We start from the raw sequence: 72,089 nt of genomic DNA, 5'->3' as shown, positions 1-72,089 counted from the left end.
TTTTCAATTTCAGTTGAACATAAGAAGAAACTTTTTGCACCGTGAGGGTGGTCAAACACTGGCACAGGTGCCCACAGAACTTGTAGGATCACTGTTTTGGAGATACTCAAAACACAAGACCCCAGGCAACTTGCTCCTGCTTCGAGAAGGGGTTGGATCGAAGATCTACAGGGGTATTTTCCCATCTAAATTATTATATGACAAAAGCTCAAAGCACCTCAGCTGAGCACAATTCAGGTGGTAAGGTGTTTTGGAAAGAGTGAGTAACTTTGCAGTCAGGTATAAAAAGGCCCTGGAACTCTTCAGTACCCATAGACAACATTTGAGCTCTAGAGGTTGTTTTTTTATATCATTACAAAAAATAATGCTCAAGTCATGAAAATCTGAATTTCCACTATAGTGGTCAAATGACCACACAGGTAAGCCTGGAGACAGTGATACATCCATACACACTGTTCAGCATCGATGAAGGCACAAATGAAGATCAGTAAAGTTTCGTGCCTACCTTTGATTTACCTATTTGATTTTCTAATGTTTATTCCTATGTTTTTAGTTAATCTGTCATTGTTCTGCGTAGGAGAAGGCTTAGGCTGCCTAAGTGCTTGTAAAATAACTAAAGTCTGTACAAATTCTGCTTTCCTAGCGGCTTTCAATTTCAGGTTTTATTTATATATTATATATATTATAATGTAATATATATTATATATATTAAGGAACACTCAAAGGGCTATGGTGGAGATTAGAACCCCAGTACAAAACTGTAAGAAAAGATACTGTCATATTGTTTTTTTCCTGAATTTAAGCCCTTCACTCATCTTTAAATTGGAGTAGAAATACACTTTGAATGGAGTATAGTAGTCTCTATTAAAAAAAGTAAGATCTTACCTAAAGAAGAGTGTGTTTGCAAGAGGTAAATTAAGTGGCCAAAAAATGCACACATTCAGGTGTGCTCCGTTGTTCTCAGTCTATCTATCACTTTAGTTCATGATCGATCCCATCAGAGATCCATATTTCATTGTAGGATTATTCACAAAAACTGCATAAAACCAAAAGTACTGGAAGCTAAACAATACAGGGCTAGAAAGGCTGATAAAATGATGCTATTATTTTAAAAAAAAAACACACCCTATTAGTACATTTTCCTGTAAAACAATGTTTATAGCTTATTGTCTTCCTTTTACCCCTAAATAAATAAATAAACAATCCAGTTCTGAGATTCAAGTAAATTAGTAATGAGTCTCAAAGAAATGGGAAAGATTAAGCTGAAAACCACATAGTGCTAGGACAGGAAAATGATTTCTTAATCGGTTAAAAGAATGTGAACATACAAACACAAGAAGTAAAGAAAAAAATATTCCCAGTTCCCTAGTTAGGTGCTATGTATGAAGTCTGATTTGCAGGTATATAGAAAGCCTGATTTGCTAGTCTGTGGAACACTATGAAAAATTAATTTTTAACAGCTTTATTGAAATATTTCCATTCAAGTCCAGTCTTGTAGTTCTAATAATATTCATTGGTATTAGCAGGCCTTATCAGGCCTTTTGCCTAGGGCTGCAGGACCAGGAAACACTTTATTTTCATGGTACAATAAAGTGTAACTAGATAAACTGAGTATGTAGGTGGATTGTCAGGAAACACATTTCTTCATAATGACGTCTTTCAGACTGGGGAGTGAGTGATCACACAGAGGAAGAGTTGGAAATCCTTTTATTTGAGAAATTACCAACTGCAAAAATCTTTTGGAAATATTTTATGTAGGAAGCTCTCTTTCACAGACAGGAGGCAGAACCACGCTAATGTAAAGCAACTTTCCTGGAAACAGAAAATGAGCCTTGCTAGAAAAAACAGGAAATATAATTATTTTTACTCCTTCTCCATAAACATGACCATGAGGTTGCGTGGTTGAACAGAAGTATGGGAAATTGATTAAAAACGGGACCGTCAGGTCAGGCTATGGAAGTGAAAGGGCTCAGTGCAAGCAACAGATAGCTAATATATTCTCACTTATTTTGCCCATGTAGCGTTTATCTGAGTGAGAGGAAAATCTGCCACAGGTGATTGAACATCTCTATCAGGTAAACATCCCACGTAATCCAAAAGTGCAACATAAACAAGTTTTTTTTCTCAGCTGAAGCAAGTGGCAATACAAACCCACTTGAAGTCTGGTGAGTGTTACGTACTTGATGTATAGAAAATGAAAATAATTTGCAATGACTCCTGATTAGTACTGTGACGAGCGTTTTAGAGAGGAGTACTTCTTTAACCTCTTTGGGATAGCAAAGCTAGTGTGACCACTACTGTCATTTGTCCAGTGAATCAATGCCATATTGCTTTAAAAATTTAGGAACTGCAGCTCATGTGGGATCTGGACTGCCAAAACCATGCAGTTATGAACATCTGAGAGAGCTGCTTTGAGCTTCCCAGGTGGGTCTGCACTTCATCACAATCATTATTGCCACTGTGTTACTGTCATATCACTGAGGTCAAGCTTAAGGCCTCTTTGTAAACTCGCTTCTCTTAATTATTTTTAAATGACAAGATAAGCAGCTACTCTCAAATGACTTTAGGAAAATTAATTAATTTAACCTTAAAATAACCTTGTGAGGAAAATCAATTGCCATTATTTCTGTATTAGAAAAATGGAAAAGAACTCTCCTCAGAGACAATATTTTACGTAATTTGCTCAAGGCTGCACAGGAAATGTAATTTGTGAAATTGAGAAGAAATACTCATATTTCTGTAATTTTTGATCTGAATCACAGAAGTGTCTTCTTCCTCTATGTTCTGCCGACAGCCTGCAAGCATGGGGAGATTATTCATTTTTCTACTGTGGATCAAATATAAGTTTTCTTCTGGGCTCCTTGTTTTAAAGTATATACATAGTATGTCCTTTTGTGATCCATGCTATCAAGGCTAAGGTGAGTTCAGACAGCAAAAGGGGAAAGTGTTACTGTGAAAGTACCTACCACTTACTCTCTTTCTAGAGAGAGATAAAAAGTCATTGATTATTTCCCACGAGCTGGAAATGTGTTTAGTCTGTTTTGTTTGTCTGTTTAAGAAAAGTGGTTAGAGTTGGACCCTAGATGACTAAAAAAGTGATAGTTGTTGTCATGTGAGTTGGTCTGCAGCTAGTCTGGAGAGCTGCATCACTTCCGATGGTGAGCCTGCTAGCAACCTGTGAAAGAAGTCCAAACTGAGGTCTTGCTAGATGGCAGTTGTCAGTAAGGAGCAGCTTTTCATACATTGTGTTCATTAGAAGCTAATTTCAGAGTAATTACTCTGCACCTAACTAATTAAATTTGCACTGGTCTCAAGAGGAAAAGCAAGCAGTTTCCTTGGGACTCTCTATTAATAGCTTTTAGGAACTTGTGTATAGACTCATATGCCCTACAAATGATGGAAAATATGTTTTGCTTTAAGACTTATTGCAATGGGATTCTTGTACACAATAACTGTGAAAGCCTATGTTGATCCCTGTCTGTTTCTTTACCTTTATTTTAGTATCTGGAGATGCTGAATAGTGTAGCTTTATTTTCTCTTTTTGTCTTAGATAATGAGAATTTTTAAGTAAATGTCATCTGTTTTCTCTGGCTTCATTGCTGCTTCCATTGCTTCCTCCCAGTGCTTCTCTCTCTTGCCTCAGAAAAGAAGCTCCCTTATTTTTCTTGTAGAAAAGTTGAGGATGAAAGTGAACCAGCCTAAACCAACTGCTGAAAAAATCAGAAACTGCCTCATAGACCTCTGTCTTGTAAACCTTTACCAGAGATATATGGGTGAAAAATGATGTTACTGAGAGAACAAACTTATTTTTAACATTTAACCACTTTAGTGTACTGATTTATAGCTTGGCCCCAAGAAGCTGTGCTACCAATACAAATGCAGGACCAGTGAACTGCAGTGAGGGTTTGGGGAATGAGAGATCCAGGGAACTTTTAAAGACAACCGCTCCGCTAAGTTAAAGGTCTGTGAAGCGGTATCTTCAGGCAGTTTGGATCTCTAGGAAGTGGAAAATAGCTACAAGCAGCATTTGAGATCTCAGCATTCTCAGAGACGTTGTTTTTCCTTCCTACAGCCTCTGATTCTTGTTTCAAGTGTTTACAGAATAATCACAATTTCTATTTAGACACTTCCAGCTCTCAAGATTTCAGCCTAAGAAGTGTCCTAAATGAGCCTGGCTTTGAAACCTAGAAGCAGAAAAAGAAGAGGGAACATTTTTTCCATTGTGTGACTTACAAGCCTGTCTTGTGGTTTTAGGCAAATCCCACTGCTGACACTTCAAGGCTTACCGCAGAGGCGCTGAGCGGCCGTGCAGGATGCTCCTCGTACCAAGGAGTGCTGACGGGTCAGACCGTGATGCTGCAGTCACAGGTCAGGGCAATCAGTTCCAAACATCTCTGTGCTATGAATGCAGCATTAAGCATCATGGTGCATCTCAAACACACGTGCTTAGTTTCTCTCTCTCTCTCTCTCTCTCTCTCTTCCCAAATAATCATTTCTTGTATTCTTCTTTAATCTTGACAAAGTTCAGGAAAAGAGGAATAATTAAAATGCCCAGTTGTTTACAAAAACCTCTTCTGTATGTGGACATTCTTATGACTGATAATTTCTGATGTTCCAGGAACCATTTTTATTCTCTACATGCAAAAGTTCTTGGCAAACACACTAGTTTTGTACAAACATGCCACAGTCCACCAAGTGTAAACTGAATTTATTAAAACAAACTGAGAGGCAAGGCACAATTAATCTCCTTCTCTCATAGTCTCGCATGCTTCTCCAGAGTATTCTCAGCCAAATGGTTTGTAATCACCCTGCCCCACAAAATACATACATTTATTTTCTGTTTCTATAACCTTTTACCTCCACAGATATTCAAGAAATTAGAGCAATTTTTCATTCACAAACCCTCATGGTGCACTGGATATCTAGTGGTAATATCCTCAGGGTATATCATTGTGGCCAAGTGCAAGCAGGACATGTAATGGGAACTTAATGAGAGAGCTGAGAGGTGAACCCAGATTTTAAAACACCACCTCCACCTGCAGTCTTCTGCCACAGGTGTGTTAGACAGCCTGATGTTGAACATTATAGACGGGACATAAAATTTTATACCACTGTTACACTTTGTATTCAACAAAGTCAATAAATGAATTAGCAAAACTGTCTTCAGCAGAAAAATAGTATTTTGTCTCCCATTGTAGCAGATCATTGTACCTGTCATGTCATTGTACAATGACAACACAAAAGAGCAGAGCACTGGACAGATGAGGAATACAGGTTTCTGGATTTCTACATGTGTTAGCCAAGTTTTTTCTGCCTATCTGCTTTGCTTCACTTTTAGGAACATGAATTCCTTGTCTTGTAGGAAGTAAATACTCATATTTTTTTTCTCTATCCAAACTTGGAGTCCACCAATTCCTTTTCCAGGAACATCCCAGAAGGGCTGGAGAAGAAACATAATTTTTATGGAGAATACGCCATAATGATACTATGTTAGCCATGTTTTGAAAATGTCCAGCACCAGAAACTTCAGAGAAAAGTGCAAGAACTTGTTAATTAGTAGTTAGGGTAGGTCCTCACAGTAATTACACAGGATCCAGTTCTTAGGAAAACTTTCTAAGGAGAGACCTTTTCTTGCTGTCTGTGGCAAATATGCTAAGAATTATGCTGTGGCAAATATCTAAGAAATAAGATACTATTATAGACTTTGTTTTGTTGTTTCTTTACTTGTTTCCAAGATCCCTCTTAGATACAGATTTTTTATTGTAACTTTGCTGCAAGGGCCTCCAAGCTTTGGAATATTCTACAGCAGTCAGAAAGGCAGATCTTGTGTCCGTTTCCTGCACAGTAGGTACTTCAAATTAACAGTGGGATAAACACACATCGGTGGTTTAGAGGAAAAAATCACCCTTGGAAAATTATCTGACTGATCTTGAAATGAACTGGAAAATTTCATCGGATCTGTGACTTACTTTTTCTTGGTTCTGTTCTGATCAAAAGTGGCAAGTGCTTTTTCCCCATGTACTTTTGGTTTCAGCCTCCAGTGTATCTTGGAAAACTAAAAAGGATCAAGTGAAAAAAGGCTGAATATGAAAACAGTTTGATTGGGACTCCTGTGTGCTATTGCCATGCAAAAGATTGGGTAACAACAAGTAATAACTACTACAAATTCTGAAGCAAGGTTGATTTATAGATAAAAGGTTCAGATTCGGTGGAATATAGCAAATTATTCTTACTTGTTATTACATGCTGTTTTCAGAGTGGCTTCCCTTAAAGCTAGCTCAAGACACAAAATAGAAAATCTTCAGTTTAAGCTTTGCTGTTTTGAGTTGAGTAAAAATTTCTGCAAACTGACTTTTCACACTGCTTTGTGAACCAGATTTGCCTCCCCACTTCAAAATAATACTCTTGCATTGAGTGAAAGACTACCTTCACAGGCTAATACAAAGTAAAATTTTAGTTTTAAAGTCACGATTGCTCCAAGAGTTAACTCTGCCTTAGAACAGCCTGATGCAGAGGATTCCCAGCTGGTGTCCCTGAGCAACAACACTTAACAGAGCATTTTGTTGAGCAAAATGGTCTGATTTGTTGCTGTTGTTGACAAATAGTTCACCTAAAATACCCTGGTACCACTGCTTCTTTGTTGGTGCCCATTACTTTCAGCCCACGTGAGAAACACACGGCACAGTTCCTTCTACGCAGACTGTGCAGTTTTACTTGTTTATCCTGTTTCCTTCAAGTGGTGTGTTTATAGCACCTTTGGGAGGAAACTTTTCTGTTCCTTCAAGCTTTGGACTAGCTGTTGTAAGTTGAATTGTGTTCTGTTCCTTTATATCTCAGAAAAATTTAGTTCCTTCTGGGTACTTCTAAATTAAAGCTGTGCCAAGTACTACTCCATATAGTATTCTGTTCAGGTAGGCAAGAACAAATAACACCAAAGCTCAGGTGTGGAAAGAATTTTAAAAGGTATTTGGATAATAGGCTATAAAAATACTCACATGCACCACTGTCAAACCTTCACTGATTTCAGCATATGATACATATTTGATCTAGTGTGATACTTCCGAAAAATCCCCCTGTAAGGTCACCAGCTCTGCCTGTCAATTGTTTTATATTTTAGCTGATTATTCTTTTTTTCCTTTGCACAGAGTGACTGAGAAGATGTGTCATAAATGAATACACCCTCTAGCATAAAGGGGAAAAGGTGGGTTTCTGCACTTCTCTCTTTGTTTAATTGGCCATTTTCTTGTGGAAAGGGGAAGAACAAGAAAAACAGTGACTTGATTTAAACAGCATTGGCAGGTGTAAGCATAAAGGCAGTTTCACTGTTGTCCACAGAACAAGATTTACACTAAAGGGCTCCTTTGAACTGAAGCCGAAGCCCATATAATTAGATTTCATCAGCAGAAGTACTTTCTGGTGCAATTGGCTTGTAGCACTATCATGCAAATAACACGGAGTGCTAAAACTGGATCCTAACTGTAAAATCACCAAACCGATTTGATGTAGCAAACACATTGCAATGAATGATAATCACCAGTGATTGGAGTGAACTTCCAGGATTTCTTCCCATGCTTTGTACTGCTTTTATGCAATATCCTTCCTGAGGACAACTTCAGCTTGGAAATTGTCCAGAGAATGAGCTTTCTGCTGCCTGAGTTTTGTGGTGTCTTCTACAAACAAACATCAGTGACTTCAACAGGAGCACAACTCGTGTAATCATAAAGGTAGACTGGTCTCTGAGAGCAACGCAGATCTGTTCAAACCGATCAGTCTCATTCTAGATGATTTCTGAAGATGACAAATGAGAAACATGAAATGTCCAATCCGTTGACATTTTTAATAATTTGTATAATATCTTAGGTGAAAGCAAGCACAATAGCTTCACAGTCCTGTCATGCAGCTTGCATTTCTAGGTAGAGAAGAGTCACCACATTCCTTCAGTCCAGAATGCGCACACAGGGTCCAAACTTTTCTTATTTTTCCTCTCTGTTTTCTTCTGTTCTTTGTGTTGTTTTGTTTTGTTTTGTTTTGTTTTTTTCTTTTTTTTCCCCGAGTCAGCAACTTGCTGGTCAAAATTGTGCATGCTTTTTGCCCTAGCAGGCTACAATTGCATTTCAGCAAACTTTTTGCACTATTCTTACAATTAAGAGTGCCCTTTACAATAAGTATTCACTGGCTGATGTGTCCCATGCCTCCACTCCCTGACAGAGTCCCTCCCCAGCTTCCCTGTAGCCCTCTTTAGGCACTGGAAGGCCATTATAAGTTCTCCCCAGAGCCTTCCCTTCTCCAGGCTGAGCCTAACTCCCTCAGACTGTCTTCGTAGGATCTTATGTCTGGTCAGTTTACCAGCACAGATGTTGGAGACACCTGGATAAATTCTTGTTTTGGAAACAGCTATGGGTCTGATCAGAAACGTTTGGTCGGGAATTAGCAACACCCAAAGGAAAAAGAAGGCCAGTGCTTCAGCAGCTTGCATATGGTCTCTCTTTAAGCCATAATTATGGGACTGTTATAACTGCAGAAGGTGGGGTGCAGGGGGACGACAGATCCCGCAGAGGTGCGTACCTGTGACTTGGACATCCCGGACAAACTCTGCAGAAAGCTGAAGGATTTCTTAATCCGCTTTAAAGCCAGAAATTCTCCAAGGAAGCAGAAAATACGTGCTTGTAAGTGTAAAACTCTTGCTATAGCAAGAGTACTGAAAACAAATCGAAGATATTTACAAACATGGTGTCTTTTAGCCCAGACAACAGTGACATAAAACCTGCCTACAATTTGGAAGGAAAAACAGGGTGGGAATTCATGAACAATAAAAGATGCAAGGCATCCTGTCACTGTTCCTCAGCCTAGGATTGTAGCTGCTCTTTATTACCTGCAGAATAACAGAGCAAGATTCATCACAGCATGCTTTTTTGTAGGTATGGAAGAGCCCAGATGGAGATCACACACCCAGTGATTCTCAGACACTCCATCCAGGATTTACTTAAAGCACTGCAGAACAACACACTGAACAACTCCTCTGCTGGGGCATGCTGATAAAGAGTAACACTTCTGCTAATAAGAGTACCGTTTACTGGTTTTGTGCTTTGCTGCTCCGGTAGCGCAGTGCACTTGGTGTCTCTTCACCGTCTCTCCTATATTCTTTCCCATCTTGTGGTGGGGAGATTGTATGACAACATAGTTTGAAATGCTCCCACTGACTGTGTAACTTCCAATGCAGCTCCTGTATTTCCTCAGCATGAAGCATTTACAGCAACATGCCCTGGCATGGGAAACATCATGGGATACTCCGTGGCCACCCCAGGAACTTGGGCAAGCCTTACAATCTGCTGTCAGATGTCGAAGTGTTTTAAGTAGCTGTGACTGCAGAACCACAGGGCTCTGTGCAGTGCACCTACATGCTCAGTAGTGGTTGGAAATGATTATCTGCAGTCCTCGCAGATACCAGGATAATGTAGCTTTCATTACTGTCTCTCATCTTAGAGAAGTCCATGATATGGGTTAGGTCATGATATTCACACTTAGTGACCATAAAAGCATCTGTAGTGTGGAAAATCTCCATCTAGATCAGAATCCATTAGTTTGTCCCGTGTGTGAGGGGCTGAGAGGCCCTCTGTGCTCTGCTTACTGCCTCAAGAAGTGTGGGTTTGTGACAGGCTGCTGATGACCACCAGCTGAAAGACTCGAAGGCCATCAGTGACCTTAGGACCATCTCATTAGCAACCCCTGTGTAATGCAGTCAGAGGACCTCAGGCAGCGAACAACAAGCCCTTATCTTTTCTGTTTGCACTTTCGGATCATTACTAGAAGCTAACGTGCATGACTTGAGTGTCATTCCCCAAGCCCCTGACACCAGCAACAGCTGCATTCCTCAGAATAGAAAGGGAATGGCACAAGGCTGGCTGGCTGCTAAATCAAATGCCAGCCTGTCATTTACCTAGCCTATCTCCAACAACTGCAGATGATCTTTTACTGTCAGAGGATGGAGAAGGATTGCCCAGAAATATTAGACTGAATATTAGGCAGAAGTATTTTAGTAAGCATAAAATAAGGAAAGCGGTAGAGAGGAAGAATAAATTATGTTGATCTCTAAATTAAACAGATTTATTGTCTGTCACTTCTAGCTGCATGGAGTACAGCACTACAAACATTAAGGACTGTCGTTCTGTCCCTTGTCAGCGCAACATCAATCACTGTGGAAATCCCATCCACGGCTGGAGTTCCTATGCATTACCCACAATGTAATTAACAGCTAAGAAAAACAGTGAGAGCTGGTCTTCTCTCAGCTTCCTTCCCATGTGCCTGCGGGTGAATTTTCTGGGGTGTTTATGTCTGCAGTTCTTAAACAACTGTGGAATCCTCCCTTCTTAAGCAGCCAGTTGCATACTTTTCAGAATTTTGTCCACTGGTTAAAGTTTCATTGTTTATGTTATGAACAAAGGCAACCATTCTTGTCCTGGATTAACCTGTAGATAGTTCTCTGAATAATACAGAGCTTGCTCAAGGGATCAGGATTAAGGACACCATGCACTGCATTGTCAGCTGATGCCACTGTCACAGCGATGACACCTGAACTCTGAGGCAGTCCGTGGCATAATCCTGACATAAACCATAACACACGACCAAGATACCACCAGTCCTGTAGCTGTAGTCCCCAGGTACTCCTCTGTCACAGGTTTTATGACCCACGTTTACCTGCTCTTAGTACGAAATGGAAACCCAGCATCCATGAACTCACACTGAGAAAAGGGACATCGAACCAGCCCCCATATAGCTGTGACCATGAATATAGATAAATTGTTTTACTCAGGGAAGGGGACAGAACTGAAGGACCCTAATCTTGAATTTATTCAGTGGACATAGACATGCCTGACTTATAGCTGAATTATATGGAGCCCATGTCCTTGTAATAGCAAAAAATGAGGTTACCATTGCCAGGATTATTTATATGAAAAATCAGGACTGGACACATTCAATTTTTCTTGATGTTCTGACGGAGTAATGTAATCGCTGGAAGGAAGAGTTCTCATTGTCTCCAAACTGCTTATCACATGAGAGGCACAGAAATATGGACTGGGGACTGGATACTTCCTCTTAGCTGTTAATTTCAAAAGAAGCTTTGTGGCTGAAATCAGCAGCAATAAAGACTGAGCGGAGCAGCTCCATCCCACTAATGGATGTTGCTATGGAAATGAGGAAAATTTGCTTGTTCTTAGAACTACAAGAACACACGGGATAATGAGGGAAAAAACATACATTTTAACAGCCAGCCTCAAATGATTCCATCATGCTAGACAGAAATGTGTAGGCCTGTCTATAGTTTTTATTCCAAAAGTTAGTCTGCCATAATTTGCTTGTTCGCTAACAGTTTAGCCTGAGCACTTCAAGCATCAGCCCTTGCAGATTCACAATGCAGCCACAAAGCTCCACATAAAGCTGGGACTCCAGCGGCTCTCCAGCAGGCTTTGCATTGTTTTGCCCAGTGTTTCCATGGGAACCTGACTCTGCTGAGAAAAGAAAGATTCAGAAACTTCAGCTAAGCCAGTTTAAAAGAGCAGCTGCAAGCTGCTCTTGTAGCCTAGAGGAGACAGAACAAAGGGGCTTTGCTAGGAGACAGGATGGAAGAAATTGACTTTTTTTTTTTTTTAAAAAAAAAGAAAATATGTGTGCCACAAGAAACAAGTTATAAGTTTTTAGTGTACTGGCCCCATCAGTCTGCATAGGGCAAAATTCAGCTGAAAGGTCAATTATGGCTCCTTTTGTCATTAAAAGTGCCATATATGAAGGGTAAAATTTACTTTTCTGGGTAAAGTGCATGCAATACAGACACTGATGTGAGACCAAGAAGCAGAAATCCATCCTTAGCTTTGTCCAGGGCTTACAGAAAATATACCTGGCTACAGCTCATGATCTCCTTTGTAATATGCTGTATTTCTTGGACTACTGAGTGTCAGCGATGACACCTGTGCATATTGCACTGGCTCCTGCTCCTTTGTTAGCAGTGCTAATGCTGGGCTTTCACACTAGGAGTACATGTTTGCACAGAGGAAACACAAGCTGGGGCAGTGCTTCCTAAGGTTTTGTTTGCTGGTGGGACTTCTGAACCTACCAAAACTGTTACCCAATGAAGGAACATTGCCTCTGAAATGCAGAAGACTATATATCATGACTTAGCAGTAGACAAGGGCAAATGTGACTTGAAGTGTATCCCATTCATGAAAACAAATCTGTAAATGAATGAAAAGCTCCATGGAATGAATGCTTCCGTTAAAATTACAAAAGGGATATTACTTGTTCTCAAAGATAGCTTATTAGTTTAGCACAGTGCATTTATTAAGGTCACAGTTGCATCCCAGAATTTTTATGATGAAACATTAATTATAACATGAAAATTGAAAACCACTGTATGTACTGGCAAGTTTGTTCTCTTAAGGTTTTTTCTCTTAATGTTCATAGATAAATTCTACAAGTATTAAAGGAAATCATGCTGAAAGTATATCTAAGGTACTAGTTTTCTAGCAGATTTGCTAAGTTTTGGGGAATTATTTAAGTTGTGCGTTCCTGCTAGATAACGACTTTGATAGACTTAAAAAGTATTCCATTTAATGTCTCTTACATAGCAGTACCTCAGGGAACTTCAGAAAGGAATGTAATTGGCAAAAATACTTTGATACTTTTGCTTGCACATGGAGTGACAATTGCGCCTGTCTTCCTTGTGACAAGTGACAATCGCAAAGTCTTTCTCGGACATAGCTTGGCATGGTAGCTTAGTTTTGCCAAGAAACAAACTGCAAGACAAGGCTTTGCTATTCTGCCCTACTCCTGCTAATAAGAGGCACAGGTGAGAATGGGAGTGCAAAAGCTGGGATTTCTTCCTGCACTGGGTGGTTGGGTCATGTAGATGGAGAAGGACAACATCTGTGAGAAAAGTGAAGCTGCTGTCATTACTCCATGCTGATTCCCTGTGCAGGTCCTCCTGCTCTTCAGTGTCAGCGGGCTTGAGAAGTCCTTTGCTGTGGTACACTGAACGATACACGGGCTTACACTCAGTGAAGGTTACTCACCTGGAGGCTTTGCCATGATACCATGGGCTTGTTTTCAAAACGGAGTCAACTAAAGCTTGTCCTGAATGTTGGCTCTGAGTGACCCTCTTACAGAGAGAGATGGTGGTGTTGGGCCTGGAGGGACCCAGCTGGACCGTTCTGTGAAATTCAACCAAATGCTGATCTAACAGGCTAACGTGAGAAAAGTAACAGCCTAGGGTCAGTCACCTCTATAAATCAGCTCCATAAATCAGATCAGCGCTTTTGAGATTCCTTTCTCCTAGTGTGACTTTCCAGATAGTTCAAAAGAATAAATAAAAATAAGACTTTAATTGTCATATTGCCATATGCGGTCCATTAAACTTTATATCTCAATTATCCCTTTGGTAAAATAGTGCTAATTGCTACTTGTCTCACTGAAGTGTTGTGAGAATAAATTGTTCTTAATAATCTTACAGGTTGAAAAAGGATGCCTTTTAAATATTCAAAATGGGAAGGGAACAGTTAATTTCTGTGCTAACATTCACAAAAAAAAAAAACAAAAGGAGCAGAGTGTGGAAAAGATCACAGTTGAAGCGTGCTTCCCCATGTGTACGTTCTGCAGTCATGACTTCAGGGCGAAGTAAGCCAGGCACGTGAGAATGATGCTAAGACACTCCTGGCAGAATTTCCAGCGCTGCAGAAGTGCCTGCTGATGGCTCATCAGGAACAGGCGGGACCACAACGGGAAAGGCACAGGCGAGCAGGGTTGTTGAACAGTGTTAAAAGAAGGCAACTTGTTTACTATTGCTTAATGTGGGTTTGGACAGTATTTTCCCTAGGCCCTCTTGAACACACCCGAGCATTTGGGAACACTTTCATACAGAGCGGTTATGAGATACTGTGGTCGATGAAGTCCTGTTAACAAGCTGTAGCACTATTTATAAACTCTTATAAGTAGAGCTCTATAGATAGTAATACACTTGCTAACAGGAAACGGGACATGGCGACATGGTTGCTTCACCTCTGCAATTAATGAAGCAAGTTCATACACCCTTGTATAAGCAAGAAGTGGACAAAAAGATCCCGTTGTCACAGGTAAAACTCACCAGGACTCATCAAAACGCCACAGAGACAGTAAAGCGTCACAGAACGCTGGGGAAGATGTAAAGAGTATGGAGTGCACAGAGTTGTACAAGAAGCTGCCTTCTTGAGTCAAATTCTCTTATGCCTGTGCTCCTATATAAATTATTACAGCATGGGCTATGCCCAGGCACAGGTAGGGATGATATCAGTTTAAGGTGCTGCTCTTTGTATATACATCTACTATCTGTACACATGTACTTCTTGAGTTGAGATTGCTGTTTCGCACCCATAGAGAAAAGTTTTCACTTTCTAAACTGTATGTCCGGTACTCAAGCTGAGCACCTCTGGGAATGCTGGGCCCCTGCCTAAAATAAAAGTCTGATAATGCCAAATAGTTTTTGAGCAGTAGGGAGAAGTTAAAATCTAGGTCAGGGCATCTCCTGTCAAAGTTTTGCTCATGTCCACCAGCCAAAGAGCTGTCATTCAATTTCCCCATGCAATGAGTTAAACCACATGTGAATAGCATTTCTCCTGTTCATTCTCCCCTCATCTAGATTCAAGGAATATAATCTGCTTGGAATCAAAATTCGTGGCCTCACTACCCATGAGATCAATGCAGTTGACTTTTGCTTAAGCACTACCAAATTTCACACTGGTTGAATTTGTGTTCTCTGACAGTGTTGCAAACCAGCTTTTTTTTCTAAGACCTATGATTGTAAAATACGTTGCATAAAAATGATATTCTTACTTGTAAGAAGGTTCATCAGAAGTCTACCGTGTAGATAGAAGAGGAAGGCAACAGAGTGTTAGGATTAAAATATCACTTGCCATCTGGGAGAGCTTAATGAAAAAATCAAGATATGGACACAAAGTTGGAAAGCTTTCTTGAAAATGTTTAAAGGCATGCCTCTAAAGACACACAGATGATGTAATTCCAGGACTCAGGTCAAAGTCTGTCATAGGGAAAAGATCCTGTGGGGTGAGAGAGTCTATGGTCTTGGTGGCAGAAGAACAACACTCTGCCCTGATTAGAAACAAGATCCTGCTCCATTCTGAGCCAGCTGCAAATCAGCATGGCATGGCAGCCCTGTCCGTACTGCAAAAAATGAGGTTTTGCTAGATTTGGTACACTTGAAAAGGTAGAATGAAAATAATATATATATATATAAATGGGTGTAAGTTGGAGGAAAAAGTAGGAAAAACAAGCTGAACCTTTGGGAAGGAGGGAGAGATTTGCTTTCCATCTCGTGTACTGCTGATGGCATAGTTGGCACCGAATGCGTTGTAATCACAGCCATTGTAGATATCCAAGTGTATGCTGTGGATATTCTCAATAAGACTCTTAGGGCAATAATGGCCCCTAGTGCTGCACTTCATTACATATCAGCAGAAATATGTAAATCTGTGGGCCAAGCATTCCTGCAGATTGCTGTGCCAGCAGGGCCACCCTTTCATTCCAGTGAGAATCATTTCAGTGACCAGGAGCTCTCTGTTTGGTAAGCTACACACACAGGCTTATTGCAGGCACAACACATACAGACACATGCACGTGGACTTTGGAAGAATGACAACGTGCCCTGAACCTATACAGAAAATTTCCAAACTATCATGCCACATGTTTTTTTTTCCTGAATGACATTCTTACTACATATTCTGGTGACTGTCAAGGTTCATGAGGGCCCACACCTCCCTGGCTTGCTCCACTTTTCCTGTTGCTTGCTTAAGCTGGTTCTGCTATAACAACAAAAATATTTGTATTGTTTTGTTTTTAAATTCTGACCTTTTCTTTTTGTTTTCATGCTTTACCAACCTTTCATTTTTTTATTTTTATTTTTTATTTATTTTTTTAATCCTGGCCAGCAGCAGACTGGAGATAGTGAGGAAGTGGGGACAGTGGGGAAGTGTTAATTTGCTAATTTTGTAAATACCTCAAGTTCAAAACTACTTTTGTAGCTTTATATGGTGTGTATTTCTCAGTATGATGCTATTGCTTTCAGTCTTATTTGTCTTAGTCTAGAATTATCATAACAAAACTGATTGAGCTACTGTGCTCAGACATGTTTTGAGATACGATCCTTTATATTTGATACTTGTTACTTTGCTGTAGAGAGACTATTAAATGGATTTCTGATGTGGTCTGCTTTAAAACTAACTGTAAGGTAGTTGTAACCTTGATTTCGCTTCTTTATCTTCCCCTCTTTGTTTATTGTCTGTGTAGTGTCATGGCTGAAATCTGACCAGAGCTCCTTGAGGAACCGTCTGGTCTCTTTGCACTCTCTGCAGAGTGTGCAACACACTTTGAGTAGAAGTGAAAGGAAATTGTAATAAAGAACCCAGAAAATTTTGCATGCAACACTATTAGACCACATTGCACATTTATAAATCACATTAACTTGAAATGATGGGCTTGGAAATGGTTTTCCTAGCCCTCAGAAATGTAGTTGAAAACAATGAATAGTATATATATGGAAGGTCATTGATGTTCTTTGTCTTTAATGAAACAACCACCTGCTCAGCAAAGGTTCAATTACATACGTATAGGTAAAGTTGCAAAAGGTTACAGACATAAATGAATTTAAAATGATCAGATGTGCAACATCCTGTAGTTCAGGTACTTTAGAGAGATTCATGCAAGCAGAATGCAGTTTCATTCTGTTTCCATTTTATGCACAATAAGGTACGCTGAGCTTTCTTTAAAACTTCTTTAATTTCTAGGACAAATAATGAAAATCTCACTGATTTCATGCAGCATAGGCTTTTTTAAATACTGGTTCTCTGTCATATTGGGCCAGGTTTAGGCCGGTGTAGCTGAGTATAGCTCTGCTGCAGCCAGGGTTCAACGTTCCCCAACAACTGACAGTGCATTGCTTTAATCTGGAATCACCATTTTGGATCCTGGTTGTAAAATTGCTGCTCACAGGCTGCTTGTCCTTTTGCTTTCACTGTTACTCAGTATTTAAGAGTGATTTGGGGCCAGTCTGAGGGTTTTTGTTTGTTTGTTTGTTTTTTGCCTTGTGGGAAAACTGATTACTTCATGCTGCACATACCTTTACTGACCAATGAGGGTTTGTTTGCCAGCCCCGCTCCTACGAGGAGATAACTGTGAAAACACTTTGCTGGTGAACAAGTTCCTGTTGGAAACACTCTGGAGTTTCTTTTGAAGCCACACCTGTTCGTATCGTACAAGCCTCTCAGCTGAGCCTCCTGGTCTCTTGCGGCATTGAGAAACAAATACGTCACGCCCTACTGGAAAGCAAGGCAGCGCTGTACTGGGTACACAAACACACATGCCAGAGAGCTAACAGAGACTGAGCAACCTTGCCCACTTAGCCAAATCGTTGCTCTCTCACACACACACAAATATTTCTTAGCTGAGTAATATTTCTTATTGTTGGAGAGGCAAAGGGAAAGGAAGGGCAAAGGCAAAGTTTCAACACATGTCTATTATTATTATTATATATATTGTATACCATAGATATACACATATACGTATTATTTTATATATATTATATATAGTATATATATATTATTATTATTTAACTGCAGTGGAGCTAACCAAAGACAAAATGCCTATTAGTTTTTACAGATGTCCAGTCCTTACGGGTGAGATACCCAGGAACAGAACACAGCATTTCTGTACCCGTATGTACAACTACTTGCCTGAAAAGAATCCTGAACTGTGACGAAAAACAGGGCAAGTCACTAAGAAATGGGTGAAAATATACAATCTCGTAGCAGTCCCTTTTGCAGGACGAAGTAATTTGTAGACACTCGCTTCCTTATCAAAACCAACCGTCACGCCCTAACCTGATACCAGAGGGTTGGAGGACGTGACACAACGCAGCGATGACTCACGACAGTGAGGACGCAGATCGAGCCTGTCCCTTGTATTTTGGGTAGTCAGCCCTGTTATGAGTTACTGACGAAGGGCTGAACTTCTTGTCCTTAGGCAAGGGCACCGCAGCAATGACTCCCAGACATGGCGCAACGCTTCCATGACGTCTCCCAGCTCACCCAAGGGAAGACCCGTCTGTGAGCACAGCTCTGTCTGCCACAGGGCTTTTTGGCACAGGCAGGCTAGTGGAAGGACAAAATCATGCGCTATCCCTGCGTCTTTTGCTTTCACACTATGGGCTGAGGCCTCAAAGTAAAAAGAAAGTGAGAGAAATTGCACAGCCATTGACTCCTCGCTCCCCCCCCCCCCTTTTTTTTTCAGTATGGGAAAAGGATCCTGCTCCTGAAGAAGGCAAAATTTTGCTGGATTCTGCAGCAGTTCCCACTGTTTCTTCCCTGATGTCAAGGTTGTTCTGAGCAAAGCTGACACAACACCCACCAGCTGCTTCTGCTTCTGTTCCTGGCTCTTACAACTGTAAACATGCCTGATAACAGGCACTGAGGTTTGTTAAGGACAGATGATTTCAGAAGCAGGTGAGTCTGTATTCTGTTTAATGGATACAGCTTCAGACACCATTCTGCCATTCATCCACACCGAATCAGATTCATTCTTGTCTGCACATAAAGAAAACCATTACACAGAGGTTGCTCTCTAGGTCACTGTAAAGACCTGAACTGGGAGAAAGCTCCAGAGTAAAAGCACAAGTCACTGCACGAAAAGGCCATGATGCTGAGAGCTCTGGTTATCCCACAGCTCTTCCAACTACTAGTCCCAAGCATGCACTCAATTTGCACAACTCAGAACTTAATATTTACAATAAAGCAACAGAAATCTGTTCTGCTTATAGAAAGGAAAACATACTCAGAGTTTTATAAAATCCCCATTTAAAAAAAAAAAGTGGTTCTCAGTTTTCCCAGAGTTACTTTATTTGTAATGCACAAAAGCTCAGCCTTCTCACTCACCTGCTGTGTGCTTAATTCTAAGAATATTCCATTGTGAAGAAAATTGTATGAGCCTTAAACTGTGGTGGGTTTGTAATGGGCTTAAGTAGTAACTGAAACTTGATATACATATATTTATATAAATATGTATATATGTATATATACACACACACAAGTACTGTATGTATATACATATAGTATAAGCAGTAATTAAATTCTAATTTCCCACAAACTTTCCCTACTTTTTTAAGGAGTAGCTCACATCAGACAAGGTATAACAACAAAATGAAGGATGGCTAAATATGATCTTTCATTTGACAAAAAAAAAAAAAGCTATGGGAATGTTAAATATTTTTAGAAACAGAATCTCAGATATCACTGGTTCTCTGGAGACAGAACTTCAAAACCCTGGTCTCAAGGAGTTCTGGTTGCTTGTATGTAACCTTTTCTTCCACCTTCAGTCTGCATCTGCATTCAAATTTTGGAAGATTGCATGCAAATGCTCATGGTTATCAGGAAGTAGATCTCTACCTGGAAAGCACAGGGTAATTCCTGGATGCTTGGCAACTGTGCAGCGGTGGGGGAAGATACAAATACAGCTTGCATCTTTACAGACACTGTGGAAGGAGAAAATCCTTGGGAAGGCCCCTGACAGAGCTGTGTATTATGCTATAATTGTGGTAGCCATTGAAACAGGAGTAGGAAACTCCATGATGTCTTGATAACTTCATTTAAGGACCAAAACATCTGCCAAGGCCGTTTTGCTTCCAGGCTCTTGTGGCTGTGTTAGTGACAAAGGACACAGGAGCTTTCCAAATCTCTTGGGTCTGCTTCCACTGAACTCAGGAGCCACCTCCCACCCTCACTGCCATTTCTGCACCATCTTGGGGCCCAAGAGTGCACCAGTTGCTTTCTTAAGGATGAATTACTGTGTTGGCATCTAAAGATTCATATAGCTATAATACTTGTATCTACTCATTTTCTTCAAGCATAAAATATTTGTTGATGGAAGCACCAAAATTAATTATAAATGTAGTGTCATATTCAGTCACAAAACATGACTACTTAGCTCACTTCTTCTGCGGACTGACACTGTTCCCCCTATCATGTTTTGCCTTTATTTCACTCTTTTTGATTCTTGCACTCAGCTTAAAATGCATTTGTGTTTTTGGCGCTCTGGACCAAGTGGCCCGCTGACCCGAATTTCTGTTCTGTTTCTCACAGACCAAATTCTTAGCCTCAGTTCTAGGCCTTGCTGGCTGGCTTTGGTTCCTGACTCCACTAACAATTTGCCCTCCCTAAAATCACAACGCTGAAATGACAACTTCGAAATCACAACTGCTCGTGACTGCCTGTGCCCGGATCAACAAGCATGGAACAGTTTCACAGCAAAAAGGATTGCTACATGCACAAGTGTCTGCTTGGGTCCAATGTTTTAAAAAATAAACTTGAATATATGTTTTCATTGGTACTATGCTTTTTAACTGGCACTCCACAAACATTTATTTATGGGAGATTTTTATTTGCAAGATTGTTTGTGTTAATGAAAACTCACAGAAACTCTCCCATTGAATGAACATTTCCTGTTACAAAAGTCATGCAGGATTATCTGTCTAATCATTTTGCAATGTTGTTTGCTTCTTCTCCTTTTCTTTATAAAACTGAATTGGCCATACATGGCATTAGACCAGTATGCAGTCATATCAATGACCAACTGAGCACCATGAATAAAAATATAAATTCTAGTCAGAGTAGAAAGTCCATGGATAGTCTGTGTCTGCATGGATAACAAGCAATTAAAAAACAAACAATCAAACAAAACAAATACGAAGTTATTTGTGGAAAAAAAAATCAAAGTTAATTCTAAGAGCTATTTGTGAGAAAAGACAAATTTTAAAATGTCAGAACAAAATGTTGTAAGACCTTATGACCTTCTCATTTTCTCTCTATGTTCATTTTCAATATTTCTCTAATCATGTGGGTTTTGGTCATAAAAAAACAAAAAACAGAAATATATTTTGACATATATTCTCCTCAGCATATGCAGTTCTGTGGGTATACATGCAAACAGATTTAAGTCATAAAGGGGAGCTGTTTGCTTAATACACCTTAGAGGGCTGACTTTGAAACACTGTTTTAAACACTGAATAAAACGATTGTTTTTGAAACAGGGCTAGCCCAAAAGAGTGAGAGATTTAGAGCTTAAACCAAAACAAAACACTTCAGCTTATAAATATAAATATATTTATATTATACTGTATTATCACAGAGTCACAGAATCACAGAATTGAAGGGGTTGGAAGGGACCTCGAAAGATCATTGGGTCCAACCCCACTGCCAAAGCAGGTTCCTTAGAGCAGGCTGCCCAGGCAGGCATCCATAAGGGCCTTGAATATCTCCAGAGAAGGAGACTCCACAGCCTCCCTGGGCAGCCTGTTCCAGTGCTCCGTCACCCTCACCGTGAAGAAATTCTTTCACATGTTGGTGCGGAACTCCCTGTGCTCTATCTTGTGGCCATTGCCCCTTGTCCTATCCCCACAAACCACTGAAAAGAGGTTGGCCAAATCCCTCTGTCTCCCACACCTCAGGTATTTATACACATTGATGAGATCCCATCTCAGTCTTCTCTTCTCCAGGCTGAACAGACCCAGGTCTCTCAGCCTTTCTTCATAGGGAAGATGCTCCAGGCCCCGCATCATCTTTGTGGCCCTCCGCTGGACTCTTTCCAGGAGTTCCCTGTCTTTTTTGTACTGGGGAGCTCAGAAATGGACGCAGTACTCCAGGTGAGGCCTGACCAGGGCAGAGTAGAGGGGGAGGATCACCTCCCTTGACCTGCTGAGCACACTCCTTTTAATGCACACCAGGATCCCATTGGCCCTTTTGGCCACCAGGGCACACTGCTGGCTCATGGTCAACCTGTCGTCCACCAGGACCCTCAGGTCCTTCTCCTCAGAGCTCCTCTCCAGCAGGTCGTCCCCCAGCCTGTACTGATACGTCCGGTTGTTCCTTCCCAGGTGCAGGACTCTACACTTGCTCTTATTAAACCTCATTTGGTTTCTTTCTGCCCATCTCTCCAGCCGGTCCAGGTCTCGCTGAATGACAGCACAGCCTTCTGGTGTGTCAGCCACTCCTCCCAGCTTTGTGTCATCGGCGTACTTGCTGAGGGCAGACACTATTCCCTCATCAAGGTCGTCGATGAAGATGTTGAACAAGACCAGACCCAGCACCGACCCCTCGGGAATGCCACTAGTCACAGGCCTCCAGCTGGATTCTGCGCCGCCAATCACCACCCTCTGAGCTTGGCCAGTCGGTCAATTCTCAACCCCCCTTACTGTCCACTCCTCTAGCCCACACTTTCTCAGCTTTGCTGTCAGGATGTCATGGGAGACAGTATCGAAAGCCTTCCTAAAGTCAAGGTAGATGACATCCACTGCTCTCCACCCATCTACCCAGCTGGTGATGCCATCATAGAAGGTGACGAGGTTGGTCGAGCACGACTTCCCCTTGGTGAATCCATGCTGACTACTCATAACATTCTTCTCTTCCAATTGCTTGGAGATGACATCCAGAACAAGCTGTTCCAACACCTTTCCAGGGACAGAGGTGAGACTGACTGGCCTGTAGTTTCCCGGATCCTCCTTCTTGCCCTTCTTGAAGACCAGAGTGACACTGGCTATCCTCCAATCTTCAGGCACCTCTCCTGTTCGCCAGGACCTTTCATAGATGATAGAGAGTGGTTCGGCCATCACCTCTGCCAACTCCCTTAGCACATGTGGATGCATCCCATCGGGACCCATGGATTTGTGTGTGTTGAGCCCACTCAGACGCTCCCGAACCAGTCTCTCGTCAACCAGGGGGAAGCCCTCCATTTCCCAGACCCTTCCTCCTCCCGCCAGGGTCGAGGAGTCCCAGGGGAGAGTCCTTGAAGCAAAGACTGAAGCAAAGAAAGCATTCAGTATCTCCTCCTTCTCGGCATCTCCCATTACCAGGACACCCCCCTCGTTCAGTAAGGGACCCACATTATCCCTAGTCTTCCTTTTACTGTTTACATACTTTAAACAACCCTTCTATTATATTTTATCTCTTTTGCAAGCCTCATCTCTAGGTGGGTTTTAGCCTTCCTCGTTGCATCCCTGCAGGCCCTGACAACACTTCTGTACTCCTCCCAAGAGGACAGGCCCTTTTTCCACATTTCATAGACCTTCCTCTTCCTTTTGATCTTGTCGATGAGCTCCTTGCTCATCCACACAGGTTTTCTGCCCCCCTTCCCTGATTTTCTACTCTTAGGGATGCACCGATCCTGAGCTTGGAAGAAGTGCTGTTTAAATGTAGCCCAGCTCTCACAAGCACTTTTGCCTTCTAGCAACCTAGCCCATGAGATACTCCCAAGAAGGTTCTGGAAGAGGTCGAAGTTGGTTCTTCGAAAGTCCAGGGTAGCAATCCTGCTACTAGCCTTACTTCTTCCACCAAGTTCCACCTTGAACTCCACCATCTCATGGTCGCTGCATCCCAAGCTGCTCCCAGCCTTCACATCCCTAACAAGCCCATCCCTGTTGGTAAGGACAAGGTCCAGAAGCACCCCCCGCCTCGTCGGCTCCTCCACCACCTGCGTCAGAAAATTGTCTTTGACACATTGTAGGAACCTTTTGGACTGCATGTGCCTGGTCGAGTTGCTTACCCAACAGATGTCTGCATAATTGAAGTCCCCCATGAGAACCAGCGCCCGTGATTGTGAGGCTACTACCAGCTGCTTGTAGAAGGCCTCATCGATCTCCTTCTCCTGATCTGGTGACCTGTAGTACACCCCCACAACAGTGTCCCCCATACCAGCCCACCCCTTAATTCTCACCCACAAGCTCTCCACTTGTCCTTCACCCTCCCCCAGGTGGAGCTGGGTACACTCTAATTGCTCCCTCACATAAAGGGCAAACCCACCCCCTCGCTTCCCCAGCCCGTCTTTCCTAAATAGGACATAGCCCTCCATGACAGCGTTCCAGTCATGCGAGCTGTCCCACCACGTCTCTGTGATCGCAACGAGATCGTGGCCCTGCGACCGAACACAGATCTCGAGCTCATCCTGTTTATTTCCCATGCTCCACGCATTGGTATACAGGCACTTTAGGGAAGCAGCAGGCGCAGTTACCCCTGGAGGGATGCAAGAGGAAGATTCAGACAGGGTATCGGGATCATTACGTTCTCTGAGGAGCCCTCAGACAATCCTGTGGGACAACTCAGAGGTTTTTCCCTACTATCTTCAACAGTAACAGCAGTGACAACTTCCCCCAGCCCTTCTCTGCCACTTTTAGCTCCCCTTCCTTCCCCCGTCAAACCTAGTTTAAAGCCCTGGTAATCAGCCCAGAGAGCTTGCTCCCCAACACACTTGTGCCCCACTCGCTGATTATCTTATCTTATTGTTCTTGAAGCATTCACACAAATTCCCTGGGAAAAATTTTAGATGTGAGAAATACCACAGATACTGAGTTCTTGCTACCAGATGCTCTCACCCCTGATCATCATCTCTTTTTCTTGGATCAGCACACAGGGATAGTCTTGGTCATCTTTCTTAGCTTGCAGCTCGGAAATAATTGAAATACTGTGGCCAGATGGTTCTGTTTTCCAGGAGGGAAGGATAGCGTGATATTTCTCAGAAAGGGGATGTAATTTGTTTATAGGGATGTTACATTTTTTTAAAAGCAAAACAATTCACAGCAGTGTAGATACTACAATTTTCTGTCAGTTTGTATATTGGAAAAGTGACTTTTCACCTTACAGAGATTATCCTTGTCCTGAAAATCTCACAATATAAAATGAATGGAGACAAGAGAAGGAAAAGGAAAAAGAAAAGGGCAGATGGAAACTGAAAAAAAAATTAATAGTTGTTTCCAGTTACTTATAACAAATCCTTCACACTTTGCTTGCTCACTGATGATTGGAAATTGAAAGGAGAAATTCTGAAATACCTACAAAGGACAAGATGGAGCAAACATGTTTGGGGACAGGCCTTGGAGAATGAATGCCTGTGAAATATGTCAGAACATAGCAGACGGAGCAAGCAGGGATGGTGTAAATTGGAATCAAGAGATTTAGGAAATTAGGTCAAAAAGAGTTGGCAAGGCACCAGAAAGAGACATTAAAGTGCAACAAACTTAAGAGTTCTACTGTGCCTCTAGAGTGAAGACTAAGAACTTCAAAGGAAGAATTGGGAAGGGCAGTAAAGAAAAGGTACATATTCATAGAATCATAGAAGCCGAGAATGGTTTGGGGTTGGAAGGGACCTTAAAGACCACCCAGTTCCAACCCCCTGCCATGGGCGGGGACACCTCCCACCAGACCAGGTTGTCCAAAGCCCCATCCAGCCTGATCTTGAACACTTCCAGGGATGGGGCATCCACAGCTTCTCTGGGCAACCTGCTCCAGGGCCTCACCACCCTCTGAGTGAAGAACTTCCTCCTCATCTAATCTAAATCTCCCCTTTTTTAGTTTAAAACCATTCCCCATTGCCCTATCACAATCTGCCCATGTAAAAAGTTTCTCTCCATCTTTTTTTTAAGCTCCCATTAAGTAATGAAATGCTGCAATGAGGTCACCCCAGAGCCTTCTCCAGGATGAACTGCCCCAGCTCTCTCAGCCTGTCTTTGTAGAAGAGGTGCTCCAGCCCTCTGATCAATCTTTCATGGTTCTCGTCTGGACCCGCTCTAACAGCCCCACATCCCTCTTGTGCTGGGGGTCCCAGCCCTGGACGCAGCACTCCAGGTGGAGCCTCACAAGGGCAGAGCAGAGGGGCACAATCACCTCCCTCTACCTGCTGGCCACCCCTCTGTTGGTGCAGCCCAGGACGCAGTTGGCCTTCTGGGCTGCAGGCACCCACTGCTGGCTCATGTCGAGCTTTTCGTCCACCAGAACCCCCAAGTCCTTCTCCGCAGGGCTGCTCTCAAGGAGTTCTTCTCCCAGTCTGTGCTCCTCTCTGGGATTGCCCTGGCCCAGGTGCAGCACCCTGCACTGGGACTCGTTGAACCTCATTAGGTTCACATGGGCCCGCTTCTCCAGCCTGTCCAGGTCCCTCTGGATGGCATCCCTTCCTTCTGTTGTGTGACTGCACCACTCAGCTTGGTGTCATCTGCTAACTTGCTGAGGGAGTGCTTGATCCCACTGTCTATGTCATTGGTAAAGATATTAAACAGCACTGGTCCCAGGACAGATCCCTGAGGGACACCACTTGTCACTGGCCTCCACTTGGACATAGAGCCATTGACCATTCTCTGGGTGCCACATTCGAGCCAATTCATTATCCACTGAATTGTCCATCCTTCAAATCCATATTCCTCCAATTCTGAGATCAGGATGTCATGTGGGACTGTGTCAAATGCCTTACGTAAGTCCAGGTAGATGACATCGGTCAGTCTTCCCTTGCCAACTGATGCAGTCACTCCATCACAGAAGGCCACCAGATTGGTCAGGCACGATTTGCCCTTGGGGAAGCCATGCTGCATGTCTCAGATCACCTCTTTGTCCAGCATGTGCCTTGACATTGCTTCCAAGAGGATCTGTTCCATGATTTTCCCAGGCACAGAGGTGAAGCTCACTGGCCTGTAGCTCCCCGTTTCCTCCTTTCTACCCTTGTTAAAAATAGGAGTGACCAGGCCAATTTCCTTCCTTCCTTGCTTGATTTCTTACATACGGTGATGGTGAGCTCTTGCACTCAAAGAAAAGTGTCCTTAAAGAGTTGCCATCTCTGATCTGTTTCTCTATACCTAAGGACAGTGTCCCAGGGGATCTCATCAGCTAGGTCTTTAAACAGCTGGAAGTTCACTCTTTGAAAGTTCAGGGTCCTGACTTTGCTCTTTGACAGGCCCACATTCCTCCTTCATATTCAGTGCGGGTTTATGCAGGGGGAACCACGCTCAGCCAACCTGACAGCCTTCTTTGACCAGCTGACTGGCTTGGTAAACAGGGGGTGAGATATGAATGGTGTGAGTCTGAACCGGAGCAAGGCTTTCAATGATGTCTCCCATAATATCCTCGTAGATAAAACTGGCACAGACTGGACTAGATAAGGGTATGGTGAGTTAGACAGAAAGTTGGCTGAATGTCCAGTCCCCAAGCCTTGTGATCAGTGGCAGGAGGCCAGCCGGAGGTCAGTTACCAGTTCAATGCACCAAGGGCTGACACGGGGGCAACAGTGTTTGACATCTTCATTAATGACGGAGTGTTTGCTCAGCAGGTTTCTAGGTGACACAAAATGTACAGGTGTTGACGGGCTGTATATATGAAATGGGCTGACAGGAACCACGTGAAGGTCAATAATGGAAGATGCGGAATCCTGCACCTGGGCAGGAACAACTCCAGGTACCAGTACCTGCAGTTTTGCAGAGAAGGACCTGGGGGTGCTGGTGGACACCAGGCTGACCATAAGCAGCAAGGACGGCCAGCAGCATTCTGGTTTGCGTTAGTAAGTGTGTTACCACTGCAAGAGACATGGCATGGTGGGGTGAGTCCACCGTAGGGCCACAAATATGATGGTGGGACTGTACAAGGAGAGGCTGAAAGAGCTGGAATTGTTCAGCCTGGAGAAGAGAAGGCTCAAGGGGAGTGTTGTCCATGTGCACCTTACCAGGGTCCAGGGGAGTAAAGAAGATGGAAGCAGACTCTTCTCAATGGTGTGACTCTGTCTCAATAGTGAAAGGAGACAATGAGCACAAAATGAAAGACAACAAACAGAATCACAGAATCACAGAATTGTTTAGGTTGGAAGAGACCTAGAAGATCACCTAGTCCAACCTCTGACCTAACACTAACAAGTCCTACACTAAACCATATCACTAAGCTCAACATCTAAATGTCTCTTAAAGACCTCCAAGGATGGTGACTCAACCACTTCCCTGGGCAGCCCATTCCAATGCCTAACAACCCTTTCAGTAAAGAAGTTCCTCCTAATATCCAACCTAAACCTCCCGTGGCACAACTTTAGCCCATTCCCCCTCGTCCTGTCACCAGGCACGTGGGAGAATAGACCAACCCCTACCTTGCTACAGCCTCCTTTAAGGTACCTGTAGAGAGCAATAAGGTCACCCCTGAGCCTCCTCTTCTCCAGGCTGAACAAGCCCAGCTCCCTCAGCTGCTCCTCGTAGGACTTGTTCTCCAGACCCCTCACCAGCTTCGTTGCCATTCTCTGGACTCTCTCGAGCACCTCCATGTCCTTCTTGTAGCAAGGGGCCCAAAACTGAACACAGTACTCGAGGTGCGGCCTCACCAGAGCCGAGTGCAGGGGGACAATCACTTCCCTAGACCTGCTGGCCACGCTGCTTCTAATGCAAGCCAGGATGCTGTTGGCCTTCTTGGCCACCTGAGCACACTGCTGGCTCATATTCAGCCGACTATCAACCAATACTCCCAGGTCCCTCTCTGCCAGGCAGCTTTCCAGCCACTCCTCTCCCAGCCTGTAGCGCTGCTTGGGGTTGTTGTGCCCCAGATGCAGGACCCGGCACTTGGCCTTGTTGAACTTCATGCAGTTGGCCTCAGCCCATCAGTCCAGCCTATCCAGATCCTCCTGCAGAGCCTTCCTACCCTTGAGCAGATCGACACACGCACCTGACTTGGTGTCATCTGCAAACTTACTGAGTGTGCACTTGATCCCCTCGTCCAGATCATCGATAAAGATATTAAAGAGGACTGGCCCCAGTACTGAGCCCTGGGGGACTCCATTAGTGACCGGCCTCCAACTGGATTTAACTCCGTTCACCACGACTCTTTGGGCCCGGCTACCCAGCCAGTTTCTAACCCAACAAAGTGTACGCCAGTCCAAGCCATGAGCAGCCAGTTTCTTGAGGAGAATGTTGTGGGAAACGGTGTCAAAAGCCTTGCTGAAGTCAAGGTAGACCACATCCACAAACAAACAAACAAACAAACAAAACCAAAAAACACCTATTTAATCATATGAAAAACCTTGTTTACTGTGAAGATGTACAAATGCTGGTGCAGGTTTCCCACAGAGTTTGTAGAGTCTCCATCTTTGGAAACATTCAAACCTGCTGGAACGTGATCCTGGGCAAAGTGTTCTAGTTGACCCTGCTGGAGCAGGAGGTTGGTCTCTTCAGCTCTTGTGTGATTCTCTGAAATTGTTTACTTGGGCTTTCTAAATTTAAGGCTAAACTCTGAGCATGTCTTCTCCAAGTTTTCCTTAATTTAATGCTGACTGCATAACTGCTTTCAACAGCAATACTGGGGAGAAGGCTTATAGGTTAGTGTAGACCAGGATCACTTCCACCCCAAAATACTATGGAACTAAAACATTTGCATACATCTCACAATATTGAAGAGGTTTTTAATTATTATTTAAATTTATTTTTAAGTTGTTTTCATATTCTCTTAAAATAACATTCCTGAAGGTCAAAAGTATCAAAGCCTCATTCCTGACAGATTTGTACATTGAGATTTCACTACAAGCTTTAAGTTGATTTTTTTTTCATTTTTTTCCCACTATTGGACATTTTAAGAGATTGGGTGTCTAATTCTTCTGGTGTTTAATTTGTTGAGACACTCTACCAGACAGGAGACAGCCTGTGCTATGGCTAGCCTGGAACTACACTTGTTAAACCTCAGTGGCCACTTCACATATGCTGATTAGAAAGCTTGTTACTACTGCCAATTATGAGGGTACTGGCAGACTTCTCTGATAAGTTGGGCCTCTCTAGTTCTCCTCTATTAGGCAGAATTTTCCTCAAATTTTACAAGTGCTCAAAGACTTGAATAAAATCTCTAACTCATTCGGGCAAGGGAAATGACTGACAGAGAGCAATTGAGTAAATTTCTGTATTGAATTCTGCTAAATACTGCATACTTTTTTTCTCAATGCAAATGAAGACTCAAGAGAAAGACACAAGAGAGAACGTTTTGATAATAACAAACATGCTTAGCAGTAATATACCTATTTCTTTGTTTTTATTTAAAAGGAAGGAAGAAAGAATTTTAATAAAGGGTTAGTTAGACATATCCTACATTCTGCTTAGCCTTGGAGGCAGAGTTTTCAGTGTTTAAGTTATTAAAATTTAAAACTTCACTTCAAATACACACAATTCCTACCAAAGCATATTACCTTTATAATAAGGTTTTTTACAAAGCAGTTTCAGAGTGCAGATGCACAAGTGGATGAAGTCATTATGCACAGGGCATACTTCCATCCTCCGCTCATATCCATATTTTCATGAATAATTTGTTCTTGCCTTTTATTTGCCCAGAACCTCAGCAATATCCTTGTGAGGAGAAACAGTAACAGGACAGTGACGGGCAAAACGTACAGCCGGAAATACTAACAAAGGCACACACAGGCTGTGAAATAGCATTTCAGCAGATCTTACATACAGTTGTAGCTGGGGTTCAGATGAAAAACTGTTTTGCCATCTGCAGCTGGAGAACTAGATTACAAGTTTTGTCTCTCCAAAACTTATATAAATGATGTTTTTCAATAGAAACTGTGATGATTTTGGAGAAACCTGAAAAGCCTGTATAAACTTTTGTGTTTTTTTATGTTTCCACAGTCCTCTCAGAACTAATACCAGCATCGCTACAGGTTATCAACTAATGACCTTTTGCTAGTGATCTATATATATATATATATATATTTATCAGTACAGAATTACATATGAGTGTTTATACTTCATCTTTTTTGTTGGAGCAACAGGTCTCATATCTACATACTCCACAGCCATATAGGATCCTCAGGAAGAAACATCGGGGTGCAGTTGGGCCCTGGGATGTGGGACCTACGCCTCTTGACAGGAATAAACGTCCCAGGAGAGGAAAGGGTGCCGTCGTGAGGTGTTTGGACTAGAGGGACTGGCCTCGAGTTGTGCCACGGGAGGTTTAGGTTGGAAATGAGGAGACATTTCTTCTCAGAAAGAGCAGTCAGGCATTGGGACGGGTTGCCCAGGGAGGTGGGCAACCTTAAGTGTGGGAGACAGAGGGATTTGGCCAGCCTCTTTTCAGTGGTTTGTGGGGACAGGACAAGGGGCAATGGCCACAAAATGGAGCACAGGAAGTTCCGCACCAACATGCGGAAGAACTTCTTCACGGTGAGGGTGACGGAGCACTGGAACAGGCTGCCCAGGGAGGCTGTGGAGTCTTGTTCTCTGGAGATAATCAAGGCCTGTCTGGTTGCCTACCTGGGCAGCCTGCTCTAGGGAACCTGCTTTGGCAGGCTGATGATCTCTTGAGGTCCCTTCTGTGATTCTGTGGTGGAGTCACTGTCCCTGGGGGTGTTCAAGGAAAGGCTGGATGTGGTGCTCAGGGACATGGTTTGGCAGGTGACATTGGTAGTAGGGTGATGGTTGGACCAGATGATCTTGGAGGTCTTTTCCAACCTTAATGTTTCCATGATTCTATGTTACACTGATGAGAGGCTCGAGCCTGAGCTGGAAAACGTAATGTGGAACAAGGTAGATAGGGCTGCAATTTGCAAGGTCCTGAAGTTTTGCCACCTAACCTAACCCATAACAGTGGCCTAAAGAAAGCTGGAGAGGGACTCTATCCGGGAGTGTAGCAATGGAACTAAGAATAATGGCTTTGAACAACTGGAGGGGAGATATAGATTAGATGTGATGTGAGGAAGAAATTCTTCACTCAGAGCATAAAGTGCACATGAGTATTAGGGCTGAAGATGCACCTTGCTTCTGTTCTTTTCTCTAAATAATAGAATGAAATTACATAAAAACTAGTGTTAAAAATAACCCAGGGCACAGGATGGGAGGTGGAGGGCAGTCCCTGTGGCCAAGGGGCAGCCTATCTCTCTGGCAAGCCAAATGGCCCAGGGGAGCCAGCCCCAGGAAAGGGGCCCTCAGCCCCCCCAACCCTCCTCCTTCTTCCATGTGAGGGCATCTTCCAGGCTGCTCCCAACACAGCCGCCTTTGGCCACGCATAGGCTACTCCATCACAGAGGCTTGCTGAGGTTACAGTGGCCACCACTGCCCCCCCTTTGCTCCGGGTCCTATAAAAGAGGACCCCCGCAGCTGGCCCACCATTCGCTGAGCTTCGAGGCCCTCTGATAGCCTCGTGTGGCAGGAGGAAGAGCAGAAGAAGTAAGGCAAGCGGCAGGCCTCCTTGGTGTGAGGACAGCAATGCAGTCCAAGGAAGCACCGAGGAGTGCACCTAACAAGAAGGAGATGTGTCATGGGCAGAGGGATAGCGCTGGCAGCACAACTGACACCAGTGCTTGAGAGACCTCTGGCATGCAGCCCACAGACACATATAGGCGATGCCACTGGCACTGCAACGACGCGGGGAACAGGCTGCCCCCTCAGCCATACAGAGACAGGGGGCCTGGGCCTTCCCGTTGGTGCAGTGGTGGCGTGGAGCGAAGGCATGAGCATCAGGCAGACAGCCGTGGCGAGCAGAGGCGTGCCTATCATCCAGAGGACAGTGTGGGACCCAGCCATGGCCATACAATGGACGTCAGTGTCAAACCCATGCATGAAAATCAATCTGAGAGAGGCATGGGACCTCGATGTGGGACTGGGCGACCCCCTGGTTCGGCACCCTGGCCTGAGAACATTCCGGATGGAAGGCATCCTGTCCGGGCGGTCCCAGGCAAGGACTGGCTTAGCCTTCTGCCCAACATCATGGAGTCCATGGAGCTGGTTCCACCAGAAGAGGTGGAGGAACCAATGGAAGTGGATCCACCTCGGCCAGAACAGACCTGGGACTACCCTGGCATGTCTTTGTTACCTGCCATCCGAGCGCACCAACAGCGTCGTAGCAGTGCCCAGCGAGCTCCCTACTCGTCGTCGTGCAGGCTCCATCCCAAGCATTAGCTTGGAGCCCCCAAACACCACCGACATCCCGCAGGCTCACCTGCGAGGTATCCCGGCAATAAACAACTCTGTTGCCAATTCTCAGGGGTTGTGTGAGTGATTCTTTCCCATCTCCCAGCCCTTGTGCAAGAGGTGGCATCCCTTCTGCACAGAACCTTGAGGAAGAGCACAAGAGAGGACCCAGCTTCCTTCAGGCTGCTGTGCTGGGGTGACAGGAGGAGTCCCTGAGGGCCACCATGCACCTCTAACATTTGTGCAAATAGACTGAGGAGTGAAAATAGTAATATGTAAGCGATTATGGGTGGCTAATTTCTTATATTAGGAGTGAGTTTCTATATCTGAGTAATTGGTAATGACAAACGTGGAGAAGGCTGAGGTACTCAGCAACTTCTTTGCGTCTATCTGCACTGGTAGACGGGCTTCCCAAGTCTTTCATTTCCCTGAACCCGTAGATGGAGGCTGGGGGAGCAAAGTCACACCCACTGTAAGTGAAGAGCAGGTTCGACACCACCTGATGAATCTAAAGAGGTACAAGTCTATGGGGCCCAAGACATGCATCCCAGGGTCCTGAGGGAACTGGCTGCCAAGCCTCTCTCCATCATAGTTGAAAAGTGCTGGCATTCAGGCGATGTTCCTGGCCAGTGGAAAAATGGAAACGACATGCCCATACTCTTCAACAATTAAAACAAAGAATTGAACAAAGAGCACTACTCTTCAACAATTAAAACAATTAGGAGACATTTCTTCTCAGAAGGAGTGGTCAGGCATTGGAGCAGGCTGCCCAGTGAAGTGGTCAAGTCACCATCCCTGGGGGTGTTCAAGGAAAAGTTGGACCTGGTGCGTAGGGACATGGTTTAATGGGTGACATTGGTAGTAGGGTGATGGTTGGACCAGATGATCTTGAAGGTCTTTTCCAACCTCAATTTTTCTATGATTCTATGTTTTTCTCAGTATGCAGCAAAGCTTTCCTCAAACCCTGGTAAATAAATTCACTGATATTTTGGCAATAAAATGATGAATGAACCAAGAGCAGTAGCTCTACAACACATGGAAAGCTTGCCTTTTTTTTTTTTTTTTTTAAACACAGTACACATTAGCATAAGTCCAAGGCATTTGATTAGAACTCCAGGGTGTATCATGCCTCTGAGGCATGATGAGCCATCTTTGAGGAGGAGGCAGATTCACACTAGCTGAAGAACGCCGCTCTTTGTGAATCGACACAGTCTGTGCTAAAAGGGGAGACCAGGCGCACGTCATCCATCACTTCAAATTGCCACAGCTCCAGATGGCCCCTTGTTCCAGGAACCCATATCCTTTACTCTTTGTCCCCCACTAAGCTGAATATACCTGCTGAAAGAAGCCACACTGCAGGTTTGCTAGAGAAGTTATTCAGACCAAAGGCCTTACCCTACCTCACATCTCTCCACCATGCTCCTAGTGAACCTCCTGAAAGTGTATTGGGGCCTTGTGTATTAAACTAGACATCAACTTCAGTGTTGGATGCTGCAGTCTCCCAAAGGCGAGGTCTTTTTACTTCTTTACCTTTTTACCTTAGAGAGGTCTTTTTACCTTAGACCTCTCATGAGGATGAATTTCTTCCTTTTGATACAACAGAGCAAGCAGGACCAATTGCTGACCCCGAGAGGATGGCAGAAAGACAGGTCCTCTGCTAAACCAAAGTGACTTGTGCCAGCTTGGCATTTTCCCACATGACACTGTGTGACGGTTGCTCATTCATCATTAGTATGCTTTGCTGAAAGTTGGAGTTAGTAGCAGGGTAAATAACCTTTATTCATTTTATTTATACTCTAACAATTCTTAAACACATGCTACAGTTTACAGAAGCCTCAGAATGTTTGTATGGAGCCACTGACCCTAACAGCTATTGCAAAATAAGCAGCTGGTCAACATAATCTCCCATGCAAACACCTTCTGGGACAAAGATTAAGCTTTAGTGTTTCAGCTCAATATTTCAGAGCCAGAAAAAGTTTAATAAACTGTGATTATTTGCTCAACTTACTATTGAAGACTGGCCCTCAATCTTCCTAATTCACTGTACTGTAATATTTTAATGCAAGATACTATTTTGCATAGGTTGTTTCTGCCTCAGAAGAGAGATTAAGTCCAGCCAAGTAAGGGTTTATTACATATATCAGCTCATACATTTCATGATTCGGATGTACTGACTCAGAATTCTCTGGCTGGCCTTGTGACACTATCAAAACTGAGCACTACTATTCAATTCACAGCTTAAAAATGTACATAAAGGTCATTAAGAATGATGGGATCCTAAGCCTATATAAACGCGATCCTTAGATTCTAACAGAGAAAAATGAAAAACCGATTGATTACCACCCACAGTTACAAATCAGGTACAATCTGTGATTAATGAATTTGAAAACTGAGGCCATGTGTTTTATGTGAAAAGTTCATTAAACAGTTTTGCTGAGAAAAAGACTGAAGCCAGACAGCATAAAGGTATGTTGCTGGCCTCCACGATTTACAATTAACATGATAAGTGCTGTTGAGCAGGAGCTAACAGACTACCCGTGTAGCATTGGCTCTGAGGCACACCAGTTCCTCGCCTGTTCCTACCAGAGATTTGTCCGACTCCCATTTCAGTTTTAAGCTGTGCTTTCAGTTTAAATCAGTCATTTTCTGCTGCAGCATGTGAGCTTTGTGGATAGTATCATAGAGTCATTAAGGCTGGAGAAGACCTCCAAGATCACCTGGTCCAACCATCCCCCTACCACCAAAGTCACCCACTAAACCATGTCCCTAAGCACCACGTCCAACCTTTCCTCGAACCCTCAAGGATGGGGATTCCACCTCCCTGGGCAACCCATCCCAATCCCTGACCGCTCTTTCTGAGGAGAAATTTCTCCAAATGTCCAGCCTGGCACAACTTGAGGCCGTGGCTTTCAATCCCTACACCCTGAGTCCTTGATACTGAGTTACTCCGAAGCCTGATTTTTGTGCAGTTTTGAGGTGCATTTTGGTGACCACGCTCTTGTAATAGCAACGACCGAGTTCTTACGGAGAATTTACGAGCACTCCTCCACCCGCACACCCAACGGGGAGCTGCGGAACGAACACACACACACACAAGCTGGGTCCCGCCACGTCCCGCCCCACACCGCGGGTCCGACACCCCCCTCAGCCCCGTCGCCATGGCCGGGTGGCCCCAGGGCCCCTCAGCGGCGCGGTACCGGCCATAACCGCCCGCCCCACCCCGGCGGGCCGGGCGTGCGCCTGACAGAAAGGCGGTGGCAGGAGGAGGGGGGACGGGGACGGGGCGGGCCGGCGGTGGCTCCTCCTCGGTGCGCGGAGCGGAGGCCGCCGGGCCGGCGGGGGGACGGGGAGCAGCCGGCACGGCAGAGGCGCAGCCGCGGCTGGCGGGGATGGCGGTGCTGGCTCTGGCCCTGGAGGGACTCGCCATCTTCGGGCTCGTCCTGTTTGTCGTGCTCTGGCTCATGCACTTCATGTCCATCATCTACACGTAAGCGAGGGGCGCGGGGGGCGGGGGGGGGACGGGACGGGCCCGGAGCTCAGCCCGCAGCTCAGCCCTCAGATCCCCACACCCCTCTTCGGGCTGGAAAAATTATAAAAATAATAATATTAAAAAAAAAAAAATCGTCGGTGTTGAGGCCCGGCGACCTTGCGCCGCCGCCTGACTCTCGGGGGGGGGGGGCGGGGGGTACGGCGTGGGGAGGCCCCCTCCTCCCGTTTTTAAATTTATTAATTTATTTTGGTAAAGTGGTGGTTTGATGAATGATGGCGGTGTGTGGGTATGCGCAGGTCCCCCGGCCGGTGAGTCGCGGGGTGCCCGGGGGCTGGCAAACAAAGCAGATTTATTCAGCCCTGTCAGCTTGACAGAGCGATCCTCCATATGGGAAGGGGCTGGGAAGGCGCCTCTCCCCCTGAAAGACCTCGCTTCTGCCTCTCCCTGAAATGAAAGGCCGCTGTTGCATCACCGCAGGCATTAGAGAATATCTAAATTTGTTCTGTTTGTGCTCGGCTGGCTTCCTTTCTCGCTGCTCCCCGCGTGTGGTAGGTATCCCTGACGAACCCCTGCCTTCGCTGAAGACAAAGCTCCTCTTACGCTCATGGATGCTGGAGGTTTGTTTCTGCTGTCCTTGGTCATGGTTGCCGTGCTCTTTTTTCCACGCAAAATGACTTAAAATCTCTACTAATTTTTCCATATTGTAGCTCAGCTGCATTTAGGTCTTAGGCAGATGAATTATCTCCTTTCTCAAAGGCTAGCTGTCTGGTTTGTTTTGGGTAGAAATGACAGTATTTTGGTACTGGTGAGCTGCAGGGGTGCCCTGTGTGGGAACAGGCAGCGAACTGAACTGCCGTAGGCACAGCTGATTCTGGACAGCTCTGGGCCAGATCAAAACAGCCCCTTGCATGCCAAAACTTCAGCCTCTCGTGTGAGAGCGTGTGGCGGTGCTGCCGCTGCCCATAAATAATTAAGGAAGAGTGGCAGCTGCGAGGGGCAGGAGACCCACACGGAGACATGGGAGAAGACATGCAAGAAGATAAACAGGAGGTTTGTAGCGAGAGGGGAGCCAGGGGACTGTACAGAAGGGGGATGTTACTGGCAGCCCTCGCCACAGGACCCAGGCGCGAAGGGATGGCCGGGGTGGGCAGTGGTAGGCATGGGAGGGTGACACCAGAGCAGGGTGGGCAGGGGACACCCGAGGGACTGCAGCCCCTGCAAAACCCACGGTGGGGCAGGGATGCTGCCAGAGGGAGTGCAACCTGTGGGTGAGTCACAGCAGAGCAGGTGCACCTGCCGGAGCGGGGAACAGTTAAGAGTTAAGGAGGAAAATGAACAAGAAGCGAGGCGTGGCAGAAGGTGACTATGCACTGACCATGGCCTCCTGTATTGCCTGGCTGAGTGGGTCAGGAGGGACTGAGCGTAAGGTGCTGGGAAGCACAAGGAACCCAGGTGGGGAGGAAAGGTCTTTGCCTGAAGCTGAGTTTGGGTAAGGGGAAAAAAAAGGCGCCTCTCTGGAAGTTTGATGGTCTGCTTTCTTTCCTCAACACCCAAAACAACGATTAATTTTCCGTTAACTGGCAATAACTCAAAGTGAGTTGAATTCCCCAAGCCGAGGCTGCTTTGCCTCTTCCAGTAGCTGGTGGAGAACACGGGCAGTGGCTAGAGTAAGTGCCATGGCTGTGAAACTTGGGCAGAGCTCTGGGTTTTGTTACTGGGAATTTGTGGTGTTCCTGTTGCCTGCGTGTGCCACCCCTGCTTGGTGCACAAGGCGATAACAGGTTGGGAACTCGCCAGCTGGGTGGGCGATTGCCCCGGGCTGTGACACCCCTGGAGAAAGGCGTGCTTCCAGCAGGGCTCCTCAGGGACTGGCCCCACAGATCTGGCTGTCTCTGCTGGAGAAAGGCCAGCAGCGGGGCTCTTTAATGCAGGAGGGTGTCCCTTGCCCAGAGCTGAGCAGCTGGTAGCTGAAGTGACCAGACGGCAAGCTGTGGTGGAGGGCCTCAGCTATATGGAAACGGGACCGCTGCACCCAGTGTGACCACTCAGCTGCCCTTCACTGGAGGTGAAATTAAAGAAATGCTGGGTGCGTACAGCAGGCGGTGCTGGGAAGCTGGAGCAGTGGGCATGGATACGGCTGCTGCTGTATTCTTACAAGGAAGGGACCCCAAAAAGGTGTATGCCATTGGTGCTGTGGCCTGAAAGCTCTGGTGGCCACATGCCGTTACTAATGCCTCTCATCGTGTGGAGGCTGTTTTGTCCTGGAGAGTGGGTACAGCACGCTGCACCTCTCCCTAGATCTCTGAGGTGTCAAGGGTCTTTGCTTACGCATGGAAACTCCTCTCGATCCCAGGGAGAGGATGTAGCATAGGAGCAGAATTATCTCATGTTTACCACGGAAAACTAATTAAACTGTACCCACTACAGAAAGTGAGGAAGGAAGATAAAAGTAATTACTCTTCCCATTTTCTCTTTGCGTGGATGATGTTGTTGGTTTAACACTTGTTGAAGTGATAGGGGTAGGGACTGCGTGTTCTCAGCCTGTACTGCGTCCAGCGGTGCTGGGCTGGTGGGTTGGAAGGGCTGATCTGTGCTACTGGACTGATAATGTTAAAACTACTCAGCAGAGCTTTTGTGGCCAAGGCAATCCTCATGCTGTGGTTCCCCTTCAGCATTTTAGATGCTTGATTTAAAAGGAATCATACTAAGAAGATGTGTGAATTAATTAGATAAATGGGATTATACATCTGCTAAGAAAGTAATCTTTTCTTGTTTTTAATTGCTTGCAGCAGTTGCCAAGGTTAAGGTCATAACAGCATTTCAGTGGTGCTGGTTTGCATTGCAGTTGCTTTAAAAAGATGTAGGTTTTGGATATCTAGGGTGATATACAAGATTTTGGTTGGAGGAAGAACGTCCACTGTCTGTTCTCCCATGAAAGCACTTGCTGCATGGGGTACGAATCATGTACAACTGTCAGTTTGGTTCTTGACAGCTTTTTCCCCTACCACCTTTCCCCGTTGTGAATGGGTTTGATTTATAAAAAGTGCAGTAGGTTTGGTGGATTTCGTGTTCCTTCGAAATAAGCAGGTGGGCTGGAGCAGTGAAATTCAGACAGCCCCACTATTAAGTCAAAAGATGATATTGGTAAATTGTTTCAAGTATGTGATTATGAAACCAGTATACGCTGGGTGCTCTCTGTGTAGCACTGACTCAGTGGAGTAAATGAAATGAACACAGGCCAAATGGCAGTTTTTTATTGCTAGTAATTAGGTAAAGGGCAGTTTGCATGTATTTGCTCTGTGTAATAAGGCAGTGATGACTGACCTGTTTGAGATTATATCCTTCATGCCCAGCTTGGGTCCTTGGGCAAGACCCTTGCATGCGTATAGCTACTTGAATTGGGGTGGAGACACTGACTGATCCAGTGGGAGTTCAGTGCTGGAGGTTACTGGGTATACCAATTCTGAAACCTTCTGAAGCTGTGTGGACAGCTAAAACAGACTTTCAGAACTAAAATCAAACCTATAGCTATGTCTGAAATGGAAGGAACGCATGTGATGTGCAATAAGGAAAAAGGATCTTACAATATCGCCTGAAGTGTCATTCAGGAGACCGAGGAGTAAATCTTAATTTATTTCAAGGCTGCTAAAATATCAATGTTAAATTAATGATGCCTCACCACAATTCTGAAGACGTTCAAACAGTGGAACAGAAATTGTCTTAAATCATGGGGAAAAAAATAAAAACAACTAAAGCTGCTTTCTCAGGGTTTATGGCACTCTAACAGATCTTGTATTTCTGAATAACTGACTGGCAAATTCTGTGGCAGCGGGTTTGCTGCTTTGACAGTATTTCAAAATAGATGGTTCTAGCTTAATAATGATAGTTTTCTGAACTTTGTGTCGCTTCTAAAATAAGACTGGCAAACAAAGTCTGCAGAAGCAAGAAAAAGCCTTACTTAAGCATAACCTGATCTGTTTCCCTACTATATCTTCCGGCTTTAGTCTAGAAACGAAAGAAAGCTTATGTTCTATAGTTCCCTGAATAACTTGACTTGATTGTTTCAACTTGTATGCCACACAGAGGTGTGTTGCTAATGTATTTTGGGGACCAAAGAGAGGATAGGACATCTTCTAAGATGTTTTGTCTCTGGTGAACTGCATTGAACTCTGCCAGTGCGAGTTCACAAAATCTCTTAACCTGCTTGCAACTTCCTGCTTTGTTTTCCTGGTCCACAAAATTGGACTCATGGAGTCGTGTTCCAGCCCTGAGTCTCCATTGTTTTTGTATCTGCTGTCAGCAGCAATTCTAATTACAGCACCTCATTTAAATTAGTTTCTTTTTTTTAACAAGGGATCCATAGTCAGTTCGCACACAAGTTGTTCATTGTGCTGGTTCTCCAGGTATGAGTGGGAAAGATACTGCCATATCATTTAATTGATAACTGCATTAGCTGTTTTTAGCTTTTAATTATAATTAAAATGTCTGTATGTTAAACAGTATTCAATGATAAAAAACAAATTCTGCATTCATGCAGTATTTAGGTATAATTAGGCACACTATGCCTTGTCTGAGTGAAACCCAAGACTTCCAGAAACATAAATGTAGTAAAACTCCTAAAGCTAACTAAAAACATATCTAATACCCCTAGTGTGAATCGTGTGCATCTAAGGATGAAGTTCAGTTTACAAAGATACAGAAAAATCAAGTTTTCTTCTAAACAAACACCAGCTCCCTTCTCCCCCAGCAGAGCTGGTGTTTGATTTCTGCTTTTTATGAAGTCATGTTGATCTTTGGGTTAATAATATGTTACTGTAGAGCATCTGTGACCTTTCCTTCTTAAAACAACAATTCTGTTGTCCATACCTTATTGTCTTGTCCCCCTGTGTTTCTGTTTGTCCCTCCCTTGCTGCTCAGTCGATGATTTGTGTCCAGTCCTACCCTGCTCTGCGCTGACATCCTTGCTCTTGTCCTTCTGACCTTTTTGCTTGTTGGCACGGGGCTCCTTCCTCTGGGCTGTCTTGGTTTTTCCACTGTCAGTGTCTGGCAACAGATTGACCAAAGGAGATGGATGAGCAGTAGTAATTCCCTTTGCTGTGACAGGGCTGCGTTTTTTTTTGGTTTGTGGCACTGCTTCAGAGGCAGTCCTCAGACAGAAGCATCGAGGGGAGGAGGCGTGCTATCAAGTACTGCCAGGCATAAGCGAGCTAACATTTGGATAAACTTTCCTAGAGATAATGCAAATACCTGTTTCTGAGATGAGAGGTACCCTTCCCTCTTGTTGGTAATCAAACAGAAAACTGAGAAATGTGCGCTGGAGCTCCTCCAGGAAATGGCTGGAAGATTTCTAGCACATGCAGAATGCTCTGTCTGTTCTTGGGTTTGTTTTTCTTCGCTACTCAGATGAGTCTTTATTGAACTTGAACCATTTAGGCTGAAATTTTCCATGCAGGTGAATAGTTTTTCCAGTTACGTAGCTGATGACAAACAAACCTGATCTAAAACATTGGTAACTTTAATAGTAGATTGTCATCTGTGGTCTCGTCTGTGTGGAACAGAGAATGGAGCAAGCTCATGATCTCCATTAGTAATCTTTCTGCAAAAATGCAGAGGGTTGAAAGCAAGCAAAAACAGAACTTGCGTGTTTGACCACAAAGAGGGACACTAGAGAACTCGGAGAAGTTGAACAGTTACCTGAAACTTCTGTTTGATCTTGGGTGACACTTTTATCTTCCTACTCTCTCCGCACAACCCTCTCCCCTAATCTGTGCATGGAGGTTGGACCCTGCTTTCTGCAGCAACCTTAAGGTACTTGCTGCAAGTGCTGCGTCCTTACAGCTTGTTGGGTGGCTTTTACCTGGCGAGGGAATGACAGCATTGCAGGAGAGGGGAATCTGAGGGACAGCAATGCCAAGATGTGAAGTAAAGCAGAACTGCTCATGAGGAACAGGAAAACCAACATTTAAAGACACGGACGATGGGAGGTATCAGCAAACAGCAGGGGGTCGTGCCGCCATTCAGAGGGACCTGGGCAGGCTGGAGAAATGGACCCAGAGAAACCTCAAGAAGCTCCGTCGAGGCACATGGCAAGGAATAGCTCCATGCATCAGCACTGGCTGGGGGCCGGCTGTCCGGGAAGCAGCTCTGCAGAGAAGGACCTGGGGGTGCTGGTGGACAACACATGGCCCCTGAAGCAGCAGCGTTACCTGTGGCAGCACAGAAAGCCAGCAGCTTTCCGGGCTGTGTTACTGGTTCCTATTACCTACGGACTGACTGGGATGGAGGTAGTGTGGAGGACGGAAGTTGTACATGTTGCCAATTTTAAACAACTTTAAATTTACCAGATGCTGCGTGGTCACCAGGCTTAATTTTAGATAATCTGTAGGGAAAGACAGACCTGGAGAAGGCAGGAGTTAATTTTTGAGTTATGTATAATAAAGTTGTGGTTGAGTGAGTGGTTCCAGACTAAAAGGAAGGAAAGCAAACCAGCGCAGAACCAGAAATCTGAGAGCAGTAACAATGTAGGAGAAAAGCCATGATGTTGTAGGCAGTTAGAAAGCTGTGTTTTCTTTCCTTTTTTTTTTTTAATGTTTTTAGTCAGGAGGATAAGGTACAGGTAATAAAATTTGAGGAGGCAGTGTAATATTGGAGGCTCTTAACGTGAGTGGTTTGGTAGAATCCAAAGCTAAAATTAAAGACTGTCTAGGGTAGGCTTTAAGGAGAGCAATTGTGGCAAACCTGTGGATGATATCCTCAATGTGTTGAGAAAGAGGAGTGGTGGTGGTGCAATAAATGTGACAAGTGCGCTGTTAGAGCCAACCACGTCTGCTTGGTGAATGGTTAGTGTGGAAAGGAAAGATGGAAGGCTGCAAGACTTGGAGTGTGTAAGGCATAAAACTAGGTTAAAGGAAGCGAAATGGATTGTGTTACCGGTGTAAGTGGAGGTCTTTGAGGCAAAGAAGCATCCAGCCTTGCGTGCCAGCTGCAGAGGAAGAAGCTGAGCAGTGGGATGAGGAAGAATGTATTCTGCGTGCTGGCTACCATAAGGTTATCAAGATTTCAAAAAAGTGGAAAGAAGCTGAGGCTGTATGTAAACCAAAGTTTGCCATAAAGATGTAACTTGATTAAGCAGGGTGTGTAGAGTTGTGTAGGTAGAAGGTGGTAGATGGCAATGACAAGTGACTTTGAGAGTGAATTTGTGGAATTTGTCAGAACTCCTGTGTGGCATGCAAAGTATGTAACTAGTATTTCTGGTTTGCTAGAGCACTCCTGAAGTCAAAAAAAGTCATGTTAAAAGTAGTCAAATTCACTGGGATTGTAATTTTTTTCTCATAACTGAAAGAAGTTTTGTGATTTTGATACACCTAACATTGGTCTTGCATTTTACTGAAGACTATGGTTTAGAAAAATAATTAATGTACTTTAAATATTTTGCAATAGATCAAAAAAGCCTTTAATTTTTGGTTATTGCAAGGTGAATAGTTTGCATTTTCTTAAATACGTTACTTATAGTTGATAAAGATCGAGGCTAGATTATACCTTCTCGTTCTTGGCTTGAGCTAATTCATACCTTGAGTCAAATTACTGAGGTTGTAGCATGCATAAAACAAGTCTTATGTTGTCTTCTGGGCAAGTAAGGTAAAACACGTTTACAAGCGTAGACAAATGCAGAAAGCCGCAGTGAAGTATTGTACTAAGAAAAAGGCTTAGACTGTCTTGGCAGTGCTGCTTGTAACTTTATTGCTTTGAAACTGTATTTCTTGAAGCAGTTTGACTTCACAGGTGCTCCAATGGAATAACCTTTTTTTTTTTTTTATATTAATTAAAATGGCCAGATAACTAACAACACATCTCTGCTGCCAGTTGATGCTGGTAGTTGGTTTGGTCTATTTCAGACCATTAATTGTTCCCCTCTTCAGAAATACCTCTTTGAAAACCAAAGTCTGTTCGTTTTGTTAGTTTGTTGTTTTTTTTTTAACCCCTTGGTAAGGCTTCTCAGCTCTGTGTCAGCAGCATAGTCCGTGGAGAAGGAACCTGTTTAGGTAAAGAAACACCAATTTTCATGTTTGCAAGTATCCTATTTTTAAGTGCTTGTTCTGGGGTGTTGTTTCATTCTGTCTGTATAATAATGAATTCTCAGATGATTGTTGCTATGGTTCGATAATGACAGCATGCTATCCTTCATTTTGAAGAAATATTTCTCTGGCCGTATGCATACCTTGCTTGAAGCAAAATCAAGATGCTGAGAATTAGATTTTAGTCAATATGCAGGGCTATTTTTGAGGAGGTGTCTTAAGCGCTTTCTGCCAAAATAATTTTTTTAATCCTAAACATGTTTTTCTTGCAGACTTTGCTGGAGTAAGACTCAGAGGTAAAGCAGAAAGCTTTCAGACTTGTCTCCTTCATGAGAGCACGCATGGTGAAGTGAGAAATTCTTCTTCCCGTGTTCATCCTCGCAGACACGTGTTGGGCTGGGGGAGTGGAGGAAGCAGACAGGATTTTCAGGCTGCAGGAGTCTTTTGCTGGCTTTTCGCTTGCCTGACTCCACAGAACAAGGTGGTACAGCCAGTGGCTGAGATGCTGCGGCGAGGGCTGTACCCACCAACCTTTTGAAATACTAGTGAGGTGTTTCAAAATTAAGACGCTCCATGTCCCCTTTCAAACATTTTTAAAGGGGAGGTGAAATGCACATGTTTCACAACAGCATTTCCAGGCAGATTGTTTTACGTAGATCATGTAGCAGTGAAGGAAAGAATTTTTTTTTTTGAGGGTCTGTGACCAAAGTGTTGTGTGTATATTTTTGTGGCTTTTTTTGTGCAGAAGACAGATGAAACTTACCAAGATAGTTTTTCTGGTTCCCATCTGCTGAGGGAGTGGGGGGATTACTTTTCTGAAGCCTTTAATATTGTGTTGAGTATAGAAATTACTCTAATGTTTTCTTTGGAAGGTTTTCATAATTGCTTTCTTTATTGGAAAGTCTTAAAGGTCCCTTAAGACACTTGCAGAGAGAGCACTGACAGCCCTGTAGGCCAGACAAGGTGTGTAGCTTTTTTATTATCTTAGTTGATACAAGGAGGGACTGGGACCGTGTGTTCAGACTTGAGTACATTGGTGTTTGGGTGAGGTTTCTGCTTCTATTTTGTACTTTGGAAACATTTGCAAATGAGTTAATTAAAAAAAAGGGACTGTCAACCACTAAAATAAGGAAAAAAGTATTGACGCAATATGTCTTTGATTTGTTCGTGCCTTCTCTGGTCAGTCATTACTACAATTCTGTTACTTGCATTTAACTGTTTTGGAAGCTTTTGGGGAGAAGAAAATGGAAAATGATGCTGAGTGGCACAACAGGAGCAGTAAGGAGCAACGTGTCTGTAGGAAGCACATTATTTAATGTTTAGAAAACGATGTTGTCGTTTAAACTTGTCCCTTATGAAATTAATAGTGATGAGCTATTTTCTCCCTACAGAATTACAAAATAAGTCAGAAAAGCGAACTGAATTATCTCACAGTGCAAATCTTGTAAAGCTTTGTTTAAAATTTTCATACTGTGCTTTGGGGACTCGGTTCTGTGCTAAGCCCTTACTGCTGTGAGTGGTTCACCTGGCCCAGAGCTGTTGCCATCCACTGGAGGTGCCCTCATAAATAAAACACGGGATGCAGTTCTCTGAAGCTGCCTATCGCTTGTTGCAAGGAGTCTGCATCAAAAAGCGCTTCTATTTCTGTGCCTCGCTGGCTCTTAATTTGCTGCCCAAAGGGGTAATCTAAATCCACTCCTACCCCTACACCTTTCTAAACATTTCTGCCGTTCTAATCTGCCTTTAGCGAGCATGTGGCTACAGGGTGACTCAGATCAGCAACGAGCTCTTTCTGTGGGATAGTTCTCAGTTTGATCAGCTGGCTGATCCAATTTATCCTGTGGCCCTGACTGCTTTATAACCACCGGTCGGCTGAGGGTGTGGGAAAGCAGAAACAGGGCATGAGTTGCTATTTTGATGGCAGCCTGCAGGTAGGCTTCTAGGAGAGCTGTGTTCATTTTAGTGCTTGCTATGATCCAGTAATGGCTGCGGTGTAGACAATGCGCGGAGCTTTTGTTAAGCACATGTCGTCGGTTCAGCTCGGCAAATTGTGCACGACCTAGGATTTGGATGGTAAAAGGGTTCCCTTTATGTTTAACTGCAACCTATTGTATGGGAGCCTGATTGTTTCCCTTTTATCTTGTGGGCGTGGGGATAAGAGAGGGGAGTAGGGAAGGAAATTCTAGATTAAAAAAGGGGGTGTTTGCTAGAGGTTTTCAGTTGAGATCTAGAGTGTTTGCTCTTACTTATTTCCAAAAGATAAGTTGTTTTTTTTTTTTTTTCTGCTTCAGCTTTTTTCAAACATGAAGTTAAAAAATAAATAAAAATCCAAGACCCCACCTTTGAAAAGACTGCACCACCTTATGGATTGCCTGTGCTAAATGTGACTTTTGTGATAACATGTTAAAGCTGTTCAGAAAGTGCTTCTCAGGCAGTTTCAGCTGTGTTTGAGGGCTTGAAGTTAAAAATGTTAAATTGCGCTAGATAAGATTTTTATTGTTTTGCATTGTATGGTTATACTTGTCTTCGCTGCCTGCTAATTGAGCTCCTGATTCCCAGAACAGGAAGAGCAAATTAATGTTTGTGTTCTGAAAGCATTTACCTCCTGAAAAAGTGTAATTATCACAGCCCAGGTTATACCTCATTCCGTTCTTCTACGTTTTTCGTGAGTGTGTGTGGAAAGCATTTTCACTCTCACTGCTTTGGAGCTTGTTTCAAGTTTTTTACACCGTTTCTCTTCACTGCACCTCCCCATCACGATTTCAGTATACTTTTTCCTAAGGGACTTCTCCCATCTCCGAGCACTCTGTCACGGCTGGGTGACGTGCATTTTATTACAGTAACAGTCACACCAAACATGACGTTGGGGTTTCCTCTTGGAAGTCTTGTTCCCCCTCTTCCCGGCAGCGCGTTTCTGCACCTTCCTCTTGCTGGGCACTTGTGTAGCTGGGACCAGTGCGCGTGTGGGCTGGCTGGCCGTGTGGCCCTGTGCCCTCTGCCTGGGATGTGAGGCCGGGAGATGACTCCGTGTCCCCTCGGTGAGGGGCTGGTCCCCACCAGGCAGGGGTGTGCGAGCTGCCACCACCTCACTTCTCTGAGGCCAAGTCTCTTCCTTTCAGCCACGCGAGGAAGAAGAGTGGCGTGCCCTGTGTGTGGCTTGTGAGTGGCAGAGACATTTTCTCCTGGCAGCTGATACTGGTTAGCCCTTTCTGGTGGGCGAGTAAGGACAGGGAGCAAGCTGCAAGGGAAGGGATGCTGTGAAGGACAACTTCTGTGACAGCCAGCTGTGGAGGAGTTTTCAGGGGACTGACCCTCATCCCTGCACATGCTTCCAGAGAAGAGGTTGTGCTCCTGGTGGCATGGGTCCTGCTCTGGCCCTGAGGCACTACATAGCCCTCCATGGGCACCTCAGCCCTTGTGGAAGCCTGCTGAAGCCAGGGGAGAAAGGAGACCATATTCCTCCTCTTCTCCTGCAATCCTGGCAGCGTGTTCACAGCCGCCTTTCCAAACACGCTCTGGAGCTTATTGTGCCATTCCCTAAGGCAGTCCAACATTAATTTGGCAGAAAACAGGTTGTTTTTTTTTTTCCCCTCCCACTTCAGGTTTAATTTTCTGTTGAAGTGAGTCGAAGCAGCTCACAGCAGGGTTGCACGGGCATCAGTACTGGCGCAATGTCTCGTTTGGCTGGCGTTGACAGAAGTGAGGGAGAGAAGGAACACCAGGGGAACCTTCTCTTTGCTGTTAGTGAAGCTGCATGATCATCTTGCCCATCCTTTCACAGTGTATGCTTGCTAAATTACATTGACAGAATGCTGACATTATGAATGGAATAACAGTTTCGTGGTGGTTTAAGTACCTCAGCTGGGTCACTGTGGGATCAGACAAGTGTCAGAACCACCATGAGAAGCTCAGCACGTCCCAGAAAAAGAGGGAAAATGAGGAGAGAGGGAGTGCCTTCTAAGCAGTAGCCTGCACCTAAACTGGTTCAGCGATTTTATGAAACTGCAGTCTAGGGGAGTAAGGTTGGAAAAAGATCCAGGTGTTCAGTTCTTGCTTAAAGAAGAATTCTGTTTGCTTGTTGGGAGTGGCCACAGGTGATGTTTTCTGCTTATGGATCTGTTTTGCAGTTTTCAAATCCTTCTGCAGTCGAGGGAGGACCCTAAAAAAGAACAGTTTTAGACCTCCAAGTGTAGTATGTATGCCCATGTTCTTAAATATGGCAAACTCCTGTTTTTTACCTTTCTGCTTCCAAAAGAAGAGGAACCATCTCCCTTTTATTTCTCATGCTCTCATCCTGGATCTGGTATTCCATAGCAGATCCTGCTCTCCACAAATCCCTGTGTGAAATGATTCAGCTGACTAAGATGGAAACTGACCAGAGGGTGTGTTTGTTTGTGTGAATTCAGAATTACAAGCAGGGAAAGCAGCCTCTTCCAAAAGTAATGATCTGTTAGGCTATCTCAACTGCCTGTGCAACCACAGCCTCCAAGGGATGTCTCCAGCCCTCCCCAGGCCTTGTTAGTGCTGGCTTGTAGCATTGCAGGATCTGCTGCCAGTCTGTGGCGAAGAATGATGTTTTTGCACCAAATGCGTGAATTGTTAAAATAAAGTAGCTGCGGAGGGAAGGCTGAAATAAATGAATAAAGAGTTTTTTGTTTTTTTTTTTTTAACTGCTTTTAATAGCCATAGAGACCCAGCAGTCCATGCTAGCAAGCCTTTTGCATTTGCTAGAGTATTCTCCTTGCCTTAAGCGGGTGGGAGAAAAGGTTTGATTTGGCTTGATACAGGTTAGCAAGGATTCATCATGTAGTGGGCTGCGCAGTGATAACTCAGTAGCCTGGATTTTGCCTTTCAAAGCTGTTGTACCTCTGAGAGAAAAAAAATCTGGATTACTGTTGCTTCTGTGGGTTAATTGTCATGTGAAGGAGCTAAGTTTCTCCAAGTTTTGCAGATGTTCCTTGGATAATATAGGATAGAATCACAGAACCGCAGGCTGATTTGGGTTGGAAGGGACCTCAAAGCCCATCTAATTCCACCCCCCTGTCCCATGGGCAGGGACACCTCCCACCACACCGGGCTGCCCAAAGCCCCATCCAGCCTGGCCTGGAACACCTCTTCTCCAGGCTGAACACCCCTGACTCCCTCAGCTTGTCTCCGCAGGAGAGGTGCTCCAGCCCTCTGATCATCCTCGTGGCCCTCCTCTGGACTCATTTTAATACTCTTGTGTCTTTCTTGTACTGGGGCCCCACAGCTGAACGCAGGCTCCAGGTGGGGTCTCATGAGAGCTGCGTAAAGGGGGACAATCACCTCCCTCATCCTGCTGGCCACGCTGCTTTTGATGCGGCCCAGGACACGGTTGGCTTTCTGGGCTGCAAGCACAACATGAGCCAGCAATGTGAGCTTCTCATCCACTGACAACCACAGGCCCTTCTCCTCAGGGCTGCTCTCAATCCATTCTCCTCCCAGCCTGCGTTTGTGCTTGGGATTGCCCCAGCCCAGGTGCAGGACCTTGCACTTGGCCCTGCTGAACCTCATGAGGTTCGCACAGGCCCACCTCAGGCCTGCCCAGGTCCCTCTGGATGGCATCCCTTCCCTCCTGCGTGTCGGCTGCGCCACACGGCTCTGTCATCATCGGGCTTGCTGAGGGTGCACTCAATTTCACTGCCTCTGTCACCAACGAAGACATTATGCAACATCGGTCCCAGTACTGGCCCCTGAGGAACTCCACTGGTCACTGATCTCCACGTTGGGCTCTTGACCACAACCCTTTGAGTGTGACCGTCAGTCCAATTCCTTACCCACCAAGTGGTCCACCCTGCTGCTTTTCTCTTTGCCAACCCGCTCCCGGCTTCAGAGTGTAGAATACATTTCACAGCTTTGTTACCTAAGGATCACAGGCTGATGCATTTAACGTGACAGTGTGAAAGGTGCCCAGGTAACCTGGCTGCTGGTCATTCACACTCAGGACCTGAAAGTGCCTTAAATATTGCTTTATCAGCACCTGTTTTGGAGTTCAAAGCTGTTACTGATTCCTTGGTGTAGCAGTGCTTTTCTGCAGCTTACTGCATTAAGCAGGGGTAGAGAAAAAATCTATTAAGCAAGTACATCTGAGTAGTGTCTTTGTGGCTGCTCTGGGTTAATTTCAATGCAGAATAATATAAGTGATACAAACTTGGAAGGGACTGCCTTCCTTTATTGTTTTTACTGCTATACATGCTCTGTGGTAACAGACCACTGTGATCATAAGACCTGTCTGAGAGCACTAAACCACCGTAAGTACAAGTTTGTGCTCAAAAGTATTACTTCACTTACTAATTCATCTTAACCTTACTGTGTATGGTCTGTAGCACATGGCTTCATTTAGAATAGATCTGCATTGAAAATGTTGTTCTAATTTGTCCTAGTATTTTGTCTACCCTGTTAAATGCTAGCCCTGAGTATTTTAATTTATTTCCCGTAATGGTTGGTCAGTTTCTCCGGTGATGATAGGTTTTCAGCTGCAGCGCTTCCATTCTTGTTCAGGTTATGTCAACCCACAAACAGTCCGTATCGGTGTAAAATGCTGCTGCTGCTTCAGTGTGGCGTGACAAGTAGCGGGTGATCTGACGGCTTGCTTGTAGGATGGCGAGCTACAGGCGGTGCGACCTTACTGAACTGTGCTCTGTTAAAATTCCCTGTCTGTGGTGTTGTGTAGCTGGATGGATCCTGGTAACGCCACATGCCTCCTTTGCAGGTTTTCTAGGGCTTCCCTGACTCGCAGCACGTGTAGGCTCTTCTTTATGTAATTCAATCACCCGTGTGGTCCTGCATGTCAGCATGGCTTGTGCTGTGACGCCTGGCGAGGTTCTGCAGTTCTGTCACTTGCTGCTTATTCTCCGTCACAGTCCTGCCACAAATCTTTCTTCGTTTTTTGTCTTCTCCTTACCTCTCTCCATTCACTCTTCTCTTCCCTTCATTTCTTAAGGATTTTGCCTTGGTATGCAAAGCTTATGTGTGCATTGATACAGTCCATTTAAAATGGATTTTTTTTGTTTTTTTGCCTTATGTACCTCTTATTCTTCCTTTTCAAAGTTGCATTATTTGCTCTCCCTTCATACCAGACTTAACAGCAAACAAGGGCATTATGTTTATGTGAAAATTGGCAAGGAAATCATTGTGGTAGCTTTCTGAACTGGTAAAACTATTACCTTCCTTATTTCGGTCTGACTGTCCCTTCTCTGTTAATTGTTCTGCAAGACTATTTTGGTTCACCTCTGCAGTGCCCAGGCTCAGACTTGGTGACAGCGTGAGGACATCATCTTTGTCTTTCTGTCTTCTGGGCCATGCGGTTCTCTCTGCGCTGAGCCTCTGGTGTCCAGCTGCAAAACTAGTTTAAAGGAGCGTGCTGTGGAAGCAGATGAAATAACACGTGAGGATGTTGCTGTCCTGTTTCAGGAAAAACTATAAAGAACTACTGGAATCTCTTAGTGGAGCTTCTTAGTAGATCAGTAACTTCCCTTGATCAGGCACATTCTTCAGGAGCAAGCTGCTTAGGAACATGACCTCTTGTTTTGCCATTTAACCGGGATGAGTTGCACTCAGTGGACAACCACCCTATTCTCTTTTTTAGGCAGCATCTTGTGAATTGTGAAGTGTAAAAATTTTTAATATAAAATATTATTTCAGTCTGAGTACTAAGCATGTTTTTAGAGAAAACTGCAGCGTACAGTAGATTAGAACTCATTTTGAAAAGATTGATATTGTAGTAATTTGCAAATGTTAAGTTTCAGCAAATACTTTTTTTCTGCTGTTACTTAGATTACATATTTACTTCATTAAAATTTTATTGTGTTCTGGCCCGCTGAGATCTTAGAATTTAATTTTGCATTAATTCACACAAGAGTGTAGAATTAAACATTCATGATAGTGAGTTGTGGCATGGTTTTAAATTTTACTTTGTATATTTATTGCTGAAATATTAGTGATAGTCTAGATTTTTTTCTCAGTTTACCCATGCTTCTGACCAAGTCTGGTATCTAATTTTTAGGATATTTATACTACAGTTGATAGCCATACTTTTCTCGGACATGTTTAACTGTTGATTCTGCTGATCAGTTTTCCCCCGTGCTTTCAGCTTGATTTAAGTTTTGCATGATTTAGTATAGGAAAAATAACATGACTTTTTTTTTCTTCTATTGTTTACAGTAAGTTGTTTTTCTGGTTATCCCATTGTAATACCAATAATTCTTCATACTATATAGGAAGGCAGGAAAATCTCATCTCCTGTCTAGATTGCAAAAAGTGATACTTTCACTGTTCAAAATGCGTACTGCTTGGAAGTTTATCTGAAATATATAAAAAGTTGAACAAGGTTGAATTTAACCTATTCAGCACTAAAGTTCTTTGGACATTGCCTCTGACATGTCAACTGTCATCAGGTCTAAAAATGCTGACCAAACCAAGCTTTGTAGCAGTTTTAACTTCCAAATTTCTTGGTGTTTACTGTATTTTGAATAGAGTTCTCTAGCATATTTACATTTTTTTATGGTGGTATGTTATTTCTCTTACAGACGTCTTCACCTAAATAAGAAAGCTACAGATAAACAGCCGTATAGCAAGCTTCCTGGTGTTTCACTTCTCAAGCCGTTAAAAGGTGTGGATCCTAATCTGATCAACAATTTAGAAACCTTCTTTGAACTGGATTATCCCAAAGTATGTATAATATTTACAGTCTTTCCTCTTCTGCCTTCTAAACTGATATCAATTGTTTGTGCTAAAACTATTCAACTTGATTGTATAGTGAGTTGTTCTTCCTTCCACAGCTAATGCATAATTACATGTTTTATGTGTTCCAGACAATATTTATTGCTCTTAAAAAAGCTGCTTATGAAGAAACATGACTAAGACTTGGGAATAAAACATACTCTAGACATTAATAACAAAGAATTGCTCAATGTTGAGATTGTCCTATATAAACAACTGTTGAGGTGCACAGTCTCCAAGCCACTTAGCCACTGCTGGAAAATAAATAATTAATAAAAGCTTCCATTTGCTCTTGAACACTGTTTGACTTTGTAATATTAGTGATAAGTAATATAAGTGATAAGTGTCAGAGTCTGTCCTTGCTTTAAGGACCGTACAGCATAAAGGAGAAATGCTTGCTGCATCCTTCGCTACTTGGTTTATGCTACTATGTGTGGAAAACACGCTATTCCTACTACATATCAAGATTTTGAACTCAGGAGATATAAAGACTTTTTTTCTCAGTTTTTCTCAAAACCATTTCTGATACTGTTCCTTCATGTGTAGAAGGCCAAAGACGTGGGTAAGGTGTACAGTGAGTTTTTGTTGTGTATCCTACTTAGGAGTGAGTTCAAAGCTCTGCCTGGTAGGGTTTAAAAAAAAACACACAACAACAAACAAACAAACAAACAAAACAAAAACGAAAGCAGAAAAAAACAACAAAAGACTTGGAATGTACTAAAAATTGGATTGTTCTTTTGTAATGACATCCATGGCCTTTGAAAAGCTTGAGGCATGCAGGTTTGAATCCTTTGACTCACTGAAAAGCGCAATAAAGGTTAAGTGTAGCCAAAATAAATTAAAGCACACTTGAGGCATTCTCATATATGCTCGTATATGCTAATGTTGCAAACAATGCAGAAAGGTTGCAACAAGACCTTAAGATGTTCTGTGACTTTAATGAGCATCCGAACACTTGACTACAAATACAATTGTTTTTACCTACTATGCATGTTGAAATTTTGGCAGAAATTTCCCCATTCCTGTTATATCCAAATGAACCTGATTCTAATGTTTGTGTAGATAAGCATCTTCGTATTTCTTCTGCTTTAGTCATATACCTTGTATCTTTTTAATCTGTTACTGCACACAAAGACTATTTACTGTGAAAAAGAATTTTTCTCTGTACAAATGTTGGCATGTCAAAGCTTTTTGTTCTTTCTCGTTGAATTTCTTTCAGACTGTGAATATAGAAATGTCATTGCAACTGTGGATGGAAGATTAATTTTACAAGTTACCAGCAAAAATAATTGTTCTTTTGCTTATTTAATTGAATCAGCAATAAAGCGCTAATTTCTTCAGTTGGTAATTTTCATGATGTACAAGATGTCAGGACCATTTTATAATAATGGAAGGACCTGCCTGCTTAATGAGACAGGTCTTTCACCTTTTAAATTCAACTTTTTATGTTGGTAAAAATAATAGGAAACAAATACTACTGACTCTTTCGGCTAACAGGCTTTAAGCTTGCACTCTGAGACATAAACGTGCTTGTCTGGTAGTCTGTAGTGCTAGACCAAGTCTTACTAACTACCACTTACTGTTTAATGACTTTAAGTTTCCACAACATTCTGAATGAACTTTTGATTGCTGTATTTTTGTCTCTATCTCTTTTTTTTTTTTCTTGAAAGAATGTATTTATTCCATTTATTTCATCCAATACTGTAAAAACATTACTTCTTACTGAATGGAAACATCAGAGATGGTTGTCACTGAACTCAGACAGCTCTTGAGATTCAGGTTAATTTTTGATTACATAAAATAAACTTCAAGTAGGTGTTAAAACAGTGTGAGGGAGAATGAAATAACCATCTTGATCAGTAGTTGGAACTTCTCATTTGGCACAGAAATTGTAAATACGATTCAACAACAATATTGTTCTTAAGCTGAATTTTTAATTTTTGGTCTGTAAAAATGGCCCCTAGGTATCTTGATCAGAGATCTAAATTTTCTGAATGTCATTCTTTGTATGGAGCACTATTAACTTCTTGTAATACTTCAGCCATTTGACCAGGGAGAGGGGAAGGTTATGTCAAGTAAGGAGCATTTAGGGAATCTCTTGCAAATGCAGAAACAAATATCTCCTTTAAAGCTTGTAAAGTTGTCTCAAAACATTAGGTTGAGTGATTCTTAAAATGCAATTTTTTCACCCTAGTGTCTGTAGTTCATGTAATAAGCATGTAGATTGACTGCTGAAACAGCTACATTTTTCCATTAACACTTAATAGTTTTTCTAACTGTTTTTCTGTTGATGAGGAAAATACATATATGGCAAGATGCATGTCCCTGAGCTTTATTATGTGCTTAGGTACACATTTACTGGTCTCAAAGGATTATCTTCTGTGCATCTACATCTACATTATGCATCTACAAAGTAAAGAAGAGGAAGATGCAGTTTGGTGTACAATAAAGCTTGTGTTAATATCATCCGGGGTTCCCTTAAGGGTATAAAAAGAACCCAGCCTGTGTGAATTCCATTTTTAAGTGTCTTCCTTGTTTTGACATGCAAGCATTCAGAGTATTACAGGCTCTATTGGTAAAGATCATATTCCAACACATTTCTGACATACTGCATTTTGGGAATTAATGTGTGTTGACAGAAAGGCAAGATACAGATTGCTTGGTCTGCTGTGGAAGCTGATGCTTTCATGGCTTGTATCATCATTTCTTTAAATATTTTGTGTACTGTAATTTCATAAAGTGTAAACTCAGGTTTAAGATTCATACGTGAGCAAAAATAGCAGTGAAACAAAAAATATTACCCTTTGTGTGTACCAGAATGTCTTGTTTTGTGTCCAGTAAAAACTTTTCCAATAACAGGAAAATGAATGTTCTTAATGACAACAGCTTATAGGGACACGGGCTTGGGTTCTTTTCACAAGCATGTGGTTGCACATTTAAAAAAAGTCTTATTTAAATGTAAAACAACCCGGTTAGTTTTTTTCAATTCTATAGCAGTGCTCTGTATTTTTTCAGTTTGGTGTGCCATTAAGCTTTATTCCCTCAGCTTAACTGATATTGTGTGTGTGTGTAAAAAAACCATTTGTGTACACTTCCGTTTTTCTCTTTTTTACTAGTATGAAGTACTACTCTGCGTACAAGATCATGACGATCCAGCTATTGATGTTTGCAAAAAGCTCCTTGGCAAATACCCAAATGTTGATGCTAGGCTGTTCATAGGTAAGCATTGCAGATCTGGGGTGGGACTCTCGCTTGAAAAATCTTTTTAGGCCTTCAACTCCTTATATAGTATTCTGCAATAAACAGTTGTCTTGTTCTGCCAGTGTTGGTTCTGTAGCTTAGTCATCTGTTTGAGTGGAGTATAGAATTAATTTTGTATTCACCATTTGAGACCTTGTTTTAAAAACAAACAAAACCAAACTGTAGGAAGAAGCATTTGTGCAAGCCCCTCCTCGCCCCCCAGCTTTTTTCTACTAAATCTGGAATTCATCGGTTCAAATCCTATCTCTGTGCTGAACTAAATATGCAGGAAGTTACTTAATGTTGTGGGTGTATTTGAGCTTGAGGTGCTACAATAATCCTTTTTCATCAACGTAGAGACTGTGAGGCTATTTCTTCACTTTCTGATTATATCAGAGGAAAGGAATAAGGTGTATTGGAACTAAATACAAGTTTTACTACAGAACTATAATGTTTCTCTGACATGAAATAAACTGAATCATATCTGTTAGGAGCAAAATGTTGTCTCACTTTTTTTGCTCCTGTTCTGTTTTTTTTCTAAAATTACCCTAGAGCATAATGATCATGATCAGTAGTAGCACACAACATTGACCTTACAGAATGTAGTAACAAGCTTTTTAGTTCTACTGTCTTTTCAATGTCATTAACCTTATTAGCCTGCCATTTTGAGGAAGCATTTGAATCCTTTTCCTTTTTAACCCTCTGCATAATTGTAGTGAGAGCTAAAATATGGAAGTGAAGGAATGCTTAAAATTGAAATCCTTTCTATTAAGTTGGACTTAAAGAATTGAAAGGTTACTTTATTCTGTTTCAGTTAACGCATTTAAGTATTTGGATTACTGAACCTAGATTCTAAAAAGCATGCATTTTGTGTATGATGTCTACGTTTTTTTAGGTGGCAAGAAGGTTGGCATCAACCCCAAAATTAACAACTTAATGCCTGGCTATGAAGTTGCCAAATATGATCTGATATGGATCTGTGATAGTGGAATCAGAGGTAGGTGGGTGTTGTAATGTGCTGGCAGTTGTATTGCCCTTACTCCTGTAAGCGAGCAGTTGTGGGGAATTGTATTAAATGAGAATAGAAATAGAAATTAAAAATATTGGAATTTTGGAAAAATATTTTCACAGAACAAAGATGCTTCATCTCTAAAAGGTATAAATACCATTAAAAAAAAAGTTCAAACTGCTTTCATTCTGTTTGTTGTTGATCATAATAATGTTAATCATAATTACTATTTTATTGACACTGTTGCCCCAAAGTACTGCGCACTGAAGTGTACCTGCTCTTCATAATAAAATGAATCACTGTATTTTTTATAGAGTAGCCTCCTGCTAATGACAGAACTGTTCAGTGAATTGTTTTCTCATTTGTCACTTAGTCACACCAGACACACTGACGGATATGGCCAATCAGATGACTGAGAAAGTAGGCCTGGTCCACGGGCTTCCCTATGTTGCAGACAGACAGGGATTTGCTGCTACCCTGGAACAGGTCAGTGTAATAATTTGTTATTTTTTTTTCCCTAATACACCGCTGGCTGACTAAAAGTTGTATAGTGCCTTTTGCAGCTTTTAAGCGAAGGGATGTTTCATTTATTTTTAGCTGCAGTTACACTTCAGACTATCTAGGATAACGTTTAAATGTTTGAAAATTCAACCACAGTGCTAAACATTGATTCAGTATTTAAGTTTGCAATTCCAAGAAGGAATGCAGGATTTTATTTTAAAGTTAATTAAAACTGGAAACTTCTTCACTGCTTACTCAGAAAAGGCTATTCATTCTATTTTTCCTTTTGAATAGGAGTACAAAAATGGCTGTATGTCAGAAAAGTCCTTTTCATACAGTGTCTTATTTACAGCTTAGCTTATAAGCAGAGCCTTTGAGTACAGAACCTAAGCAAGGTATATATCCTATTTTCAGATAGTAGTCGCTCAGCTGAAAATACCAGAAAGCTGAGAGGGATCCTGAACAGGAAGTAGTCTTGTTTGTTTACTAATACTCAATATATTAGTAGGAATGGTTTTCTTACAAGAACTTTTCCATTTCCATTCGATTAAATCCATTTAGATTTTCAACATCTACAGCTGCATGTAGCAGAAGTTCCACAGTTAAAACCACCACCACCTTGTTCACTCTGAACTTCGTTCTCCTGTAGTGTATTTCATGTCTCCTAATGCTTCTTTTGGAAGAGAAAGTGAACAGTTGATTCCTGTCCAACATCTTCATATCACTTAGTTATCTGTCCTATTCTTCCCTCTCTCCATTCTCAGTAAGTTCTCTTGTAGAATGAAGAGGTTGAGTTTTCTTGTTTATTCCTTTTGTCTCAAGGCAAGTGATTTAATCAATTATCTTTTATTCTAAGCTGGCACAAATGAGGCATTTTGGCCCTGAGTCTAACGTTAGTCAAAGGCAAAAATATGAGAGACAAAAGTGCAGGGAAATTCAGTGGAGAGAGAGCAGCTTATGTGACTTTTTTTCTGCAGCGGAAAGTCTGATTTGATTTTCTTAAGGGAGCAAGAAGCAATAGCATGAAGTACTTAGTATTGCTGTTAATCTCCTTAGTACAGTGTTTCATCTCTTGCTACTGTATTCCTGGAAGAGCTTTTTTTTCCCATATCCAGTGTGCTATAAGATCAGCATGGCTCTTCTTGAATGAGTTAGTGTATTAGTAAGACCATCAATGGGAAAAAGTAGTGAGAGGTGCTAATGCTCACTACCAACTGTCTTTTTGTAGAAAATTGCTGGTTCTATATTGGATCTTACAAAGATACAACTTGCTTACAATCTGAATTTTTATCTTCCCTATTTCTTCTTGCATTTACATTAAATAAACAAAATTCCACTGGTTCTATACAACCATATAGTAAGCTTCTTTGAAAATGTATGCAGAAATTTACTTGATGTTTACGAGGAGGCAGCATATCTTTTTTCTATAACCAAGTAGTCTATTAATTTTAATGATTGGTAGTATGATTTTAGTATGTACTTCCTGAGAACAACCTCTATTAATTAGAAATTAAATACCAAATTTAATATGGTAGTTCAATACATTGATTTAATGAATAGCTTAAATTTATAAAAACAGCACATATCACTGTTAGATTTATCAGTTTTGGTGATAGGTTAGATTTCTTATATGGGTGGTAAAGACCTTTCCAAATAGATCATCGTAATTGGCCATGTCTAGATTTCTTTTTTTCTTCCAAACACTTATGGGAGAAAGTTGTGGGTAGTACTTGCATAAATACAGGTAGATCTTTAAAAGTCTTATTTATCTTGTTTTTGCAGGTTTATTTTGGAACTTCACATCCGAGGTCATATATTTCAGCCAATTTAACTGGCTTTAAGTGTGTGACAGGAATGTCATGCTTGATGAGGAAGGATGTCTTGGATCAAGCTGGAGGACTGATAGCTTTTGCACAATATATTGCGGAAGATTATTTTATGGCCAAAGCTATAGCTGACCGGTAAGATGACTGGACATTGCTTATTACTTTAAGTACAGTTTTAATTCTTTTTTTACATTACATATTGTATATGTAGGCAGTCGAGTCAGTTTCACATGTATACAGCAAACATGTTTTACAAGTGCTTTGTCCTGTCAGTGTATTCTTGGAGAAATAACTAAGTCACATTGCAGTCTATTTCTTTAGGAAAAAGTTTCAGAGAACTTGGAGTAAATATTATTCAAGTGGTATTTGCTACCTTCCAAGCAAGAGACTTGATAAAATCTGCTCCATTTTTTTGCTTTATATATAATAATGTGGCATATATACCAAAGAAACTTTCCAAGTCTAATAAAATTCTTTGATGTTTGTTCTAGAATTGCTCTTTGCATTTCTTATTTGCTCTTTTTTTAATACACATTTATTTTTCAGGGGCTGGAAATTTGCAATGGCCACGCAAGTTGCAATGCAAAACTCTGGTTCATATTCTATTTCTCAGTTTCAGTCCAGAATGATCAGGTAAAATTTTAATTTTTACTTCTCCCTCTCACCTCTTACTTGCTTCTAATGTGGAAAACTTAAATGATGAGAGCAAAACTTCTATCAAACTAATTTGATGTAATATCCAGAATGATGAAGTTCCAATGCATGGCTTGAAGTACTCTTCTTGTTGGTGTTGAAAGAGATGTGCTGGCTTTCCACAGAAGTAGGACTAAGATATGAACACTTTTTTTTAAATGAAACTGAAAACCTTAAAAAAAAAAAACAACCACACAACACTTTAATACCTTTTAAATGCTATGCACAGTATCTTTGAAGGGGAGATTTTTTGCCATGCTTAATTTGGAGGTGTACTTTAAATGTGATTAAACTAGCATTGAGAAAGACCCTGTTGGCTCATCAGCTGATGAGCCTGTAAAAGAGACATAAGGAATTGTGTATAGTTGGAACTGATTTATTTATTTTTCCTAGGTGGGCCAAACTGCGAATTAATATGTTGCCTGCTACAATAATCTGTGAGCCAATCTCAGAGTGCTTTGTTGCCAGTCTAGTTATTGGTTGGGCAGCTCATCATGTCTTCAGATGGGATATAATGGTATTTTTCATGTGTCATTGCTTGGCATGGTTTATATTTGACTACATTCAACTAAGAGGTGTTCAGGTATGTAGCACTTTTTTCAAAGGTTATGAAAGTTTTTAGTGCCAACTACTTCAGCAAAAAGATAAATGTGATTATAGTGACAAAATATTTGACATTGTCAAGGAAATACCAGGTCAAATACCACTACCCCTACCCATCTTCCAACTTTAGTTATAGTAGCATGAAAGGAGGGTGTGAGTGTGCTTGTTTGTAATCTTGTTTTCTGAGTGCACCTACCTCTACATAGGCTCTGAAAGTTGGCTTCTCTCTTGCGTTTATCTCTTTTGCATTTGTTTCCAGTCTGCTCTGCCTCAGCATGTCCAGAATTTTTAAGCTTTTTTTTAAGAGTCCAAGAACAGCAGTTTTGTGGGATGTTAGTTTTCTTCCTTTCTTAGTTGTTCTTTTGTCTTGTATGACTTGAAGCTTATATGTATATTTCAAGTATATAATTACTTAGTTTTACTCTATTTTGATACTGAATAATGGACTTACTGTACAGATGTAGTCTTCTAAAAATAAAATTCTTCCATCACTGGAAGAAGTGACACCTCAGCAAAACGTTGAATATAGAAGGATGTCACAAATCAGTACAGCATTTGCTGTCCTAATGCTGTAGTTCTTTAAACTATTTTTTCTGTGACCATATTCCATCTAAATCTGATCCACAATTACTTGTGTATACAAATTTATCAAATAGCTCTCGTTATGAAAAATATTCTTTTTTAGCCTTAGCAATTACTAGAAAGATAAGTTGGTTCTGCTGTTGATTTTGTAGAACACCAACAGCCAGGTTTCACAGTCCCCTTTCTGAATCCTCATCTCACCATGCGTGACACGTACATGGAGTAGGAAAAGAGCTTTGTGCCTATTCTTCCTCTTCTGAAGTCTCCTCGGTTTCCAGCTCTGCATGTGGCTGGAAATTCTCAAAGGAACAGAAAAGGCAGAGGCTCTAAACTCTTTTTAATCCCATTTTTTTTCTGAGGCCAAAAGCTTGGGTTTTTTTTGAATTTCACTCTCCTGGGAAATTGCAGTATACTTCTCTCATCTAGATGCTGCTGTTCTGGGGTCTGTGGCAAAAACCTAGTGCCTGCTTGAACACAATTTTACAGAGCTTCACAAGGGAAAAAAAAGTATTTATGCTTTTCCTTGCCTTTTGCTCTACATAGAAGTCATTCTTTGAACCTTGTGGGTCATTCTGTCAAGCTTTGCATGTTTAACATGGGTAATATTTTGAACAGGAAAACTTTCTTGGATTCTAAAAAGTATGCTATTGATAATATAAATCTGTCCAGTAAGCTGTAGTATAGAGTTATCTGTAACACAAGTGTTTTAATTACTTCAAAATTCCTTTTGAATAGTATGTTTAAGTATTTGTTCTTATGTTCCTAGGGTGGTGCTTTGTGCTTTTCAAAACTTGATTATGCAGTAGCTTGGTTCATCAGAGAATCCATGACAATTTATATCTTCCTATCTGCTTTGTGGGACCCCACTATTAGCTGGAGGACAGGACGCTACAGATTACGTTGTGGAGGCACTGCAGAAGAAATCCTTGATGTATAGCCACAGCTTTGTAACTGTGAATGTCAAAAGAGAAAGGGGATCAAAAGTATTATAAATTGTTTATATAAGTACTTTTAAGAAAATCTACCTTCAGTAGTTTTATTACTTGTATGTTTTGGTATCTGTTCTTTAATTTATTTTTGCATGGCACTTGCATCTGTGAAAATACATCTGTAGTTTTGGCCAAATGGTACCTTGCTCCTATGTACAAATAGAAATGGTGAGAATTGGTCCTGACATCTATTTGCTATGTGAATGCTCTGCAGTAAACTAATTAAAAAATATACATATATCCTCCTGGATATGAACAGCTTCTTACTCCGTGGTGTGCTGGCCTAGGAAAGCCAGGGGTCACATAGCTATTGTCCAGCTGGATTGCACAAGGCTGCACACGGTAAAATCACAGAAAAAGTATGTCTGATTTCTGTCATATCCCACTAAATTGAACCAGTAATAGGACCTCGGGAAAGAAGCTCTTAAATGCTTTATGCCTACCTCTTGTAGTTGCTGCAGAACAAAATGAATGGAAAGGTAAAAATGCTTTGCAAAAACAAGCTAAAGTAAAGCTGGAGTCTTGTGTTTATATGTATATATGAAATACTTGTCATTGCAATGAACCAGAAGTGGACTGAGTTTGATAGAATGCGTTGAAAGGAATTATTAGACAGTCATGTATTGTGAGCATCTTTTGGCCAACTCTGATCTGGTTCGGTCTTGAACCTTGTTAAGCACTGTGCTGTAACTAGCCTAGCTGGTCCCCTTCACTACTTCCATCCTTTTATAAGGGGTGTTTTGTGTGAGTGAATGCTTTTGGGGGGGGCGGGGTGGTCACTAGGGAGTGGAAAGGAACAGAAATACATTTCAGAAACATTTCACATGAGCTATTTTCTTACACACACAATGTCTTAAGAATGTAATTTCATGATGCAGGTATTTAATAACTTTTTAAAGTGAACATACATACCTACACTAGTATCATAATTAAGTATTCAATTGCAGTAGATATTGTGAATATATTAAAGGGCTGAGTGAGTTTGCTGTTACTGATTAAAATTGTAATCTTAATTTAAATATCAAACTAAGTCTGCTCTTGGCTTTTTGCCTACTACTGTTAGTCTAGCCTTTAAATTGGACTTTTGTATTCCAGTGGTATGACTAAAAAGTCTAGATTATAATGCATGCCGTGTTTTCTGACCCCTTCCCTGTAGCTTGGTTTCCAACCTCATTGTGAGACTTCCTAATTTGTGGTGAACTGGACTTGTTTTCTTTGAACTTTTTAAATTAAAAGTAAAACAAAAAACACAGCAAAGCTAGAGAGGGATGTTGCATAAGCCTTTTGTTTTCATAATTGTATTTATGCTACTTTACTTCAGATGGGATAGAATATTGCCACCATGAATGTGAGCTGTTAATTACAAGGCTAAAGCCAACAAAGCAGCTTTAAAAGTTGGATTATAATGTGTAGCATATTAGCAATAATGATGTGTATTTATAAAAATGGATACTTTCACCTTACTGAGCCAATCCCTTAATTGTCATATGCTATACACTAGCGTAACGTATATGTATGTGTTAAACATACTCTGGGCCAAAATGCTTTATCCACCTTAATATTTCTTTTGCCTTATGATACAATGGAACTTCTTTTAATGGGCATTTCTATATGAACAAAGGCTTTTGATGCATGCTTCATTCTTTTCATGTGAATCAGGAAGAAACTCTTCCTGAGGAAAGTTGCACACTGAAAGCTAGTCTAGTTGTGACCCACGAAAACATTGTTTTTAAGAGTTTCTACATAGTTGAATTTTGCTGACAATGTTTGTATCTTTGTTTTATGAAGTTTGATGCGATTCATTGCGCTGTTGAAGTGAAGCATAGCTTGCAACTTAGCATTATGCTGATTTCTATGCAGGCAATGGAACAGAAAACCAAAAAAGGCTGAACAGGCTTCATTTTAAAAATGTAAGTGGGGATAATTGTTTAACGGGTGCTTTTGTATTAGTAGAGCCATTTTTGGTCAAGAAAACTGAAGCTTAAGGAAATAGTTTAATTTGGGTATTGTCTGGTTGATTATGGAATGGAATCCAACACTGTCAGATACTGTAGAAGATGCTGCAACAGAACTTTTTAAAGTTAAAAATGGCTAATGTAAAGTTGTGTTGATATACAGATATGTAGAATGTACCATGTTTATTTAAAATCATTGTCTTGTTTTTTCTTTTATTTAAAAATAAATTTTGAATACAATGTTTGGAATACATCCTTTTTGCATTTTGTTCAGTGGCATTGTAACAAGGCAGCTTTGACAGAAAGTGTTTATGGCAGTTTTAATGGGTTTAATTTCTAATTCATCTTTACTACAATAAATGGGTCTGCTGTTCTTAGTGTTTTTTTTTTTTTTTTACACCTATACCATCTGTTTTGGATTTTACATTTTGCTGAAATTACCTCTCATGTGCTTAAATCCTTTGAGCTATCCTTACCTTTTTTTTAGAATAACTTCAGTGTATGAAAACTTCATAACTGAACAGATAGAAAACTATCTATTGTAACTAATCAGGCTAGATTAAGACTTTACAGATAGATGTCTTTGCTTTAAAACTTGGAGAAATTGAGGAGTAGCATTCATACTTTGCTTTGAGGTACTACTGCTGAGAAAGCACTCTGTGCATGTGCTGTCACCTGACTGGTCTCTTCTCTTCCTTAATACATTCTCTAATACCAGTTTTCATGCAAATCTTAATAAGAGACTGTGCACAATAGAGCTGCTGGAGTCTGGGAGGGATGGTGGAAACAAACACCACTGGAATCATCTGATAACTGGTTATAGAAACATAAATATTCCTGAATGCATTTTGTGCTCAGTGCAGCTGCACAGCACAATACTTAAATCCCCCTTCCGAGTCCTTTTATTAATTTCCTCCCTATTAAGCAATGTTTTGGCTTTTATTCTGTGCTTTCAAATGAAATATTTCCCACTTGAATTCCTTTCATTGCCACTCTTCTGTCTCCTGATAGTGCTGACTACCTTCATTTCCTGTTTTGTGAGCTTAAACAGTTGGTGCTTACTTCTATCCATCTGCTTTCATATCACTTCTGAAAGCTATGTCATTCATTTTAAAGGCCTCTTACTCCTCTCACAATTATTTTCTTACCTAATTTTAGGGTAGGTCTGAGCTTCAGGCGTTGTCAGGTTAATCTTGTCTCTCAAGAGCTTAAAAAATCAACAACAACAGTGTCATATAGACAAACTTCTTTAGTGGTACAAAGTGACTTGAATGCTCTTATAGAGTATTTAAGAGTGACTTTTAAGCATGTCTAAAAAATAAAAACACTTGTAAGAGACGATAGCAATGTGTAGAATAGCAATAATTTCAAGCTTGATCCAGCTTTTAGGTCTGAAAATGCGTAAAATGAAGTTTATCACATGTGAGTCTACAAACGTGAGTCTTCAACTTGGATATTCAGTGTAAATGTATACATTTAAAGGATGAGAAAATATACTCATTTGAGATAAACTAAATCCCATGTCGGAATTGTTTCACAATGCCAACTGTTGTTACATATCTGGGTGGATGGGGAGCTTCCCCTAGGAAAGTAATCTCCACGTTGACTGTACTTGCATGTTGGCTTTGGAGGAGGTACGTATGGTTCCTAACCTAGCGTAACTCTGTGGTGGCTCAAATCGGTGATTGGGGATGTGCTCTTAAGGAAAAACTAACAAAATCACGCCCAGGCTGGTTTCGTGTGTCCTGTAGAGTCTGACTGCTCTGGAGTTGGGCTGTTCTGCATTGCACAAGTTTCCATTGCTAGACATTGGGCAACTGAAGACAAGTGATAGCTGTTCTAGTTAAATTCCCTGTGTTCTGCTTTCGCTGCATGCGTGTCTGGTTCTTAAAGTCTGAACCTTTCAGAAAGGAAGCAAAGTTTAATGCAGCAGTTCAGCCACAGTCATGTTTGTGTTACAGTTCTGGTTATTTTTTTTCAATTAGAAAGTTGCTATTGACTATAGTGCAAGACTTTGCTAAAAATGTTCCTGTGTGGTAAACTGTTTCTACTGACTGCTGGCTCTTAGAAGTCCCCAAAAGGTGTCCAGTTCTGCCTTCGGATCTGCCTTGTTAAATGCGAGCAAACCAGCCTATCTGGTGAATCCGAAGGCTTTGCCAGCGTGCAGCTGTAACCTCCTGAGAGGTTTCCTTTTCCAAAGCAGTCTTAGGTTAGAGCCTTTAGTGTTTCTCTAACTGTGCTGAAGCCCCGCAGCCTATATATGGAGAGCAGCTCGTCTGATTGTAGCTCTTTGGGGGAAGATGCTAGTGATGCTGGTCTTCACACTGAGGTTAAAGTAGCTGATCAGCCCGTCCTGGTGAACTGAGACAAGGAGTGGGGAGGGAAAGCGCTGTTTCTAGTGTCTAACATGCTTTTGTAATGCTGTATTTCTCAGGTTTTCACCAGATTTGGAGTTGCCTGCTGCTTAACGTGTGCTTGGTGCTTATGGGGAGGATTTCTCTTGATCTTAACTCCAAGCATTTTTGCCTAAAGGTGGTTGAGACCGTAGCTGATCAGTGGAGGGGTGTAAGCCAGACATCCTGCAGTAGAAGTCCGTGGATTGCTGCGTGTTCCCATGTCCTCCCTCCACACGCAGCCCCAGCTCTCCCCCGTTGCTGGCAGGAAGGAAGGGCCCCGGCGCAGCCCAGTGCCAGCTGGGATCAATGCCATCCGCATGCGGCCAGCTTGTGGGCGAATGGAAGAGGTCAGGCTCCAACGCTCGTGTGGCTGTGCAGGAAGCCAGCAAGCCCGCTGGAAGCATGAAACGGGAGCTGTCAGAAGGAGTCTCGTCACCAGGCTTTGACATGAAGAGAGTTATTGTTCTTGACTTGGGTTTAAGTCCTCTGGGCCTGCTAAATTTGGGTCTGCTGACAGGCCTGCAGCAAGCTCACTGACTGCTGAGCTCTTCCCTTCCCCCTGCCCTACTGCACAATGAGTAGCTCCTCCTCTTCCAAGGCCTGCCTGTCGCCTGGAAGTGTTTGTTTTTACTTATTCAGCAGCGAATTGCCTTTGGTGGCAGTGGCTGCTTCCTTCCTGTGATACCTGAATGCTGGCAGATACGCTGAGGCAACACAGGGCTCTAAACAGCACCCGTATAAAATGCAGCAACACACTCAAAAAATGGCCACAAACCGTTTTGGAATAAGGAAATACAGAGAAACTATGAAGGCTTCTAGTGATTTTTTGTCAGTATAGCTAATTTAGTTTATTTTTGTATGTATGCACTTAAATGAATAACTATTATTATACATATATATGCAGTTATATATAGCTATATATACTTATTTATAACTATATATAAGAGAGAGCTGCAGTGAATACAGTGTTAAGTTTGTCCATGGCTAATGATGAAAAGTGACAGATTATGGACAAATCTGTGTGCTTTTGCAACATGTTGGGTAATGAGGAAGAATATCAGAGAGGTGAAATCTTAGGAATGCTCTTCAGGTTTCTTGCTTAAAGATAGGCTGAGACTTCTGAAGGGTTCAAGGCTAGCTTCTGGAACAAGCCTGTTCCCCTTAAGTTATACGGGGCTTTCAGCAAGAGCTGCTTTATGGCTGCATCATGCGTCTGGGGGTCTACAGCTGGCAAAGGAGGAAAGCACCAAGACATGAGACCTTCCAGCTCTTGTCTCTGGGTTACAGACCACTCAGAGACCTTCTCGTTTTGGCTCTCCATGTCCTGGAGCATTCAGCCCTGTGTGAACTTCTGCAGATGGCATGTAGGATGAGGAGGGGTGGTCACTGTTGTCTGGGTAGGAAGGGAGACAGACAGATCTGGGCCTTCCCAGGTTTGAGGGTGTCAGCAGCCATGAGCTTTGTTTCGGGTGTTGGTGTTTACTCTTAAAATTGCCACTGGTGGATGTGCCTGATCCTGGCTGTATGGACCCAGAAGCTTCTCACTGCAGGTACTGGAATAGCACAGACTTAAAACATCAGTGTTATTTCTGGCATCCTCCCGCAATCATGATGTCCAAGCAGGGCAGTGTGGCACGTGGCCGAAGATGACTGCCTCTGAATGTAAAGTGTCTCGTCTGTGTGCAGGCTGACACAAACAATGATCTCACCATAACACGTCAGCACTGTGCTATCCCTGCGAGCAGCGAGCACTAGTGTTTGACATCCAGTGGCACTTTTGTAAAGACAGCCCTTGGGCAGCCAGAGTACAACTGCACAATATTTCCCTGCTTTGCCTGTCAAACGGACTGCTTTTGTCTGCAGCAGGTGATGGCTAGAGAGATGATTTCATTCCGCTTAAAACCATAGCTGAAATGAGTGCCAGAAGTGAGATTTGGCTTTTCCAAATGTTCTACAATTAACAGAGAAGCTGGTGTGTTTCTGCCTCAGGCGGTTTGTTGCTACCAAACAGCAGGGCCCATTCTGTATTAATGTGTAAAATAACAAAGCCATGTCCATGGAACACGAAAGATTCCAGCCCTGCATGGAATCGAGGCTGATTTTAGCAGAATCTCTGCCACGCAGCCCAAACCCTCTTGGCTGTGAATTGTTTCGAGCTTCTCACTCCCCAGGAAGTTGGTGCTGTCGTCACAAACAGACTGGATGCATTTTTTTCCTCATTTTGGGGGGCTGTTCTACGTCAGGTCTAGGTGTCTGAAGGGACCAAAGTGCTGTTGTTTCATCGGTCTGCACCAGAACTTCCCTGCTTTCACCTGGTTTGTGCTGCAGCCTTTTCTGATGCCTGCTGCATCTGACAGCCATTTGTTCCCACTGTAGCTCTGCAATCAGTGGATTAGTGAGCTTCGTCTAGGCGAAAGACAATGTCCATCTCCTCCCTGCTGTTAGCAGTGGGTGAAAATCAGGGCACTGAAGGACATGCTTGACTTGTGTTCGGTGAATGTTATCTCCATGTACCACACTGTGCAGGAGGTGCAGGTCTGACACAGCTGATGCTTGGCAGTCCCTTGCTGGGCTCTGGCTCCTGCCAAGGCAGCCATAGAGGGGAAGTGTTTAAAAAGGAGAAAAAAATTAAAAAAAAAAAAAAAGCCTTTGGTTTTAGCATTTGTTCTGAGATAAGCAGGTTGTTTGGAAAGTCTCACTGTAGACAGCAGTCCTTGCCACCCACCTCTTGAATCATGTTCCTGGTCTCTTTTATCCACGCTTAGCTGAAACCCAGTGTTTTTTGGGGAAAAAAAAAGTGCATCGCTGCACACCTGAGTTTGATCAGATTGACTAAAACCTCTTAAAATCATTGAGAATCAGACTCTTTTGTGGAGATAATCCCCGCTTCTGCAGACAGCACCAAATAGCCTGTGATGAGCATCCTTGTGGCAAAGGACCCTCTTGTCCATCCAAGAGTGGATGTCACACTGCTGCCTGAAAGCCACAGTGTTGTTCTCCTCAAAAGTGTTGGATGTGAACCTCAGACTTGCAGAGCAGCTGAGGTTGGAAGGGATCCCTGGAGGACTTGTCCCACCCCTCACTCAAGCAGGGTCAGCTAGAACAGGTTGCTCAAGACCATGTCCAATTGGGTTATGAGCATCTCCAAGGATGGAGGCTCCATGACCTCTCTGAGCAACCTTTGCCAGTGCTTGATCACACTCAGGCTGAACATAATTTCAATCTCTCTTCGTATGCCGGGTACCTACCAGTCCCTGAATCCTCTTTGTGTCCTGTCCATGGAGGTGCTCCAGTTTTGCCCCACCAGTGCCAAGTAGAGGGTAAGGATCCCCTCCCTTGACCTGCTGGCAATGCTTTGCCTCATGCAGCCCAGGACAGCATTCGTGTTCTTCACAGCAAGGGCATGTGGTGGCTCACGTTGAGCTTGGTGTCCCCCAGGACCCCGAGGTCCTTTCCTGCCAGGCTGGGTGCCCCCAGCACGTCCTGGTGCCTGGGGCTGTTCCTCCCCAGGAGCAGGGCTCCCCTCCTCTTGTGGAACTGCAGGAGGCTCCTGCCAGCCCATTTCTCCAGCCTGTCCAGGTCCCTCTGGAAGGCAGCATCACCCTGTGGGGTGTCAGGTATGGATCAGCACCCTGGAAAACGGGAGCAGGTATGGCAGGGTAACGCATGGCCTGCTGCATTCGAGATCTTTCTGGTAAAAACCCCTTTGTAATGAATGTATTTGAGCCGTCTTGTTGGTAAATCTTAGTTATGCAAATTAAATTATCTTACTGGCTCCTTCTAAAGCTCCGCAGTTCTCATTTGTACAGGTTGGTTGCATAATTTGTCTTCCAGTGATGTTTCTTTAACCTTTGTGCCCTATGCCTGCTGAACTGCGCAAGCTCTCCCAAGCAGCTATTTAAGGAATCTGAGTATTTGGGTTCTGGCTTTTCCCACGTTAGCTGGTTAACTGTAGGTACAGCTAGATGCAGTTTTCTGATGCTTCCTGCCAGCAGAAATCAATGACGACTCCACTTCTTATTTTTGCACCAGGTGTGAACAAACAGAAGAGCGCCAAGCCTGGGCTTCACGCACCTCGTTTCTGGCCTCTGTGTTCTGCCTCAGGGTCTGAGCAGGGTTAGGTTTCTGAAGACATCCAGCTTCTGCTGGTGAGAACTGGGACTGAAAGCACTCCAGGCACCTCCAGGCTCTCCTGTGACACCCAGACTTCTAACAAAACCATGTTCATTTCAGGAGTGCCACACAGGCAGCCAGGTGTGCGCCGTCTGCTGATGAGCAAGGAGGTGCACTCAGCCAGAGAACAGCACTGGGGCCTCTCTCCGAGTATTCAAATCATGGGTCTGAAATAATTTCACTTCAGCACAGACGGGGAAGAGCTTCCTACTACCCTGAACCAAAAACTGTCTCCTTCTCGGGCTGAGAAGGAAACAATGCAAATGAATTGCTGATTGTACTCATCAGCCGTGACTCACTCCTGAAATAACTGGGTGAAAAAAGAAACTAAGTGTGTTTTGTGTAACCCTGGTGTATCCATCCGGGCACGGGTTCTGCATGCGTTCATTGCATTCTGGGCAAGAGTCATCGTTTTGGTGGTGAGGGAATTGAGGCGCTGTCCTTGGCATCGAGCACGCCTGTCTTTGCCCCCATCTTCTCCCTTTGCCTTTCCAACCTTCCCCCTGCCACCACCTTCCTCCTCTGACCTCCAGGCCTTGCTCCCCTGTTTGTTCCCCCCTGTTCCTTCCCAAACCCTGGTGCGTGGAGCCAGGGCTGTGGAAGGCAGGGGCTGGACCTCCTCAGGCTGTGCTGTACGTAAACCATCCTTTGGCACCTAGGGCAAGCTGTCCGCAGGCTGGGCTCACAAACTGAGGAAAGCCAACACTTCTGGCTCCTTTCTGAGCACGGTTTTCAAGCCAGAGGCAGCCCAAAGCCTCCCTGTGATTTCACACAAGGTGTGACCCATGCACAGCCTCTGCAAAGCCGCTTCAGCATGCTACATCCAGTTGTGAAGTTAAATCCAGAGCAGTCAGGGCCAGTTTGGGGGGATTTTCGTGTTTTTTTTTTTTTTTATTATTTTTTTTGGTTGTTGTTGCCCTAGCAATGGAAGAGCTGAGCAGAACAGCTGACAGGACGAGGGGAACCCCAGCACTGCTGCAACCTCGAGGTGCCTTCAGAGGCTCAGCCCAGCTCCCAGTGCCCACGCTGGTGTCTGGGTCCTGGGCTGAGTGACCTG

General features: G+C 42.9%; 1 protein-coding gene across 1 annotated transcript; it reads left to right on the top strand.

Moving 5' to 3' along the window:
• Window positions 1-36,054: 36,054 nt before the first annotated feature.
• Window positions 36,055-64,714, top strand: UGCG (UDP-glucose ceramide glucosyltransferase). The gene is made up of 9 exons (XM_066988075.1): window positions 36,055-36,245; window positions 52,873-53,014; window positions 56,182-56,284; window positions 57,201-57,302; window positions 57,688-57,800; window positions 59,598-59,776; window positions 60,188-60,274; window positions 60,728-60,917; window positions 62,286-64,714. The coding sequence occupies exons 1-9, from the start codon at window positions 36,148-36,150 to the stop codon at window positions 62,454-62,456; spliced, it is 1,185 nt and encodes a 394-aa protein (XP_066844176.1). The 5' UTR covers window positions 36,055-36,147; the 3' UTR covers window positions 62,457-64,714.
• Window positions 64,715-72,089: the final 7,375 nt, after the last annotated feature.

This window comes from Anser cygnoides, chromosome Z, assembly GCF_040182565.1.
Source record: "Anser cygnoides isolate HZ-2024a breed goose chromosome Z, Taihu_goose_T2T_genome, whole genome shotgun sequence".
Lineage (NCBI taxonomy): Eukaryota > Metazoa > Chordata > Aves > Anseriformes > Anatidae > Anser > Anser cygnoides.
The sequence above is the reverse complement of the archived record's forward strand: the minus strand, read 5'-3'. Positions and strand labels throughout refer to the sequence as shown.

Bases quoted from the DNA above. Each gene is read 5' to 3' on its own strand.
- UGCG (XM_066988075.1), top strand. From the start codon at position 36,148: ATGGCGGTGCTGGCTCTGGCCCTGGAGGGACTCGCCATCTTCGGGCTC. The intron at 36,246-52,872 runs GTAAGCGAGGGG...TTTCTCTTACAG, and splicing joins TTCATGTCCATCATCTACAC to ACGTCTTCACCTAAATAAGA. The intron at 53,015-56,181 runs GTATGTATAATA...CTTTTTTACTAG, and splicing joins TTGAACTGGATTATCCCAAA to TATGAAGTACTACTCTGCGT.